The sequence below is a fragment of the Lactuca virosa genome, chromosome 8, assembly GCF_052849685.1.
Source record: "Lactuca virosa cultivar CGN04683 chromosome 8, Lactuca_virosa_CGN04683_v6, whole genome shotgun sequence".
NCBI lineage: Eukaryota > Viridiplantae > Streptophyta > Magnoliopsida > Asterales > Asteraceae > Lactuca > Lactuca virosa.
This window is the reverse complement of record NC_136433.1, coordinates 207,709,350-207,781,438: the sequence shown is the minus strand read 5'-3', so window position 1 is coordinate 207,781,438 and position 72,089 is coordinate 207,709,350. Positions and strand designations below refer to the sequence as shown.

The following is a 72,089-nucleotide window of genomic DNA, read 5'->3' as shown; positions in this document are numbered from 1 at the left end:
CCCAAAAATCAATTTCTTTCATTTTTAAATTTCTTTTTCATCCAAAAATTTTAGTTTTTAAATTTTGACTTTTATTTTTGACTTTTTACTTAAAATTTTGACTTTGACTTTTAAAGTTTGACCTTTGACTTTAAACTTTGACTTTCTCGTTTAACTTTTAAATTTTCAAATTTAGCTTTTCGGTTTGATTTTTCAAGTTTGATTTTTGAGTTTGACTTTTTAAATTTGACTTTTAAGGTTGACTTTTGAGGTTTATAGTCAAAGGGCATTTTTTAAATTTAAGTTTGACGTTTAAGTTTTATTTTAGCTTCGATTTGTGCTTTTAATGGCTTTTAAGGTCAACAAGGGAATTGAAGACATGAAAGAGAATCGTTAGGATATGTTAAGACAAAATTTCAACATGTTCAACTACATTCCCGGAGAAACCCTGGAAGCTCAGTTGCAGCGATTTACCACACTCACTACTGAGATGAGTATAGTTGGGATCTTCTTGACTAAATCTGAGATAAACAAAAAGCTGTTGAATGCACTTCCAAAGTCGTGGGATATGAACGTGGTTGTCATCAAGAAGACAAAAGATCTCAATCGTCTTAGTCTTGCTGCTGTAATTGAAGAACTTGATGCTTTGAAGTATGGAAAAACAATGTGTTCCGCAAACCTTCCGGTCAATGAAGTTTCATGTTCTCAATCATGTGAAGTTTCATGTACACTATCTAGTGAAGATACGATTAAATTTCTTCGGGAACAAATTGATTTATTAAAAAGAGAAGTTGAGGACCTGAGATATGAAGGATATCAACTCAGGAAAGGACAGAAACCCCTGAAGGCTGAATTAGAAACAAAAATAAAGGACTTTAAGAGAATTCAGCAAGACTACAGTGAAAAATGTGAACATTATGATTATATCAAGAGACAGAATGCTGAGTTAATTACTGAGCTTGATGCATTAAAAGGGCAATTTGAAACTGCAAATTTTGATTTTAAAAAGTTTGATGTATCAAGCGAAGTAGTTGCCAACATGATAGACCATTGCATGCAATTTAAACATAATCAGTCAAAGGGTTTAGGATACGATAATGTACCTCCTCCTTTTAATCATACATATCAGTATCAACCTTTGTCTAAAGAGGAGATTGCCAACGAACCATTCATGGTTTATGGCAAGCCATCTGGTTTTGTTTCAGGAGGATTTATTAATGTTGAAAATACTAACGTTTCTACTTCCCCTGCAGATCAATCCTTAAATCAATACAAGCAAGCAGCTGAAGAGAGTGTGTCTGATAGTAAAGTAGCAGAAGATGAGAACAAGGAGAAAACCATTGAACAAACCAACATCTCCTTGAGCTCTGAATCTGTTGCTTTGAACTCAATTGCTTCTGATCAACCTGCTGTTGAGAAATACAGGCCACCAAATCAAGTGAAACAACCGACGGCTTGTTGCAAGTGTGCATGTGGGAAAAATCAGAGACAAGGCAAGGATACGCCACCAGGGGCAGGAAGAAACAACTTCACAGTGAAGAAAAAGACATGTTTTCACTGTGGAACACCTGGACACATTGCCAGAAATTGTCCTAATCGCGCATACTTTTCCTACTATGCACAAGGCTGGCAGAACGTGCCAAGAGGGAGATACTTCAAAAGAAACCCCTCAAGGTCACGTTCAGACAATGATGACTGGAACGCGCAAAAGGCCAAGAATTCAACTCCCAAGAACAAGAAGGGAATGCCGGCCAAGAAGCCAAATCCAAGAGATGCTCCCGTGAAGTCAGAATCAAAGTCATCTCACCGGCCGACATCAAAATGAAAAGCAAGTACCGAGCCACCCATCAGATCGAAAAAGAAATGGGTTAAACCCAACTACAAATGGGTTCCAAAGGTTCAATCTCCCAAATCACCTAACGACTCTAATATTTCTACATCTTCTGTTTGTGATAAACAGGACATGTCATGGGAGAATGTATCTTGCGTAGATGACAAAGGTCGACCCAGTTTCAAAATGGACTGGGTTCCAAAGACCAACTGATCCCGCTCTGTGTCGGAGCAGCTATGGAGGCATATCATCAGACTTCGTTTTGTTGATAGTGGCTGTTCCAGGCACATGATAGGGGACATCTCTCAACTGTACAACATTCATAACTTTGTTTGGGAGTATGTGTCCTTTGCGGGAAAGGAAGAAAGGAAGAGATCACAAACGGGGTTAGTGCTTAATGACATGAAGAATTTTCGGATCTGTTCTGAGATTATGCGTGCTGTTCTCAGACCTTCTGGATGCAAATTCATTCGGTGACTTACGGTTTGAGTTTTCTTCTCTATACTCCTGAGTGTTTCTTAAGCTGATTCGCTTTAAAGACTAATTTTTGTTTTAGATAGTTTAAATTTGTGCATTTACTTTCGTTTCTCTCCTATGCACAAATTTAGGGGGAGAAATAAAAACAAAACAAAAAATTAGAAAGTTTTAAAAAAAATCCAAAAACATTAAAAAAATCAGAAAATCCAAAAATATGTTGTTAATGGAATGTGCTTGCATGAGATGTTTTGGGAAGTGATATAATCATGTGATAACAGGCAATCTGAATCTGTGTAAGGGACTGAATCTGAATTGTCTAGGCTCTGTGTTCGATGCGCTAGTAGGCACGAAAGATTCTAAATGGACTTGACTAGGCAGAGTTGAACTTTAGGAATTCAAAGACTTCACAAATCTTGAACTAGTTAAATCCGTTTAGCCTGACCATACAACGCTCGGATAGGTTGAGCAGGGAGATATACATGATAATCCACCGGTCACATTAAAGTAATCCGTATCTAGAACTGTGGTTTAACTCTTCCTCGATGTACGGACTTTGTCCTTAATTCCGGTATTGATGGGGCGACTGGGGAATTCCGATAAAGTAGGTCTGTAGGAAATTATTTTCTTGCTTTCTTTCTGTTAGTCATATGTTGCCTCCTCTGTGTGATTGAAATACATCCGACCTGGACTGTAACATATGCAGCTCTATCTCTATGCATCTTCTGTTTATGCAATTCTTTCTATCTGTTAGCCATATATTGTCTCCTTTGCGTGACTTACAATCCGACCTGGTACACAGCATATGCACCATTCTACTTCTCAATCCCTCTAAATCTGGTTAGTCATATGTTTCACCCTCTGCGAGATTGGAAGAGATCCGACCTGGGTGTATAGCATATGCATTCTAAATCTGACTTCTCTCATAATAATTGTCTGCTCACCTAAAGTAAGGAGTACTTTGGAAGTTCCTGATTATTGGGGTATGTCAGGAAGCGGGAAACATGTTCTAGTACATTTAAAATTGAACAATCACTAGGTTGTCTGTAGATCTCGGTGCTCAATTTAGGTGGATAACAATATCTTTGGTCGTTGTCAGCTGAATGGTCCTTAAGGAATATTATCTAGGAACTTAGGATCACTTTGTCTTGTAACTAATAGTATGTCCTAATTTTGTCACAATCTCTCGTGTTTAAGTGGACCACAATACCGGCGATTGACCAAATCTATTCATGAAGGGAGAGGTACTGATAAACGGATAAAGGTTGTCTAAAAACTTTGATCCCAAATCACTCTTAAAGTTAGATATCATTTTATTTTTGTTAAATTTGTTCATAGTTTCTTCTAATTTAAATATTAGGGGAGAATTAAAAATTTTAAAAACCAAACAAAAATCAGAAAATTAAAAAAAAATCCAAAAATAGTGTTATTTCTGTTTTATTTCTTTTTCAGAAAATATGAAAAATCCAAAAATATTGTGTGCTAAATTTTTCTTTTAGTTTTGTTTTGTCTTGAAAAGTGAATTCAGGTGAAGATGAAACTGATGGAGTTTGTGTCAAAGATTTATGAGCCAAGGCTTCATCCGTGATCATCGAAGAATTCTCATTCGAAGGAGCAAGAAATGAAGATTATTCTTTCAACATTCAATCTTTCAACCCCAGAAGCAAGGTGAAGCTGCACTTGAAGATTAGGTGACGGATTGCACTGAAGCCTCCTCAATCAGTCTGCTGCTATCTTGAACCTGCTGAAGTGATCCAAAATATTTGTTCTCTCTGATGTTCTCTCTGAAGATTCTCAACCTGAAAGCGCTATCTTTCAAGAATCAGTACGTCAAGCCTCCTAACCCAACGAACGTTCAAAGCCAAATTTTGAAGAAATGCCCAAGTGCTCAAGATGAAGTCGTTCATTGAAGATTCATCAAGTTCATCTTGAAGTTGTAAAGAATTTGAAGATAAATGTTAAAGCCAAGCTTACAATGAAGATGAACAAGAAGACCAGCTACTTTTTAGGGGGAGCTTGTTGGGTCATTTAAGAAAAGAAAAGAAAGCTATAAACCAAGGGGGAGATTGTTGGGTCAAAAATATGGTTTATACTTTGCTTTTCTTGGAAAATTTATTTTTATGTCTAGGACCGTAAACAGGTCAGTGTTTACGGCCGTAAACCCATTTACGGTCGTAAACCCATTTACGGCCCATGTTTCTCATGTATATATATAGGGGTGAGGGGTGTGAGGAACAGATTGATGAATAGAAGAGAGTGTACGGCCAAGAGAGAGAGAAAGGAGCTTTAGTGTGTGTAAGTGTATGAATCTTGTGTAAGGAACTTAATTCATATCATCAATACATTCAAGATTCATATTATTCTTCTTCTCCTTCTCTTCAATTTGATCTGACATCATCCGTTTGATTGGGATTCTGCACCATCAAACGGATCTGATTGATACTCAAGCATTTTGGGGACTTACAGCGAGTCTATTCAGACTCTTTTTCATTCAGCCATTTAAGTGCAAGACACTTTCCCAAACTTCATATATATGCACTCAAGGCTCATTAATCACGTAAAGGTTCGACCTTTATGACCATGCATCACTCATCTAGCTCTAATTGACAAAATAACCCTTAAAATGGTGTTTTTGGTTCAATATTCTTATGTAACTGCATAAAGATGGGTTCTTGGGACTATGTGGACCTCTCAAGGTCCAGATCTGATGTCTAAACCTCAAAGGGACTTCACATGATCATATCTCAACTTAAAAGAGGGTAAAGAAGCCCTAAGTTCATGAGATCTACTAATCATATGAAAACAGGTATGGATTCATACCTCCAACAGCAGCCTTGAATGAAATAGTGGAAGATCTGAGCCCCTCTAGTCAGTCAAGCTCGAACCTTCTCCTTCTTCCTTGCAAGAATGCACCAAAATGAAGCAATTAGCTCCCTCTATCTCTCTAAGCTCTCTGAATTGATTTGGGGTCTCTCAAGGGAAGTGTGGCCGCAAATGAAGGCCATGAGAGCCTTTAAATAGGTCACAAACCCGAGCAATTAGGGTTTTCCTCAGCAGCGCTGACTCGGCGAGTCAGATACCCGACTCGTCGAGTCCATTCATTAAACATGTCACCAAGTCCCGACCCTACTCGACGAGTTGAGGGACCAACTCGTCGAGTCACCCAAGCAAACTCATACTTGCATATAGAAATGTTATACCTCGGAAATCAGGATGTTACAATTCTCCCCCACTAGAATTAGATTTCGCCCTCGAAATCACACCTTAACTACACAAAGATTGAATCCAACAACCCGAAAGGCACTACCGAAAGGATCTCTTACCACACCGATATCTTTTTCCATAGACACTTGAATCCACACAGAAATTCCCAAGTCCGGAACAGAACTAACCCTTCTGCCGCTAAGATATCCCTTTCTGACCTTCCCAAAATCTGGGACTCTAGCGGCCTGGCCCGCTGCCAGACCGCCCACTCAAGCTATCACCATGTTATTCGCTCTTCGAATCATCAAACCCTGATAACTCACTGCTCCTCTGATTCTCATAAGACAAAATCCGACAATCGACTACTGATTACTCATACCAAACGTACAAAACGATCCGAATCACGCCCCAAAGAACGAAAGGGTTCACATCCCACCAGGGCTCATCCACCGAACTACCATCCGAACCCATCCGAACAATAAACTTTCAACACCCTGTTCTCCGACACAAGAACAAAATGATCGTGCTCGCTCAGAAGTCCTCAAACATCTAAAAATCGTAATCCTTCACTTTCCCCCAGATATCTCTTTTTATCATTTAGCACCTGGTCTACTCTCGACCTCACAGTTGGGCCTCCAAAGGTTACCCACTACATGCCCAACACGTCTCGCCGCCTTCCTTCCCACAACACTATCTCGGTCCATTGTGACGCACAAGTCACAAATTTATTTTCGCCCCAAACGAATACTACAATCCCAATTAAAGATCGACTTAACCCCGACCTCTGTCATCTACTGCACATAGTTCCATGCATCTCGCGGTACCTCCCGTACCCGAGTACTGACCTACACAAGTCTAAGACATCAGATGACAAACAATACCCCTCAACATGGAACCCACCTCAGAATCCAGAATCTCATCTTGCCTACCCATCGCACCATCAGAGCCAAATTCAAACTCGAGAGTTTGGTCTCAATGAAGCACTCAACTCATGACTCATGAACCGCAACCCGCGCGTATACCACTTCTCCACTTCCCTTTGGTTGCGACAACCACAACTCAATTCAGAATATAACGATTTCCGAAAAATATGGAGACCCCAGTCTCGCCCCTGGTTCAACCACCAGGCTTCCAACAACTCAAATATTAGGGCTACCTAAGCCTAAAACTCTTCTGCGTAATGCTCTGATCAGAGAGTACTACGGCTCCCCGCAGCATCACAACAACCTCTCACTGACTCGTGAGTACTACGTCTCCCCGTAGCATTACAACAACCTCTCACCGACTAGTGAGTACTACGGCTCCTCGTAGCATCACAACAACCTCTCACTGACTAGTAAGTACCACGGCTCCCCGTAGCATCACAATACCCTACTGCGTCCACTAACTCATGCTCCGCGGACCAACATAGATAGGTTCTCACACTTATCCAAATTATGCATCACAATTCCTGACGGCTACCATCACCACCAAACCCCTTTTCTCACTGCAATCCATTTTCCTCACTTGCTGCCATTAGCCGAAGGGCTCCCACCGGAACCATAGTTACTTGATACACCACTTGTCGTCTCAAACTCAAGACCCAAAATAACCCGAAATTCAAGGCATTAAACTCGGATACCTCGGTACACCATCACAGAACCTCACGATGTCTTGCCTCAGCCACTGATCTCCTTTTCACGACATCATACTCTGATACGCAACGCATCCCTGCGGAATTCCTTTCACCGCCGATCTTCCTGTCACACAACCCTGAAATTTCGGAATATTCCAATTCTCAATTTGAAACACGGAGAAATGGTCAATGACTCAGAAAATGTTGATGACAATCCGAAACTCCCTCCTATAATGCTCAGAAGTCATGCAAGCATACTCATAACGACCCGAAAGTTGGTTGCCTAATCAACTTCTGCCCTTCCCAACTGCAAATGCCAGCCCATACATTGCACCAGCAATTCTCAACCGCCGAACTAACCTTACGGGTCAACCCCCCCTCGAATTCACCATTATAACCTTGAATAATTCCCAACCACCATAAGGTCTTCGACCAATAGCCACCTGTCGTGGAGACACTCATCCTTTCCCGAACACGCACAACATGCATTATCTTGCTCTGCACCTCGCCTCGACCACCCATAACCCTGGTCTCATGAATTCGTTCTGCATGTCTCTATATCCAGTTCTCCAACCGTTCTTGAACAAATCTCTGATCCCTTCAATAAAATACCCGGTTCTCCCCCACTTAAGGTTCGACCCAACACCGATTGGCACATTAACAATCTATCCCACAGACTGTTTCTACCAGTAACATCGCACCTACCCTTGGAAGGTGTTGCGCAACGCTCGATGATCTCCCCGCTAGAGATCAAGCAACTCCAAATACCCTGAACCTCAGATGAAATCCTCAGAAACTTCTCATCATGACTGCCTCTAGTCATTCAGAGCCTCATATTATCCCAGTACCGGACATCTCAACTGTCCAATAGTAACCCTGACTCTCAGTCTGGAAATAATGAACTATCATACTCCTCATCCTCGACTCTATAAACCTTGGATCTATGTTTTCTCTATTATACATGCAAATATTCAATATTCCAAGGTTTCATCCTAACTAGCATAATATGAAGTAACTATACTACAAAAGCCTAGTTATATAACATACCTTTTGGTGTAGCTTGAAGTCTTGAACTTTAATAGCTTAGCCCCAATAGTGTGGAAGCCTCAAGTGGAATCAGAAATCACCAAAAACACCTTGGAAAACTAGAGAGAATAGCTAGTACTTCTAGAAATCGGCCCACCCTTTGTTCTCACACACTAGTGCCAATTTCAAGTGCCAAGGACCTCTTTATATAGTATGGAGGATTAGGGTTACATTCATGTAAACCCTAATACCCATGACCTTTCATTTCCATAGGATCCATGGGTTAAACACTCCATGGACTATCCATGAAAGCTTAGCCCAACCTAAATGAACTTGGCCCATACTATATATAAGAGCCCATATTTAATTAGTTCCTTTTGATCTCTAAATTAATTCTAAATTAATTCTTGATCAGTACTAATTAAATAATATGGTTCCATATTAATATATTAGAACTTATAATATATTAATATAAATCACAAACATACTATTCTCAAAAGACTATCCATATATAATTGTTCCGGTGAAGTGCAACCCAAATGGACCATGCCAAGTCGGGTTGAATACATACCAATTATAGTTATGGATTTAGACACTAATCCAACAGTCTCCCACTTGGATAAGTCTAAAACTATTATTGCGTATGACTCCAAAACCCGACTAGCAATCGTAGCTCTTAAAGCCGCTGTCGAACTCTGACCTTAGTCAATGACTTGTCCATTAGATAAGGGATCATATATTCCTCCATTCTAGATATCATATGGACTGAGACATGGATTATAATCATTCTCTCTGTCCATTTGTTGTTTCCCGATTTCCGATTTATGACGACCGACTAATTGAACAAATCAAATCAGTCCAGGCTTGGCCAAGCACTTCGGGGTGTCATCCCTAAGTCATCGAGGGGCCACAGATATCGCTTTTATCCCTTTAAGGGTAAAGGGAATGGATAAACTTCGACTCATATGCTTGTTCTAGTACTTGTTGAATCATACACAAAAGCACGTTTTATAACATCGAGTTACCAATGCATTTTCGTACAATCAATGTATAACCAACTCATAGGCAACAACTAATATCTCTAGGTTTGAAGAATATAAGATGTTATCGTCTCATGATCACTAGTGATAAAATCCATGAAGTGAGTCAAATGAGTGTGGGTTTAATCCAATACTCAGAACTTATGAGCACTCATGAATATTGTAGCAACTCTTGCTATGTCCAATAGCTTGGGCATCTACAAACCAGCTTCATGACAGTCTTGCCTTAATACCTACTTCCAACGTATTATCGAATGTGGATGGTTTGAATAACTTAGTCATTCAGGAAGAACGGCCTAGTTATTCTGCAAGTCAAAACATGCAAAGTGAAACACAAGAATAATCGAATCCAATATGGTCTCAGAACTTATGAATATAAATAGAACACCTTTTATTTATCACCATATTGATTACACATTATTCATTGCATATTGTTTCAAATTATCAACTTTATACTTGAATTAAAACAATAGTTGTCCCATGCTCCAATCATGTACACTATGTTTTCTAAACACTAGTCATGCCATACACCAAGTATGCACACTATGTTTTTCCAAACATTAGTTATGCCATACACCAAGTATGCATACTAAGTTTGTCTATGATCTTTACTTTGTGGAATAGATCGATTGAACATAATTCCAATGATTCTCATTTCACAATCCCAAATCCTTACCGCAAATGCAAGAATTCCAAATTCCTGCCATTTACCGAAATCTTGTTAGATTTTAAACTTATATGCACTGATCCTCTTGTAATGATTATGCACAAAGTCACAAAGACTTGTCAACAGTCATTACAGAGCATTCCAATGGAGATCATTCCATGGAAACGAAGTCTCAAATTCAAAGTACATTGCTTTGAACATCCTTCTTGCATTAAGTTTCCTAATCTTACACATATTTAATGAAAAACTTCCACCTATGGGAATATTTCCATATTCTCATTTTGACTATCACTTCTGAACAAGAGTTGCCTCTTTTCAGAATATGTCAATATGGTCCTCTCCAAAAATTCACACCATACTTCCAACTATCCCTGAGCAACCAATCTTTGGTAAACCTTAGATTGTCCTCGACAATTGCTTAATCATTTTAGTCATATCCAATTCTAGACTTTTCCCCTCTTAATGCCCTGAGCATTTGGAAAATTTAGAAAGGATGAATATTATAGCACATGCAATCGATCCTATATCTGAAGCCTATAGGATACGATTCATGATGTCTCACATAAAGACATGATACTAGACCAGTCTTTTTGCTATAATATTTATATTTCTATTTCTCATGTTCTCACAATTCAGATTATAAAAAGGGATGTCTTAATCATAATCGAATTTTAGAACGCAAATAATGTTCCCATATATAGAATTTCCTTATGTTGAACCATTCCAACATAACATTCATATATATACTTGACTAAATTTGATAAAAATCTCAATCTAAGCTTTTAGAATTGAAATGAAGTATAATTTCCTCTCCCTTAATTATAGCAAAACAACCTTTCCCAATTGAAACTTTTGTTTTCTATAATTAATAATGCTAACTTGCAACACTTATCATAATTATCATGCTCCCACTAACATGACGATTTTTCGCGTAACACTTATGCTTCCACTAGCTTTGACATGTACTCAGAAATCAGCTGGACTTCTAGAAATCAATATTTTATTGACTTTATTACCAAAGTTCATATTTCTGATACGAGATGCTTTGATAAAACTTTATCAAAAACATACACATTTCCTTAGATAGCACACATGTGTGTCTAAACAATTTTAGAACTATGAAAGGGATGCCGTAATCACAGTCTCAATTGTTTAGACCTTTGCCATTCCTCACAAGTCCATGTTAGTGTGTCGGTTATCCACACACACTCCACTAACGACTTTGAGAATGCAAATATCACAATTGCTATCTACTTAAAATATACTTAGTGAAAGCGTTTCTTCACCATCATTTTCATGAATTGGAGAGAAACCTTATGACACTTAGATTTTATGGTGTATGTGTTCCTCTCCATGTGAATTTGTCAAAACCATAATCACAAGACACGGTTAGTGACAAATTCATATGGACTGAACTTGTACAGTCTTAACTTCTTGCCACCTGGCAGCACAACGGCCTGCCATTGCTTCCAAGTTGTTATGCAACCAATTGAGACCTCTCAGAACTCATATGCAAAGCCAACTTTAACTAGAATGGGCACAGAAATAGGAATATGTCAACACGATAGGTTATAAACCTCAAGTCGTGTGCTAGTGATAAACTACAGGTTTTATTCTTGATTAGATCTTGAAACTCTTTTAGGATCTTTTAGACTCACACTGTCCTCTTGACGTATAAGACTCTCTTGCCAAGGCCCATTCCTTGACAAACAAATATTCAAGAGATAGTGCGGACTCTTATCAAGACAAACACTCCACACAATTGGCCTTAGTTGGTCTTTGTTTTATCCAAAACATCATAACTTACCAATTTCAAATGTACAAGAGTAGAAAAACATTTTACTCTACATTTGAAAAGTGTTATAAACCTTCTTTAAGATATGTCACTCAAGTTACAATCTTGGAGTATGACTCTAAGAATTGTTTTGGAACGAAGTATGATTCATCTTTTTGATTTAACCATTTCAACAATTCATGACTCCTCTTCTTAGCCATAAGAATGCACTAAGATGTCCTTAGAGGATCAATTGTGATATGGTCTCACAATCATTAAGATGATCATAAAACATGATACTAAAGTATTCTCCCATCTTTTCAGATTTGAGAAACTATTATCTTTCTACCAAATTTGATTCTTCTTATTCGTTCTGCCATACATCGAAACTTTTCCAATGCTTCAGAATTATACTTAAACATGTGACCCATTCACATGACCCATTCACATGACCCATTCAGAACTTATAATATATTAATATAAATCACAAACATACTATTCTCAAAAGACTATCCATATATAATTGTTCCGGTGAAGTGCAACCCAAATGGACCATGCCAAGTCGGGTCGAATACATACCAATTATATGGACTTAGATACTAATCCAACAATCTCCAATGGCTACGTCTTGTTGTGAGGTCGTTGGTGATCGACCTTGACTTTTCTGCAAGTCAAGCACCGCTCCACAAACCATGATATATCCTGCTTCATGCAGGGCCACCAATAATCAGAGCGAAGATCCCGATACATCTTCGTCGCCCTGGGATGAATGGAGAATCTCGACTTGTGAGCCTTGTCCATCAGAACCTGGCTTACACCGCCCCAGTAAGGAACCCAGATCCTCCGATGTAGGGTCAACAACCCACGACTGTCATAGTCGAATGAATCCACTTGCCCTATGATTCGCTCACACTTTCGGCGCTCTTCCTTCATACCCTCGACCTGAGCCTCCCGAATCCGCTCCAGCAACAAAGTAATCACTGTCATCCTCAGGAATATATCCCAAATAGGAGTCGTGTCCGCCTTGCGGCTGAGAGCATCAGCCACTACATTGGCCTTCCCCGGGTGGTAGAGGATCTCACAATCGTAACCCTTCACCACGTTCACCCACCGTCGTTGTATCATGTTCAGATTTGGATGGTCCATCAAGTACCTCAAACTCTTGTGATCAGTGTAAATGGTACAACGGACCCCATAGAGACAGTGTCGCCAAATCTTGAGGGCAAAAACAATCGCCCCCAACTCCAGGTCGTGTGTCGGGTAATTCGCCTCGTGAGGATTCAACTTCCTCGAGGCGTAAGCGATGACGTGCCCCCTCTGCAACAACACTGCGCCAAAACCCAAGATAGACGCGTCGCAATACACTACGAAATCCTCAACGCCCTCTGGCAGGGCTAATATCGGCGCCTCGCACAACCTCTACCTTAAAGTCTCGAACGCTGCCTGCTGATCAGCCCCCCAACGAAAGACAGCAGCCTTCTTCGTCATCCGGGTAAGGGGGTACTGCTATCTTGTAGAAATCCTGAATGAATCTCCGATAATAGCCTGCTAAACCGAGGAAGCTCCAAATCTCGGATGGAGACCTCGGAACCTCCCATCTTATCACGGCCTCCGCCTTGGCCGGATCGACCAGTATATCGTTCTGGTTGACGAGGTGCCCCAGAAACCGCACCTCGCGCACCCAAAACTCGCACTTGGAGAAATTTGTGAAAAGTATCTCCCTCCTCAGTGTCTCCAGCACCTCCCTCAAGTGCTCCTCGTGTTGCTCCTGCGTCTTGAAATAAACCAATATATAATCAATAAAGACGATCACACACCGATCCAGCATCGGTCTGCATACGCGGTTCATGAGATCCATGAATGCGGCAGGAGAATTGGTGAGCCCAAATGGCATCACCACGAACTCATAGTGGCCATAGCGAGTCCGGAAAGCAGTCTTCTATACATCCTCATCTCTGACTCTCATCTGGTGATAGCCTGAACGCAAATCGATCTTGGAAAACCAAGATGCCCCCCGAAGCTGGTCAAAGAGATCGTCAATCCTCGGGAGTGGGTAACGATTCTTCACCATTACCTTATTCAACTCCTGGTAGTATATACACATCCGGTGAGACCCGTCCTTCTTCTTCAAAAACAGAATCGGGGCTCCCTAAGGTGAACTGCTCGGCCTGATAAATCCTTTGTCTATACAGCTCCTGCAGCTGTGTAGACAACTCCTGCATCTCAAAAGGAGCTAACCGATACGGTGCCTTGGCTATCAGAGCTGCAGCTGGAACTAGGTTAATCCTGAACTCCACCTGTCTCTCCAGAGGTATCCCAAGAAAATCCTCCAAGAACACATCCACATACTCCCGCACAACCGGCACATCGCTCACGGTCGCCTTACCCTCCTCCCGGGTATCCATAACATAAGCGACAAAACCTATACATCCCTAATGAAGGTAACGTATGGCTCTCGCTGTTGAACACATGACCGGTCCACGCTGCAGTCTCTCACCCTGAATCACCAGCTCTCCCCTACTTGGGGTCCTGACCCAAACCAACTGCTGCTCACAGTCGATCACCGCCCCATTAGGGCTCAACCAATCCATGCCTATGATGACCTTGTTCCCACGCAAAGGAATGGGAACCAAATCCACCAGGTAACGCTCGTCATACATCCTCAGGACACAATCTCTATAAACCTCCGAAACCCGTACGGATCGATCGTCCACAATCTCGACCTATAAAGGAAAATCCAACATGCTCGTAGACTTAGCAAACCTCTTGCTGAGTGCAAGAGAAACGAAAGATCGGGTAGCTCCCAAGTCAAATAACACCAACACTGGGATATCGTTCACAAGGAACAATCCCGTCACCACATCTGGTGCGACACGCGCCTCCTCGGCGGTCAGCTGGAAGGCTCGACTCCTCACCAAAGGAGCATCTGGTTTTCCCTGTCGGCCATCTGTGATCCGCAGGGTTTCTGGAGCTCGCTGGCGCTCCTGATACCAATCTCGAGCAGTTGGCCTTTTTATGGTCTCGCTGGTTGCAGTGAAAACAAAGCATATCAGATGTCTGAATAGTAGGGGTAGGGGCCAGGCAATCCTTGCTGAAATGCCCAGTCTTGCCGCACCTATAGCATCCCGATCCCCCTGCCCTGCAACCTCCCTCATGCGACTTGCCGCATTTCCCACAGCGGCCCGGCCTTGCTGGCCCTTCGACCTCGAGTCGAATCCCTTGGGTTTCTTTACCGAAACCCTAGTCGTCTGCCCAGCCTCTTCCTTCCTCTTCCTAATGTGCTCTATATCAATCTCCCTTTCTCGTGCCATGGCTATCATATCATCCAAATTCGGGCACGCCGAATAACTAACATATTTATGAATGTCAGCTCTCAGCATATCATGGTACCGGGTTTTCTTCATCTCCTCATCACTTGCGTAATGAGGCACCAATAAAGCCCTCTCCCTGAACTTGGCGGAAATCTCCGCCACTGTCTCTGTAGTGTGCCTCATATCCAAAAACTCCCTGGCCAGCTGCTGAACCTCCACAGCTGGCGCAAACTCGGCTCAGAACCTGGCTACAAAATCCAACCAGGTCATGGCCTCAATGGCTGGGGCTCCCAAAGTATCACTGACTACCTCCAACCAGTCTCTAGCTCGCTCCCTCAAACACCCAACAAAAAACCTGAACTTCGACCCCTCAGGGCAGAAGCTCGTCATCTGTGCAGACTCCATGTCCGGAATCCATTTCCTGGCTAAAATAGGGTCCTTCACCTCGTAGAAGTCTGGTGCCCCGCATCCCCTGAAATCCTTGAAGGAGAGCATACGAGTCCCAGACTGGCCAGGTGCCATTTCACTCCTGAATGCCCTAAGGCGGTCCTCCATCAGCTCAATGATACGTTCCTTGATCCACCCGAAAATCACCGGGGTCGCCTCAAGGATGCCTCTCGTAATCTCGGATGCAATGAACTCGCGCAATCCATCATCAATCGGCTCGGAACCCGTAACCGAACCAGTCCCACATCCTGAGCCCCCTGCTCCATAACGTGTCATCCCCATTCTGAAACAAACCACACAATCGTCAGAGTCATACATAATATCGAGATACCTCACGCACACTACAAGTTCCCTAGTTTAATCTCAGTTCTCCTTGACTCGATTACAGATCCTCTGCTTTCAGTAGTACGGGCCCATACTACCTTCCACATTTATCCGTACTTTCCTCAAGGATTGCCTTGACTTCACCAAGTCCCTTTCAATATTATTGCTCTCCACACTAATGTCATCCGAGGCTTACCCTAGGGTAATCTCCAACCCACTCTCCGCCATCAACTGCATAAGAAGTCCCTACTATCTCTCCCTAACTAGCTCACGAATACCATTACATATTACTAAGACCAGATAATTTTTCGAATGAGAGGTCCTACCCTACAACGGTTGGACTCAGACAAGAGCTGCGAAATAGGGCTAGACCTAACCTTCTAAAATTATTTAGTCCTTGTTATATGTAACTTAACGTATTCGTTTACTAGTTAATTAAAGATAACTAGAACTCCTATAAGCACAAAGCAAGCAGAATCCGAGCATTGAGTAACCAAAACCAGGCATATCCTAAACAGACCATCATATCACTGACTAATCAGTACTAGCATGCAGTTCAATAAGCACATACAGCAGGCATACAAGGCATATTTCCTATATCCTTAACCCTAATCTAGCATGCAATTCTCATACACATACAGTAGGCATACAAGGCATCCTTCCTAGATCCTTAGCCCTAGTCTAGCATGTGATTCTCATAATCATATCATATATCATAGCAAACATGTATGGTATCCTTATCCCTGTCAGTCGAACCCCCGTTGCTGAGGTTATAAAAGCCTCGCGCTATGCCGTAGGGTGGGCGTTGCCCTTGATCCCTGCTCCATCGCTTAAGATCCACAGCCCAGCGGGGCGTCGGGCCCTGGAAGTTCCTTTGGGGATTTGCTGCACCTCGGGGAGGATTGTAGATCTCGGGTTCCGAGTCAGTGCTCCCACCATCTCCTTCCTCTTCTGACTCTTCATCTAGGTCTTCCTCAGGATCCTCTTCGGAATCCTCTTCTGGCTCTTCCTCGGGGATCTCTTCGGGATCTTCCTCTGGGTCCTCCTCAATCCAGCCTCCATTACCCTAGTTAGGGTAGTAGGAATCCCCAGGAATGTGAAATCCTGCCATTTTGTCTAGACGAGAAATAGAGGCAAGAGAATTATATAAAAATTTGGGAGTAAAAGGTAACTTTTGATGAATAAATTTTTTATTTATTTGACGATTCCTAATTTTAACTAAATATCGAGGTTCGCATGATTATTATAGTTCTTATGGTTTTATAAAATACTCCTATAGTATTTCAAATTTGTAAGTTTGATTCTAGTATTTCGTTTGGTAAGTTTTCGACTTGTTGCTCACTACGACCATTCCTCGACATACGTTGGTCACATCCAGGATAAATATAGTTGATCAGGCTATATTTATTCTCGATCTGCTTACATACCCCGAGGCCTAATCGTAGTGTCGCAAATTGCCTTAATACTTTTGTAAAATTTTAGTTATGATACGAGACCGATGCATGCGTGTACTTATACTTTTATATAAAAAAAATATACCATTTTAATTTATTAAAAGTATCGTTTATGAAAACGTTTTGTCAGAGGGTTTTAGTCCCTTCGCATTTATAGTTTGTATATCTTATGTGGTTCGATATACTTAGTTCACTATAAACAATGCTCTGATACCAATCTGCCACACCCCCAAACCAGAATGGCGGAAACATTCGGGGGTGGATGACTTCACGTAGTATCATAACAATTGAATATTTGTAAAGAAAGTAACCCAACCATCATAAATATAATAAAAGTTACATCGTTGCATGTAATACATGTTTCAAAAGAATATTACAAATATGATGATTTAAAATGTTTTGATAACAGACGCCTTAGCGTTCCTTCTCCAAAAGCTGATGGTTACCTGTATTACTGATTCCCTGAGAAATACAAGTAGTTTCGAAAAAGTGTCAACAATTAAGTTGGTGAGTTCATAAGCGTTTTTGTACTAAAATTTGTATGTCTTTCGGTAAAATAACTGAACGTGTTTTCCAGAAAATCCAATATTTTCTATGTATGTGTGATAGTTTAAAAAAGTGCCAAAGACTGGGATGCAATAGTATCTTTTATGCTAAAATGGTGAAAGTGGATTTATACATATATAATGTAACACTGAATGCATTTAAGAGTCTCGTAAATCAAAATATTTCGATATTTCATGTGAGATTTATAACCATGCTATTGACCCAGACTGCCTGTAACAACGTTCTTCAGGCGTTGCAGTGTTATGATGTTTGTCACCGCAGACCTACCGGTCTAACTGTAGCTAATAGTTTAGGTGCGGGATTGTCAATCCCATATAGATCTATACACAAGTATAACGCTCTCCCTACAAGAGATTATGGTTTATAATACAGGACTTGAAATGCGTACTCGAGAGTACGGTGAAGCCGGATGTCTCACAAAACTTAGTATCAATAGATTTACGGAATGAAAAGTCCACATTACTTGTAAATAAAAGTATTTCCCTTTTTATCGTGTTTATGTAAAGTTGTCATGAATATTTCGTAAACTATACCTATTATAGTTTTTCAAAAGTGTGTTCCATTTGGTGATAAAAACTTGACGTAATACCAACTTTGCATGTAAGGTGTAACTTGGGTATTAACGTTGTTTAACATTTATAAGCAGGATGTAAGTAAAATATTCGAAACCATATATAACGGTGCGTATTTGAACCTAAGTTTTTCTCGTGTTTCACTTGTATTTTCCCCCCTAAAACATGAAAAAGACGTGAAAATGTAGGGGTATGAACTCACATGGAAAGTGTGGTGATTTGAAGAAAACAAGATTTTCTCGGGCGGCACCTCGACCGGGAAGTGGTATATTCCTCGGGAATCTCGGAGCTTCGGACCTTCGTCGGGACTCGGGTACGTAACCGGGGCGTCGGGATAGTTTCGGGAGGCTCGAGAGAGAGAGAGAATATGGGAGAAAAGGTGTGAAATGGAAAATGAAACCGGAACCCTCACATCCTATTTATAGGGGGCTGACAGGCTTCGTATGCTGGGCGTACTCCGAAGTACGCGGGGCGTACCTCGTACGTTGGGCATACCCTCGTACGCGGGGCGTACGTCAGCGATGACGTCTCCGGTCTCTGGTCTTCGGATGGGACGGTAGTAGAGGGTGTAGGGGCTACGTGGCCGATCCGAGGCCGTGCATTGGGTACGCTGGGCGTACTCCGAAGTACGCTGGGCGTAACCCTTCGGATAACCCTCGAAGTGTGTGCCCAAAACTTCAAAAATGCGTAACTTTCGCATACGAGCTCCGTTTTTGACGTTCTTTATATCCACGCGTAGGTGAGAATATACTCTACAACTCTCGTTTAGACTTCATCGGCAAATTTTGACTTTATTTTTAATAATATATTTTTAACAGGCCGGGACAGGATAAATCCATTAAAAATTCATAACTTCTTCATCCGACGTCCGTTTTCGTCTGTCTTTTTACCGTTGTATTACCATTGACGAGATCTTCGATACTCGTTTAGTTCGCGTCGGCTAAAAATCGTTCGATTTTTATCTCGAGTTTTTAGCTGTCTACTGCTGTTCCGAAACTTAGAAAAATCATAACTTCCTCATACGAAGTCAGATTTGGGCGTTCTATTTATGTATGCTCACGGGTTAATCTAATCTACGACTTTCGTTTAGATACCTAAGGCTAAAAAGTATTTTATTGAAATTTCACTTTTTACGCTTAACAGTGTTGTACTGGTTGTGTCGCGGATTTTCGATTGGTCATAACTTTTTCGTTATAACTCGGATTTGAGTGTTCTTTATATTTCTGAGAGCTTTGACACAATATCTAACATTTTATGTATCCCAATTAAGACTTTAGAACACTTCATTTTTGACGCTATTTTATTACATCAAAAATAGTTTATAATATTTGACTTTTTGAACATTACATTGACTCGAAATATTGGGTTGTCACAGATACCGGGTCTATTTCACCCCTACCACTACCACATAATATCATAGCAAATAATCACATAAAACATAACAGATAGTGGCATACCAGACAATTATCACAAAGACAATCATCTCTACTACAGACAACTACTAGTGGGCCGACAATGGTGCCTTCGACCCACTCGTACAGGAAGGTAACTTACCTCACAATCGAAAGTCAAATACTGTTGCTCACGCTATCATCTGCACCGGACTACTCCACACCTACGAAATCATGCAATGAAACCCTTAGACTTACCCTCCTTCTCAAAATTGACAAAAAGTCAACTTAGGTTAAAAGTTAACGCCTCGGGTCAATGGTCCATTTTTCTTATCATTCTGTCCTCACGTCGTGACCTTCCTTGGCTCACATCGTGAGAGTCAAATCGACTTGGGTCGACACAACGATTCAACTCGGTTCACTCGCCTCAGGGTTTCAGATCGGGGCAATCGCCATGCTCACGTCGTGAGAGTATACTTCTCACGTCGTGAGAACTGTTCTGTGAGCATTAACCTCTTAATCCTTTAAGATGTGCATTGGGACTTTCCAGAATACCATATCTAGCCTAAAGGACCATAAGAATCATATCTTTTTAGTCATGCATGTCCCATGCATGACTGAAACACTAGTTAGGTCAAAAGATGGGTGTAAACATCAAGATTCAAACTTGGAGTCCAAAAGTTGCACCAAAATCCAGAATCAAGGGTTCTAGTACAACAAATGAATCAATGGTCCATAAAGTTGCTAACTTTATGGACTTCATGCATGATAATCCAAGATCCCATGCAAAGAAGGCAACCATAACCTAGATCTAGTAAGCTTAACTGAAAAATATAGGATCTTTATGACTTACAGAAGCTCACAAGCTCAGAAAATCCACAAGGAAGGGTTTATCTCGCCAAAAGGAACCACCACAAGAGCTTCTTCTTCTTCTTCTAGGAAATAAAAACACCATTAACACACCAATACCACCAACAATGGCTCAAGGGCTTAAGAGTGCCGAATCTAGGGTTTTTCAATGACTTGGGAGTGAAAGAGGCTGAGGATGGGCGAACCTAGCCTCCTCATTCTGTTTTATACTTGATTTTTAGGGTTTGGAACCATCAGGCCTGACTCACGTCGTGAGATCTTATGCCTCACGTCGTGAGGTTCGAGAACACGGGTCAAATGGTCAATGGTTCTACTCTCGACGTGACCACTATGGCTCACGTCGTGAGCCTCTTCTAAATGCAAAAATTAATATTTTTAATACCTCAGGATTCGGATGCTACACATCATAGATTGAACCATGTACAACAATGTTTGATTTGTCCTTTCAGCAACACCATTAAGTTATGGTGTTCTTGGAGGATCCAATTATGAAACTATTCCACAATTTCTAAGATGATGATTGAACTCGATACTAAGGTACTCTCCTACCATTTCGGATCAAAGAACCTTTATCTTCTTGCCTAATTGATTCTCTACTTTGTTTTGATGCTCTTTGAATTTTTCAAAAGTATATAACTTCTATGTAATCAAATAAACATAACCATATCTACTAAAATCATCAATAAATATAACGTAGTGATATTTATCGTCCCTTGTAGCGGATTTGAAGGGTCCACACACATCTGTGAATTGTGATTTAGTCATCTTTCGTAATAAACAAGACTCACATACATCATCCAATTTTAGGCCGAATAACTCAAGATTCCTTCTAATTGGAGCTTCGGGATGCACTTCTTATTTATATGGCCAAGACGACAATGCCATAAGCACGATTTATCTAAGCTATTAGAAGAATCAATATTTAAGTTAATATAGATATTATTATAAATACAAACAACACTTGCATATATGTCATTGCAATGGTAAGCTTTAAACATAAAACAACCATCTTTGTAAACTAAAATATCACCCTTCTGATTATCAAATGAAACCTGCAAACCTTGTTTAAACAATGCATGAAATGAAATAGTATTTCTAGACACCTATGAAGAGTAAAAAAATTAACTAAACTAATCCTAAGCCACTACTCAACATGCTCGAAATCCCCAACCATCGAGACAAGCGACGTTCGTCTATTCCCCATGACTAGATTTAGCTCCCCATGCCTACGCTTCATTTTTTCCATAGACCCTGCAATACAGTACAAATGTGAGAAACACATCCCGTATCAATAACCCATGAATTATAAGTAATAGTATTTTATGTATTTCGATCATATAAGTACCTAATCAGGATCCAGTCGCTTGAACCTTACCATCCTTGAGATCTTTCAATTGCTTTGGACAGCTTCATTTCCAATCCCCCATAATGACATAGTAGAAACACAATGCTTCTTTTAGACCACTCACTGGTGGAACATATGTATCACTCTTTCCCTTATGGTAATATGAAGCCACACATTTCCTTTCAACGGTGGATTCAAATGCTTCCTTTTATGCCCACCACCATTCTGAATGGAGAGTAATTGAGCTTGAGGTGCAACATGATTTTTCTTCACACCGACTTCAGCTGTTTGGAGGAGGTTGTAGAGCTCCATCAATGTCTTGTAGACACTATTAAATTGATAAGTCATGATGAAATTATTATATGAACTAGGGACAGAACCAAGGAAAAGGTCTAAATCTAGGTTCTTATCAAAGACAACATCAAGGTTCTCGAGTCTATCAATGTAGCTCTTCATTAGTTGAACACGAGTACACATAGAACCACCCTCTTTGAGTTTTCATGACGTTAGGGATTTGACAGTCTCAATCGTTCTTTTCTTGCCTTTTGCTGAAACATTCCAGCCAACTGCAAGTTCATTTCATATGCCCAACTGTTCTCAAAAGCCTTTTGTGTGACATCCCAGAATTTAGGTCTAAAACTGTAGACAATATATTCACAATGAATCTCTTTGTAATTTGACTTATTGAGTTTTAGTGCATCTTTTGTAAATTAAATAATGTCATTACAACTATTATGAGATATGAAATGGTACCCTACTTCCATTTGTGGAAAATCTCAAACGAATCAAAAAACGCAAACTGCATCGTAATCGCTAGAAAATCTATATCATTGGCAATTGGCATTGGCGTAATCATTTTTCTCCTGTCAGAAGGGGGTCCCGTCGAAAGCAATAAAAGGCATTGCAAATGGTGTGCCCTTACTCTAATTCTAAATAAAGCTCTTTTGCGCTCTTGGTCAGGCCTGTAACAAGTATCTAAAAAATCTTTTCTTTTCGACCTATGGTTCGGTCAAAGTAATGACTTGAGTGAGTAAGGAAGTAGGACCTTTTTACCTCGGCTATGAGTTATTACTGACCCGTCTCTGTCTCTCCCCCGCGTTGTGAATGAAGTGAGTAATTCGTTGGTGCTTACCCTTCAGTAAGTAGTTCGGATGGCTGGATACATGCTACGCTCTGCCACATTTTCCTGACCGTGAGAAACCTTAGGGTAAAATAATCTTAAACATCAATTCGAGAGCATCTTTGGAATTTAAAGAAGGGGTTACCTTGAAAGAAGGGGCTATGCCATGGTCCTCAATCTGAAAAGCTTTTCTTCAAAAAGAGGACCAAAACTAAAACATCAAATCTGATTCCTAATGGCTTCATAATGGATAAAGTTTCCAACTTTATCCATTAAGATGACCCAAACCACCAAGATCTAGACTTTAAGTCTTAAGGGAACCAAAAATGCATATTTCTCAACTTAATCCGTTAAGTCCAAGTCTCCCACTTTCAGATCTGAATCAACAAGATGTCTAGATGGATAAAGTTTCCAACTTTATCCATAATAATTCCACAATCCTTCAATATCTAAACATTATTGCACCAAAATCAACAAGATGTCTAGATGGACCAAGATAACTTTCATGGCTAAAAGGGATGGCAAAAGATCATAACTTTCCTAGTCCATGAGGTCCAAGAAACACTCCAAACTGATCAAAAGGTATTGGAGTCCAATCAACTCCAAGATCACTCATAAAATGGACCAAAAGTGCCAAAAACCACATATGAAGAGATCCAAATAACTAAAGAGCAAAATTGGAACTTTATACTTACAATAGTCTAGAAATGTTGTGCCTTTGATGGATCCAAGCTTGAAGCATCATTCCTTGCAACCAAAAGAACTTCCTTAATCTTTGTGCTTCATCAAACTATTATAAAAATCATAAAAAATAGGAGAAAGGAGAGAGGAGGGGCTCAAATCTTGAAGGTGGAGGCTAGGGTTTCTCCCAAGAGATCTTAGAGGTGGTGGAGGCTGATAAAATGCCCAAAAACGAGGACCATTAAGCTTAAATACGTTGAAAACCCTAAAATCATAGGCTTGGGCCTGACAGACAACCACCTCATGGTCCCGAATCACCACTCCGTGGTGACCACCACCGTGTGGTCCGACTCACCATACCTTGGTGACCACCACCTCGTGGTCCCGTCACACCACTCCGTGGTGACGGTTTTCGCCCAAATCCTTTCCAACTTCAAACAATCATAACTTCTTCATTTCAACTCTGTTTTCGGCGATCCTTATATCCACGAAAAGGTATTGAAAAGCCCCACACTTCTATCTAGTTAATTTTGGCTTAAAACATGCCTAACTAAAAACCATAATCCATAAAGGAATCCTAAAACATCACTTTTTCCACTTTCCCTTTTGACTCCAAAACACAAAACCAAGGCTTAGATCACATAACCAATCTTACCAACATCTAACAGGTTCTAAACCCTATTCCCTTGAAGCCCAAGGCCTTTACTTGATCCATTTATTGTCCACAATCATGGAATAAGAAACTTCTTGAAGCCGGATGTTACATTGCATGTGAACTTAAGAGTTAAATATTTTTCTGCCTCATGCATAGATTTATAACCTATAAAACTCATCATTAAGGGCTCAAACCATTAAGATTTTGCCTCAAACGGTGGTCACGGCGTGACATGGAGAGTGCCATGAGGTGACAAGGGAGGATTCCTCGGTTATATATTCCTGATAAGTTCACGACGTGATGAAGGAGGGTTCACGTTGTGGTGTCTCCTAATTGAGTTGTCCGTGACCGAGTTGGTTGAGTTGGTGCAGGACCGAGTTTGGTATCAGGATGAGTACTTTCTCATGACGTGACCAAGGTCTGGTCACAATGTGAGGGTCAACTGTTGGTAATGTTGGCTATTGACTTTGACTTTGACCATTGACTTTTGGTATGGGTTGACTTTTGGTCAGTTTCTAGTTTTAGAATGTAGACTTAGGGTCTATCTTGTGTGGTTTTGGTAGGAGGTGTTTAGCACCTATTCGTTGGCTGTGAGAACTGTTAGTTGTGGACTTCGTCGGGAAGGTAAGTCTTTTCACTATATTATTTAGGATACTATTTGTCTTAGTGATACTTGCATGGAAGACCAGGTGGTGGCCCCTAACATATGTATAAAAGACCAGGTGGTGGCTCCTCGGAACTATATGCAAGACAAGGGTTTGGCCCTAACAGTTATATGTATGTTGCTAATTGTCTTTGTAATGCTTGCAAGGAAGACCAGGAGGTGGCTCTTGGAACTTGTACATAAGACCAAGATTTAGCTCCTAGTATAGCAAGGAAAGACCATGATTGGCTCATGGCTGATAGTGACAGTAAGACTATGGTTGACCCATACTGATCCCTATCATATGTATGGTATGTGATATTTTGGGGAACTCACTAAACTTTGTGCTTACTTTTTTGTGGTTTAAACATTTTATGTATTTCTAGTTCGAAAGGGAAGGGCCCGACTTGACTGCACAACATCCCCTAATGACTTTTCCGTATTGATTACTTTTTGGTTTACTCTGATGTTTGAAAAAGACATTTTTACTTTGTTGGTTTTGGAATATATGGTTGTATGACTTGACGGTTTAAAAATGAAATTTTTTATTGGAATTTTTTGGACGTTACAAACTATTGAACAATTAACATTCAGTCATTGTACCTTTAAATAAATCATGATTATAACTAATTAATTCCAAATTAATTCTAACTATTTTCTAATTAATTTATTAACCTATACTAAATTAATATACTATTTTCCTTACTCTCTTAAATCATTTTCTAGCTATTTTAGCTCTTGAGGGCAACAACTGGTGGCTTGGAGAAAATGCTTGGTGAGTAGAGATTTTGGTGGTTTGGGTATTGGAAGTATTGTTGCTTTGAATAGATATCTTATACTTAAATGGATTTGGAGATTCAAGTTAAATCCTGAAGAGTTGTGGGTTAAGGTGATTAAGGACATCTATGGGGCTGATGGTTGTATTGGTAAGTCGATGATCTCTTAAAGTCAATGTTTTTTTCTAGAGGTTGAGCTTGAATAAACTCCCCATTATAGTCAATTTAGAAAGGATGAGCTTTGATCTTGATTCCGTTTTATGCCCCATTTGCAGTCTTGATGTCAAGACTGTTAATCATCTTTTCTTTTTTTTGTGTTATGGCGATGGACATGTGGGGTCTCTTGCCTAGGTGGTGGGAAATTAACTTATCTATTTATGCGTCTATTTTTGAGTAGTTGTCTTGGCTTGATTCTACTCAGATCACAACTATTGTTAGAAGCTATTTGGAAGTCGTGGATATGACTTTCTTTTGGACGATTTAGAGCGTTCGTAATAAACATGTGTTTAGTAATTCTAAACCTGTTATGACGGTTTTATGAGATTTTATTCAATCTAAATCTTTTCTTTGGATTAATGATTGGAATGCTAAGTTTCGTGTTACGTGGGTTAGCTGGGTGAAAAAACATTGTTTAGACTCTTTTTTCATGTAACTTTTTTTCTAGCCTCGTGCTAGTTTTTCTCTTTTAATATTAATGTCGTCGTTCTAAAAATAAAATATATTTTCTTATAAACTTGTAAGGCTTCAAACAAACAAAGGCGAAAAGATAATTATGTCGAACTTTTCTTTTCAGAAACCTAAAAGATGATTATTACAAATGTGGTTATGAATAACGATATAATATTTTTTGAACACATTGTTTTATAATATCTGATATTTGTTTCGGTTGAAGTTTGTCGATAACTTTTTATCTTTTAATGATATAAATGCTTATATAATATGTTCAGTTTTGTTTTGTAATTAGTTGAATATATTAACGAATAAAAGGTAATAAACATTTTATATATTAATATAATTATAGTGTACAATAAAATGTTAATAAATATATAAGCCAAAATATACTAAATACACTCTACTCTTCAAATGGTAAAAAAAACTATCTAAAATATACCAAGATGAATTGTGTATTACAAATGACTCACATTTTGAACTTTTATATTTATTTGTCTAAAGTATTAATTTTACTTAAAACTTATATGTTTATATGTAATATTATAGGAATGAACTTGAGTAAAATTAGTCACCATGCTCCTACCTATAGATTTGCATAGGAAAATGAAACAAAAAAGGTGGTTGATAATTGTCATGAAAAGTCCTTGGCCCAGATAAGGTGGTTGTTTTCTAGCGTAAAACTCAAAGTACATACACTATCTGTTAAAAAAAACTAAAATAATTATAAAAAAGTGCCTTTTCTTAAATATCTCATTAAATATTATAATTAAATAAAAGACACTATTGCTTAGTAGAAAACTAGTTGTGATTAGTAAATCAATTTTTATTCAATGTATTGTACTAGTTTATTTGATTAAATATTAATATAAGGAAATTTTTAGCAAACATTTGATCTTATTTATGGAAAAGTATGACAATATTTATTTAATAGGAAATGACAATAAAAAAACTAATAATTATTTATTATAATTTTATTATATTCTTTGTGTTTGATAAATGTTTTTATCTTATTAAAATCTTATTGTTTTCTCTCTTTCTATCTTTCTAACATATATGATTACTAGGTATGAGACCCATGTATTACATGAGTTTATTTAAAAGAAAAAAATATATATATAAATTTCTAAACATTTGAGAACTTTACATTTTTAAGAAAAATGAGAAAAATATTGAATTATAAAAATTAAAGTGTTTTTTATCTCTAAATTTAAACAAATAATTTAGATAAGTAAATAAAGTAAATTAATGAAACTTTAATTTAGTAATTTTGAAATTAAAAGGAAAGTTCATTAAGGAAATTAATATGCATTTATTATTGCATTTAAATACTAATTCAAAATAATCAGAAAATGACATGTTGAATAAAAATTAATTCAAAATAACCATAAAATGACATTTAACAAATTGAATGAGAGTGTAATAAGTGACAAAAAAAAAATATCCATTTATTAGAGTAGAAGATCTTATAATAATATTATCGTATTTAATATCTCTTTCGATCTTTATATATATATATATATATATATATATATATATATATATATATATTATAATTTTCTTTCGGTGGAAACTTGTTATATTCTCTTTCTATGTATATTATTATAATCTTACAATGTTATTTATTTTCTATAGATGATCATGTTTTTTACTATAATTTTATTATATAATTTTTTTGACAAGTATAATTATTTTATTATAGTTTTATAATATTCTTTATATCTAGCAAATAATTTTGTCTTACTAGAATATTACTATATGATGTCTGCTTGAAGAAGCGTATTATTATATTATCTTATAGCAATCTTATTATATTTTCTATGTTTTAACGATAATATTATGTTAATGTAATCTTATTATATTCTTTTTGTTTGATAAATGATAGTTTTTTTTTTTTTTATATTTGTATAACTTTAATGTATGTTCTATCTGACAGAGTATATTATTTTACTGTAATTCATTGTATTATCTTTTTTGATAATATTTTATTGTATTTTTTTTTGTCTTAGATATGATATTATGGTATTGTAATCTATTTGTACGACATAAGATATTACCTTAATGTAATTGTATTGTATTTTTTTATGTTATTTTCCATTAAAAAATCATGACTTATCTTGAATAAACCCAAATGACTTTTGTAGAAGATTACCGGCTAAATTCCAATATCTCTCTAAACTCTCGAATGTGTAAACGATTTTCGGTTATTGTCTTTTTATATAAATAATTGCTAGTTTTTTTTTGTTTCAAAAATAAAACTATGTTTTTTTTTCCACAAATAAGACCAAATTTTAGGAATTTTTTTGGAACGTTTCCTATTACAATATATGTTTTTAAACTTTAACTTTAAAATGTTCACTTTATGTATTATTTACCTTTGAAAAACAATAGTTTTCTTAAATTACGATTTTTTGTTTAGTTTATTGAATTTACTTTTTCCAAATTAAATAATGTTATTATTATTATTATTATTATTATTATTATTTTTTTTTTAAATAACAAACCAAACGCAATGATGGAAAAAAACCAGTAACTCCAAAATCCTAATAATAAGGAAATGTGGCATGGGATAGGTGGTGTGTTAAGAAATCAATGTCAAATGGGTTCGTTGTGTTGTTATGTGTTTGGATGCAAGGGCATTTGAAATTGGAAAGCCACCCCATTTTCAACCAAATTGTCTTGTAGCCCTTTGGTAGGGTTTTTCATGTGTTTTTATCTTGGTGGAAGCTTCTAACACATGAAAGATACTATTTTCTTGATTCAAAATAGAAATTTTGAGATAGTGATGCCTAGAGATTGTGTCACGACAATGATTTAACTATCTATTAACTATTCAATTATGATATAAAATAGTCAAATTGTGAGTTGTATGAGTAGACAACTCATAACTATTGTTCTACATGAAGGAAATTGTCATGTACTTTAAGTAGAAAGAACGTCGTATCATCAACAAGAGAGTTTTAATTAACTGGCATAATTATGATATTTTTTAGACCGATAAAACATGATATGAATACGCTATCCTAGATGGAAACGACTTCCCCGCAGAGCATTTTCTCTTTCGTCCTCGGACGTTCGGACCTTTTGTTTGATTCTGGCACTTGCGTTCTCATGCCCGGAACCCTCGCGACTGATTGGGAGAAAGAGCGAAAGCGAGAAAGATGGATTGTTATCCATCGAAAATCGATAGGAATTCCACGGGGATTGCCTTCTCTTCTAATATCTATATATGTTTTTATTTCATTATTAACATCCAATCCCATGCTAATAAGAAAAACGAGCGATTGCTAGTCAGCTTTCATTTTCTTAAAAAAAAAATGGTAGGGACTGAGGCTCTGAAGGCTTTACAACTTTCTTCAATTAGGGAATAGCGCAGATGGATCAATCACGCGGTTCTGCAGCGTCCTCCAACTTGCTGTCCGCGCCCCTTCACTTTCTTTGCTGGACGGGAAGATGCGAATCGAGAAGGCCTTCCCACCACGCGAAGTTCAAACGTCGCCGGAGAGGAATTGAAAACCGGAAAAAAAGCCCTTCGCAATCGAAGGTGAAAGCGGGAAAAAGACGACGAAATAGGGCTCTCATAGAAGAAATCGCTTCTTTTTTCTTTCTTTCTTGGAAGGTACCCTCGGCCGCCTATGACGGAGGATTTTTTTCCTCTTCTCTTAAGAATTTATCTGATAGGAACAGGCTAAACAAAAAAAAAGGGGCTGTTTTTCGTCGGAATAGGGGCCTGTTGACACAATCCCATTTCTTTCTCCCTATTTTTCCCATGTATTTCTTGGAAAAACCAAGGCAATTGAATTGAATTAGCAAGTCTCCAGACTGATTTACTAGAGCAGGAGAAGTCACATCACTGAATCAATCATGCCTCAACTAGATCAATTCACTTATTTCACACAATTCTCCTGGTCATGCCTTTTCCTCTTTACTTTCTATATTGCCATATGCAATGATGGAGATGGACTACTTGGGATCAGCAGAATTCTAAAACTACGTAACCAACTGCTTTCACACCGTACGAACAACATCCGGAGCAAGGAGCCCTACCACTTACTTTGTTTGATTCGAAAGGCGAACGACCCCCCAACAAGTCGTATGGGGTGGGGTGCTTGTGATAAGCTGCCTTGGATATGAGGAATTCTAAAAAAAACAAAAAAAGGAAAAGTTCGGTATTTGACGAAGATCTTTCTATCAATAGATAGGAATGAGTGTTCGATATAGGGGATATAATCCATCTGCTCTTTCTCTCTCCATTTTTCTTCCCCTCTAATGCGGGCCGGACAGCGGCGGGCGCGGGAGGAAGAAAGCTAAGAGAAGACGCTCTTCTCTTAGGTCCTTTTTTTTCAGTGCAGGAAAGCGCTCTCTTTTTGTCATCCCTGCTGCTTTCCTTTCCAGATTTTTTTATTGAACGCATGGCGTAGCTAGGACCCTTCAAATAATGTTTGAGCCTATGTTCAAACCAAACAAACCCACCTCCTATTTGTATTTGAGTCAGGCTGGAAAGAATGCCCGCCATGTTCAGATAAGGGAATGCTTCCCCCAACCATTAAAGGAAAGGCTCGACGAAGGGAGGGAGATGCGGCGGGGGAAGGAAAAGGCTTTCGGAGATCGAGATTTTCTTTCTTTTTCATCGAAAACGAAGAAGGCCGAGGATGGCCTACGGTGCGTCTTATCTGAAGCGAACACGCTTTTTCGACCACGGGGTGGTATGATTGTCGGGCCCTCTCCTCGCTGGCCTATTAGGATAGTAGCCTTCGGGCTTTGCCTTCCCTTTCTAATAAAGAATTCTGGCTCGGCCCGGGAAAGCGCTGGCAACAACAGAAAGGAAAGGGTCCATGTAGCTGTTGCGCCCGCCCCCCTCTTAGTCAATGGGGCAGCAGGTTCGGCATCTACTACAAAAGAGAGAATCCACTTCAGATAACCACGCCTCTATTAGGCAACGTGTGGAATGGCCGAGAGCGGACCTTATTGGATATATAATCCAAGTCGAGAGTAGAGTTACGGGAACAGCCGTCTGATGGAAAACGACTTTCACGTTCGGTTCAGAGAGCACTTTTTTCGTTGAGAATTCCTCGTTCCCTCTCGATAGACCAGCGGCGAATTCAAAACTTGTGGGGCCCTATCTATTCCATCTCTCGAGCCCCGAAGAAAACCCCCTCCCAAATACCGGAAATAACAAATTCATATTCAATTCTCTTAATAGATCTTTGGTAGGTAACATCGCCAAAGCTACTGCTAGGAGGCCTCGGGCCCCACGAACTCCGATTTCTGTTTTTGTTTGTATTAAAGTGTTGGTAGCTTCTAGCCTCGAGCTGGAAAGTCTCATCGGCGGGGGTACTATAGATATATCAGAACTCTCTAATTGAGACTCAATCTATACAATCAATCAATCAGTATGTGCAATATACCGGTCTTTGCGATATGCTCTTTCAAATAGATCACAGATCTTCCCACTTAGCTGCACTGCTCTCTGAGCTCTTTTGTCCGCTATCGCTTCCTCTAGTACTAGCTCTGATCTCTCTTCAGCAGTTGCAGTACGATTCTTTAATTCATCTCCTGCTCTTTATAGTCTAATCGCTAGAAACTCTATATCATTGGCAATTGGCATTGGCGTAATCTTTTTTCTCCTGTCGGAAGGGGGTCCTGTCGAAAGCAAGAAAAGGCATTGAAAATGGCGTGCCCTTACTCTAATTCTAAATAAAGCTCTTTTGCGCTCTTGGTCAGGCCTGTAACAAGTATCTAAAAAATCTTTTCTTTTCGGCCTATGGTTCGGTCAAAGCAATGACTTGAGTGAGTAAGGAAGTAGGACCTTTTTACCCCGGCCGAGAGTTATTACTGACCCCTCTCTGTCTCTCCCCCGCGCTGTGAATGAAGTGAGTAATTCGTTGGTGCTTGCAATTCAGTAAGTACTTCGGATGGCTGGATACATGCTACGCTCTGCTACGCTTGCCTGACCGCGAGAAGCCTTTAAGAAATGGAATTGCGATGAGCCAGAAGTTAGAATCTCACCTAACCACATGTCTCCGTCTCCCGTAGTTCCCCCCAGAAACATCCGTTTGCCTACTTCTACTTTGGCCGGGGATAATAGTCTTTTTGAGAACCAAGTGGCCCTTGAGGAAGACCTTCAGAAAACCCCTCTAACTCGGGGAAAGGAATTCAAGCCCATAAAATGAGTCAAGTCTATGATAGGTACCAATGGTCTTTATGGCGCTCTTACCCCTTATGCAAAGCACCAATGACTTCGGTCTTCTCAAAAGGGGCTTAGGGCATATCATCAATGAAAGAATCCCGAGGAAGGGGGTGAAGCTGAGGTTAGAAACGGTTTCTCCCGCTGTTGCTAGTTCTTCCGTTGTTGGTAGTTCCTCAGGTCGGGTTGTTTATTTTTCAGAGCTTTTTCAATTCTTTCAGAACCTTTCGTATGCGCCTATTGGAAGATTTGGGCTACCTCCTCTCTTTCCGATCTCATTCAGATAATAAGCTTGTCCGGTTTATTAGATAGTGAGTAGGTAAGAGAGGTGCTTGGTCTGTCTCCGAATGTGGGTCTAGAAGCATTAGCCGAGTCTCTGAATATTCCCGAGGGTTCTCAGGATAAAGACAGCCTTAAGGTGCTAACGGAGCTTCCACGGTCTCATTCCATGAAGGTGCTTGCTTTATTGGTTGGCAGCTTGGTTATAGTCGTTATGAAGAATGAAGGAGCGACGAAGGAGCTCACTTCCACGACATGGGAAAGGATCATGGGATGATGAAAAGAAAGAAAAGGTGCAAGGTGAGGAGATATCGAGAGGTAGAATAGGTGAAATGAGTTCAAAGGAATTAGTTAAGACACGCTTCTTTAGCACAGGCCACGGAGTGAAGTTGGAAGGTTCAATGAACTACGCGAAGGGGAAATCTTGGGCGCTATTGTTGTCTATATACAAGTGGCGTAGGTAAAGCTGTGGCGACTCATGGAGTAGACAGCGAGCTCCGCTTGAACAGAAAGCAGCAAGCTGCAAGCACTACTCCAAAAGTAGTGAGCTCCGCAACAAAAGCGAAGCGAGCCGTGGTAGCCTATTAAGTTTTTCAGCTGCATCGTACCGTACTATGGGAGGGGTCCGTACCTCCTTTAGATAGAGCCCCATGCTTCTAATGTAGAGCTAGAACTACTACTACCATGGAATCCGCGGTCACACATAAGTATCTCGCCTTCCAAAAAAAGCGACTGCTAATTAGCACTAATGCTAATGGGGACCATCGATCAAGAAGGACTTTGGAGACTGCAATCGAATTGATCAAAAAAGAGAAATAGGTCCAACTCTTCTAGTTGCGCCTCTAACCTTACTACGTTACCCTGATAAAAGGACGAATTAAGCAGGACTGCAGGCACGAAATGCCGATCAAATCCGTTAAAGGAAGCCTAATCAAAGCGGGCAAACAAGAAGATCTGACTGAGTTGATGATGGACTGGATCTCGAAAGGCGAGAGGCTTTCATAAAGACGTATGAGAAACGGAGGGTCGAGAGAGGCTTATTGCATGATCCACCCAACCGCTAATAAATGATGCATAAGATAAGAGAGTGGGAGGCCGGTCCCCGCCCATCTGGAGGTGCACACCCATTTATGAACATATACAAAGGGCTAAAGAGAGAAGTCCATGGAGAACTACCAAATCCAATGACTTTGATTTGTTCGTACCATTCTGTCATCGATCACTGCTGGGTCGGTTGGTGAGTCACCCAAAAAAAGCGTTGAGAAAGGTCAAGCATATATGTTTTATGAAATGATCAGCGGTTTCATTTATGCTATGCCCTACATCGTGTTCGTCTGTGTTTATTGAGCTTTCAGCGCCATGAGCTTTGCTTCGCTTTATAAAAGAGAGAGAGCCTTGTCTTGAGAGTGAAAAGAAAGGGCAAGCGATAGAAAGGATAGTCCCTCGCGCGTTCGCGAGAACTACTAGGAAATGGTGAGATCATTAGATCATTAGTGAAAGAAGGACCAACGACGATCCTATCCTAAAGGAGAAGAAGGAGTAGGAGGAGTCAGTTTTCTTTGAAGATCGAGGAATCAATCTCCCAATTATGCCATTCGGAAGAAGTCTTCTACAGAGGGAAAGCCTGTTACGAGTAAGTGGAGAGGAAAGATCTCCAGAGATTCTTATCTCATTCCATTCTAGTGGCTCAACCAGTAACCAATGGCGAAAACTAAAAAATCCATGGTTTCCCGGTAGAACCCTATTTCGCCCAAGTTGTTTCAGAACCGGAAAAAAGAAGTGGTTTTTCGCACAGCTTGCGCATAGTGCAGGTCCCACTTGTATATCGTATTTGGCCGAAGAAGCATCGGACATGTTGGAGTTCTTACCTTCTTGGGATTCCATGGACCAAGATCTGCTTTTATTATATGGGCAATACCGATCTACTTTAGTAGATCATATGGATGTAGAAAAAGCTTCTTATTTTGATGAATTGGAGTAGGGCCTCTTTCTCGTTGATCAGTTCGCCTCTGCTCTATTGAAAGGTCTCCATTCCTACGGCGGTTTTGTCAATGAACCCGTGGATAAGTAGGCCTTTCTTGCAGACCGATCTTCTGCCGAGTTCCTTCCTTCGTAGTCAAATCTGATGATACGCTTTGGCGATGTTACCTACCAAAGAAAAGGCCTGCTAGGTGATCGAAATCGCTCAGGTCAGCGAGGACTCACTCACCTACTCCTTATCTAATACTTTCTTCTATCTACTGAATTAAAAAGGCGACCCGCCGCGCCGGGCTATAAGATAAGAGACAGCTGTTGTACTACTTGACTGGTAAGAAAGAGCTTCTGTAAGAACTGGAAGACTCTTGTATGTACGGTAACCCTATCTTCTGCTACTGGTGGACTGTTGCACATAAAGGCCGACAGAAGCAACCTTTCTTAGCGCGCTTTTCAAGCACTTAGCTTCTGCTATAAAAAGGCGGCAAGGCCATAAGTAAGTGAAGTTGCAAGCCTAAGCCAAGAAGTTATGAACGAAGTGACGGGCCCTTTTAGAGAGAGGGGGCGGCTTTCTTGTGGTAGTCATTGCGAACATCTCACCTCTTCTCTTAGCGTGCACAGTTTGCTTACGCCTTAGGCACATCTATCTTTCTTAGTTTCACGCTGGCCTAATGAATTGAATATGAATAAAAGTCAGTCTTTTAGTAAGCGTATATAAGCAACTGTTTAGTGTATAAGCAATTCTTTAGTGGTCGCACCGGTACGATGGAGGTTGGTTGAAGATGATGTTACGCTGCGTTCAGAACCAGTCTTGAAGTGAATGAATTAGAAAGAACGAAGAAGTAAGGAAATGAGACGACTCTTTCTTGAACTATATTATATACAGACCTTCCCCTCCACACCAATCACGAGTTTTTCTCCATTCCTCTCATATATCGTGGTAACGCCCTTAATGCTAGGTTTTGAAAAAGACTTTTCATGTCATTCCCATTTAGGTCCGATTCGGATCCCTCCGTTGTTTCCTTTTCCTTCCGCACCTTTTCCTCGAAATGAGAAAGAAGATGGTACACTTGAATTGTATTATTTAAGTGCTTATTGCTTGCCAAAAATCCTACTTCTACAATTGGTAGGTCACCGGGTTATTCAAATAAGTCGTTTTTTCCGTGGTTTTCCCATGTTACAACTTCCGTACCAATTCGGTCGATCCGGAATGGATCGGTTAAACATTCCATTAGGGAGCCTGGTCTTGACTTTTCTGTGTGGTATTCATTCTCGTTCGGCTCTTGGAATCACATCCAGCAGTGGTGGGAACAGCTCGCAAAATCCAACCACTTCACCTACTTCATTGCCCCCAACCCTTTCTCGTACCTCTATTGAAACAGAATGGTTTCATGTTCTTTCATCGATTGGTTATTCCTTTCCATTCATATCTCTTTCTCCAATTTCGGTCTCGATTAGTTCACAAGATTGAATGGCCAATTCTCCTCCGGACCCTCGATTCGATTGTTTTCCAAGAATGTTGAGTCGGGTATGTAAGCCATGTATCTGGGAGGAACTTAAAAGAAGGGCTTTCGGTTTTTTTTCACCCAGTTTTGTGGTCTTGCAGCTATTTAAATAAATAAGAATATAAAATTATATATATATATATATATATATATATATATAAAATAAGACTTTTTTAGAAGAAAGATTCTATATATGTCCAATCCCCAGTGGTGGTGGGACCAACCAAGATGTATGTCGTCCAACCCAACCTCGGACTCTTTCTTCCCGACCTATTTGACTCTCTGGCCGCAGTTATAGTTATTTAGGTGGTATCCCGAGATTGAAGAGATCGAATTCCTCCGGGGAACACACGAAACAAAGATATGAACTGGGTAAATAGAAATGGAAAAGAGATGTTTCCAATTCATCAAAATGAGAAGCTTTTTCTACATCCATATGATCTACTAAAGTAGATCGGTATTGCCCATATAATAAAAGCAGATCTTGGTCCATGGAATCCCAAGAAGGTAAGAACTCCAACCTGTCCGATGCTTCTTCGGCCAAATACGATATACAAGTGGGACCTGCACTATGCGCAAGCTGTGCGAAAAACCGCTTCTTTTTTCCGGTTCTGAAACAACTTGGGCGAAATAGGGTTCTACCGGGAAACCATGGATTTTTTAGTTTTCGCCATTGGTTACTGGTTGAGCCACTAGAATGGAATGAGATAAGAATCTCTGGAGATCTTTCCTCTCCACTTACTCGTAACAGGCTTTCCCTCTGTAGAAGACTTCTTCCGAATGGCATAATTGGGAGATTGATTCCTCGATCTTCAAAGAAAACTGACTCCTCCTACTCCTTCTTCTCCTTTAGGATAGGATCGTCGTTGGTCCTTCTTTCACTAATGATCTCACCATTTTCTAGTAGTTCTCGCGAACGCGCGAGGGACTATCCTTTCTATCGCTTGCCCTTTCTTTTCACTCTCAAGACAAGGCTCTCTCTCTTTTATAAAGCGAAGCAAAGCACATGGCGCTGAAAGCTCAATAAACACAGACGAACACGATTCAGGGCATAGCATAAATGAAACCGCTGATCATTTCATAAAACATATATGCTTGACCTTTCTCAATGCTTTTTTTGGGTGACTCACCAACCGACCCAGCAGTGATCGATGACAGAATGGTACGAACAAATCAAAGTCATTGGATTTGGTAGTTCTCCATGGACTTCTCTCTTTAGCCCTTTGTATATGTTCATAAATGGGTGTGCACCTCCAGATGGGCGGGGACCGGCCTCCCACTCTCTTATCTTATGCAGCATTTATTAGCGGTTGGGTGGATCGTGCAATAAGCCTCTCTCGACCCTCCGTTTCTCATACGTCTTTATGAAAGCCTCTCACCTTTCGAGATCCAGTCCATCATCAACTCAGTCAGATCTTCTTGTTTGCCCGCTTTGATTAGGCTTCCTTTAACGGATTTGATCGGCATTTCGTGCCTGCAGTCCTGCTGAATTCGACCTTTTATCAGGGTAGCATAGTAAGGTTAGAGGCGCAACTAGAAGAGTTGGCCTTATTTCTCTTTTTTGATCAATTCTATTGCAGTCTCCGAAGTCCTTCTTGATCGATGGTCCCCATTAGCATTAGTGCTAATTAGCAGTCGCTTTTTTTGGAAGGCGAGATACGTATGTGTGACCGCGGATTCCACGGTAGCAGTAGTTCTAGCTCTACATTAGGAGCAGGGGGGCTCTATCTAAAGGAGGCACGGACCCCTCCCATAGTACGGTACGATGCAGCTGAAAAACTTAATAGGCTACTGCGGCTCGCTTCGCTTTTGTTGCGGAGCTCACTGCTTTTGGAGTAGTGCTTGCAGCTTGCTGCTTTCTGTTCAAGCGGAGCTCGCTGTCTACTCCACGAGTCGCCATAGCTTCGCCTATGCCACTTGTATATAGACAACAATAGCGCCCAAGATTTCCCCTTCGCGTAGTTCATTGAACCTTCCAACTTCACTCTGTGGCCTGTGCTAAAGAAGCGTGTCTTAACTAATTCCTTTGAACTCATTTCACCTATTCTACCTCTCGATATCTCCTCACCTTGCACCTTTTCTTTCTTTTCCTCATCCCATCATCCTTTCTCATGTCATGGAAGTGAGCTCCTTCGTCGCTCCTTCATTCTTCATAACGACTATAACCAAGTTGCCAACCAATAAAGCAAGCACCTTCATGGACTGAGGCCGTGGAAGCTCCGTTAGCACCTTAAGGCTGTCTTTATCCTGAGAACCATCGGGAATATTCAGAGACTCGGCTAATGCTTCTAGGCCCACATTCGGAGACAGACCAAGCACCTCTCTTACCCACTCACTATCTAATAAACCGGACTGGCTTATTATCTGAATGAGATCGGAAAGAGAGGAGGTAGCCCAAATCTTCCAATAGGCGCATACGAAAGGTTCTGAAAGAATTGAAAAAGCTCTAAAAAATAAACAACCCGACCTAATGAACTACCAACAACGGGAGAAACCGTTTCTAACCTCAGCTTCACCCCCTTCCTCGGGATTCTTTCTTTGATGATATGCCCTAAGCCCCTTTCAGAAGACCGAAGTCATTGGTGCTTTGTATAAGGGGTAAGAGCGCCATAAAGACTATTGGTACCTATCATAGACTTGAATCATTTTATGGGCTTGAATTCCTTTCCCCGAGTTAGAGGGGTTTTCTGAAGGTCTTCCTCAAGGGGCACTTGGTTCTCAAAAAGACTGTTACCCCCGGCTAGAGTAGAAGTAGGCAAACGGATGTTTCTGGGGGGAACTACGGGAGACGGAGACAGGTGGTTAGGCGAGATTCTAACTTCTGGCTCATCGCAATTCCATTTCTTAAAGTACAAGTCCAGTTTTCTCTTTTTATGAAAGTGAAAGTCAGGTTAGCCCATTCTTTCAATTCCAAAGATGCTCTCAAATTGCTGTTCAAGATTATTTTACCCTAAGGCTTCTCGCGGTCAGGCAAGCGTGGCAGAGCGTAGCATGTATCCAGCCATCCGAACTACTTACTGAAGGGCAAGCACCAACGAATTACTCACTTCATTCACAACGCGGGGGAGAGACAGAGAAGGGTCAGTAATAACTTACAGCCGGGGTAAAAAGGTCCTACTTCCTTACTCACTCAAGTCATTGCTTTGACCGAACCATAGGCCGAAAAGAAAAGATTTTTTAGATACTTGTTACAGGCCTGACCAAGAGCGTAAAAGAGCTTTATTTAGAATTAGAGTAAGGGCACGCCATTTGCAATGCCTTTTCTTGCTTTCGACAGGACCCCCTTCCGACAGGAGAAAAAAAATTACGCCAATGCCAATTGCCAATGATATAGAGTTTCTAGCGATTACGACTATAAAGGGCAGGAGATGAATTAAAGAATCTTACTGCAACTGCTGAAGAGAGATCAGAGCTAGTACTAGAGGAAGCGATAGCGGACAAAAGAGCTCAGAGAGCAGTGCAGCTAAGCGGGAAGATTTGTGATCTATTTGAAAGAGCATATCGCAAAGACCGATATATTGCACATACTGATTGATTGATTGTATAGATTGAGTCTCAATTAGAGAGTTATGATATATCTATAGTACCCCCGCCGATGAGACTTTCCAGCTCGAGGCTAGAAGCTACCAACACTTTAATACAAACAAAAACAGAAATCAGAATTCGTGGGGCCCGAGGCCTTACAGAAAAAGATCGATGAACGATTAAGCGAGACTTTACCTTAGAGACCAATGAAATGAGACCAAGAAGCTTTATTACACAAAAGTTCTTTGAAGACCTTTTGCTTCTGCTTCCCTGCTTACTATTGCTATCACCTCAACTGCTTTGACCTGCTCACTTAGAGTGAAGATCAATAATGGGCGGAAAGGAGTTCACACAAGACCACAGAGTGAGAGAGAGAGAGCCTTCGCTTACCTGTTTAATTGTGCCCTCCTATCACACCTATCTCCCTTTTCCTTCAGTCACATCCAATCTCAGTTCTGCTTCCAACTACCGAGCTTGGACGTATAGCAAGATTGAATAAGAGATATGGCATACGGGAATAGTATATGAAATCACAAAGGTTGGAAAGAGACTGGAGAGGAGCGTGGAAAATACTTAATAAAGCACCTTAGCAATTACTAGTAATGCCCCTATCGACCTCAGTCTTGTTTTTTGCTAGCTTTAGTCTAGAACTAGACTATCTCATTAAACGTCGAATATCCCTATGATGCTAGCCAGTGAAAAAGGAAGGAGTCTACTTCTTTGCTGGCTTGACTCCAGAACTAGTAGAGGAAGGAAGCGATGATCGGTCTATCCCATTAAGCGTAATCCCGCTAGCCAATGAAAGGACTACTCTTCTTGGACTGTGAGCGACGACACCAGATCAGAGCTAAGTGAGAGACGATAAATGCGATTAAACTGCTTTATAACTGCTCGATTTATAAGTCTTGCCTAAGTCCTAGACTTGAATGAAGCAGCCTGGCTTAAAGTCGTATTTGCTTTTGCTTTTCTTGTTCTCTTTTCTTAGTTAGGCCCAAGAAAGTACAAGATATAGCTTGACTAATATACTAAGATGATAGCTAGAGACTAGAGATGAGAGTGCAGGATCTAGATTTGTAACAAATATTCGACTTTGCTTATGCAAATTGTTATGTACCAAAACCAAATAATATCGTCGATGGGATACAAAAAAAGAGGATCCTACTTCGCTCATGCACCGTCTTTTCACCCTCCTACCGCTGGTAAAGCTAGCAGTCTAATAAAATTTCTGCATGTTAAGACAACACACTAGTACATTTTCATTGACCACTGAGACCAACCCCCAAGCCCGGTCTTTGAACTAATAAAGATGGCATAGTAGAAAACTTCAGACTGACTATCATCGCGCTTGAAGTCCACCCAAGAGAGTTCCCCGGCTTCTCGTGATGAGCGCAGCGCAGCAAACGGTGTTTGCACCAGAGGAGGGTGGTGAGAACCGTTCTTCTTTCTTTAACAACGGGGTATCCTCGTATCATCCCTCTCATCGGGATGTCTGGGTGCGTATGGCGGTACACTGAGAGCACCTTTCAAGTCGACTGAAAAAGAAAGAAAAAAGGCTTTCGTCGTCTTTTCCCATTTATGTATTCAATATATACATAAATGAAATATTTTGAATACGTCATGCTGATTTTTTTTCTATGTCTGAGAATTGAGATAAATGAGAAGTTTAAGAATATATTTAACAAAAACTAGTTGGTAGCTGAAATTTATAGGATTTATTTGTGTAGGAGTTTTGTTGTAAGATTTTAAAGAGTGCAAAACTTTCATTTGACCGTGCATCGAGCATTTGATATTTTAATAATTATAGTATGATCCACTTTTAAATTCTAATATTTTAATAATTATGGGGTTGAATTCTTATACAAATGTACTTATTTTAACAATCTTTTTGCATTGTGTGCTTGTTTCTATTTGTAAACTTGATTCTTTTAAATGTTTGAAATTTTGTAAAAGAAATAAAATATTGATTCCACTAGAATAAAACATGGAAAACATGACAATTAAGCCTAGTCTTCCACCATTAAATGTTTCATTTTTTATATTATTCTTTTCATAAACTTCACGAGAAAAGTTGCACGTTTACCCAATATGATCATCTAAAAGTTGTATAACCCTTTTGTTATCTTTAATCCTATGTTTTTTCCAAAAAAAAGTTAAAGATCAGTCTGAATCATAGTTGATAAAATGACGTAAAGGTACACTACTTTAAGTATAACGCCAATTTAGTCTATCAACCATTTAACTCATGTAGTCCTTAAACTTTGGTTCCATCGCATCTCCTCACATCAACATACTACCTCTGCCTTCAACATTGTTCCCAACAGACACATACAAACATTGAAACAACACAAATACATAGTGAAATCAAAGTGGGATATCATTGGTAAAAATGTCCAAAATAAAACTAAATCAGATTGTTAAAACTGAAAATAAATATTTAAGCTTTGTTTGTGAGTATGTGTGTTCAAGCCAAATCGGGGAAGGGATGCCTGTTTGTATGTGCATTTTTCATACCAAATTGAGGTAGTGTCTATGTGTGTGTTCAAACCAAATCGGTAGGGCCTTTGAGAGAATGTAACACCCGTGAAATTGAGGTAAGTGGTTTTGTACCTTAATGGGATTATTATTCCTTTTACTTTAAAAAATAACCGAGAATTAATATTAATAAGGTATTTTGAGTCTGCAATTAAGGCGGTAGAAGTGATGGAAGTAATATATATGTACATCATGTTATTAGTTTATGGTGCTTTAATTTAACTAAATCCCTTAGATTTAGTATTTAATGGGATTGAGGAGGATGTAACCCAAGTCTAACTATAAAAACTAAAACCGAAAGGTTTCTAATATAGCTGTATCAATTGTTGTCCTTTTTTAAGGTGGAGGGTTCAAATTCGATTTGAGAAATAAATATAAATAAAATTAAAAGTAGGTTAGAAGTAGATTAGATCTCACGTTAAAAAAAACTATAAAGACTAAATGTGATAATTAATGAACTTTTAATTCTCCCAGTTTGGTAAAAGAAGTGCCTTTCATAAATTATGCTTATAACTGTGAGGTAAGGTTCTCATAATCAAAATTGTGTGAGAGAGAGAGAGAGAGAGAGAGAGAGAGAGAGAGAGAGAGAGAGAGAGAGAGAGAGAGAGAGAGAGAGAGAGAGAGAGAGAGAGAGAGAGAGAGAGAAAATAATAGTCAAAGTAAGTAAACTCTCATTTTTTCATAATTACCATTAAGTTTATGATAAAGTAAAACATTAGGGTGTTGTTTGATTTTTCATAGGTAAAACGTTTAGAGTCTACGGATCATATTTGTAAATTTTACAGAATGTTGATCAAATGTTTGTAGTCTGTAAGAAGAAAATTATTTGTTTTTTTAGTTTGTAGATTGCTAAATAAAATGAAATTTAAATAAACTGATTTTACAAGTTCAAAATAGTTTTCCAACACCGAAATTTAAATAATTTCAGTCTTACAAACACTGAAATGAAAATTCATACAACCGTACAATAATTCTAGTCTTACAAAAACAATTGATTCCATATTTTGTATCAACTGTTCAACATTTTCATCTCGTAATTGAGTCATATATTCACAGTCCACTGTAGTACCATATGTTGCAACCTCGTCTTCATTATCATTAATGCCCATATTGCTATTTTCGAAACGTGATATTGGGTTCATCGTATTAAGTGAAGTACTCATCGCTCTGTCCATATTTTTTAATAAAATTATGAAGCGCGAAACATGAAATGATAATGTTTCTTTGTGTAACCAACCATGGGCGGAGCTTTACCTGATTTTTTTGTTACAAATAGCCCCCTATACTTTCATTTTATACATATTAGACCATAAAATATAAAATTTTGGCGGTGCCCCCGTGCTCACCGATTTTTATACATATTAGATTTTCGCCCCCCAAATCATATGTTGAAGCTCCGCCCCTGTAACCAACGGAAATGGTGTCATCATCTTCAGTATAGTGAATCGTACTTTCAATACACCAAAATCACGCTCAATGACAATCTATAGTTTTGCATGTGCATGGTTAAATTTTTTGTTATAGTTCAATGCTCGTCTTTACCGAAATCTCCAAGCCAATACTTCATATTACGATACGAGGCCATAAATCTTCGAATGTGTGCATACGTGGCATCACAAAGATAATATTTATCTGTGAAAATGAAAATAATTAATTAATTTTCAAACTAAGATAGAAATATTTAAAAGCCATAAATCTACTTGGTGGTGGAAGCGAGAATGGTACATGTGGATCTGGTAATGCTTCTGATAATATTTTAGAGTTATGTGCTATCTTTTCCCAGCCACCCACAATAAACGTAAAAATAATGTTGAAGTCACAAATTGCCAATACGTTTTTATATCAATCTTCATTTCCCCCACATTTATATAAATCTTGTTTCTTAGTGAGACAATAACATGTATCAAAGTATCGTCAAGTGCACCAACCACTCCTTTTAAAACCCGTCGTAGCCTTTGATTATGTTCCATAATGTTTAGATTCAGATTAAAAGAAGTTGGAACCATCATATCTTTTGAGAAAATCATCATTTTACCCAACACTTCATAAAAAGAATTATGAATTGTTTGTTTTGAGTGTTGAAATCTATTCTTGATAATCATGTAAATTTGATTAATATCAATCATCATAAAAAACATAACCATCTTTTCCTTAACCGATACATGTTTGCTATCCTTTAACGAATAATTTACTCTAATATGACTGCATAGTCGGATAAAGGATTCATGGGACATGCATAGTACTTCAGTGCATTGTAGATGATTACCTTCTAATAACTCTAACACGTATTGACATCTAGATAATTTCGAATCGTTGTCCTGCATTCATTTCACACATCTCTTCCAAAAAAAACAGACATACAAGTATAATAGAACTACGATAAGTATTTTTTTCATGATCGATTATGAACTTGTTCACCCATCAACATTTGTTAATAAATAACATAAATCTAATTTCAGAAATAAAATTTCAAAGTATATACAAAACCAAATTATCATAACATAAATTACAGAAATCATAACATCATAACATAAGTTTTAAACAATGTTTACCAATGATTCCAACATAATCTAAAAACCCACTCAATGGTCCTAACACAAGCAAAAAAAACCTAATCAATATGGAAATAAAAAGGGTGCTCATAATCTAAAGTGGTTAGACATGACAAGATGATTCAACCTCTCATGTTGTTTGAGTTTGAGGTCCACTTGAAATTATCAGTGACATTATTTCCATCGAATAGGTCTTCACAAAGCTTTGGATAGGGCATATATGTTTTCACTATTTCAAGCTTTGGATGCGCCTAAACCGAAATTAATAAATCTAATATAAGAATTTTATATATATATATATATATATATATATATATATATATATATATATATATATATATATATATATATATAAAGCTAGGTTCAAAGGTTTCTTGCAACTATTGTGTTCGTAAATGCACCAATCACAATTTAGCAAATAATTAAATAATTAATTAAATTAAAAAGGGTAATTCTTGTTGTTTTCACTTGCAATTAAGCAAACAAAATAAATATAAATTAGGAAACTAATAATTATTTTTGATTCAGATCCATTATTTAAAAAGGCAAGAACTATATTCAGCGCAACCCTAAATCACGTCTACATTCTTCATCTTCAATGGTCGGCTACCATCATCACACCTCCCTGGTGATTTTTGACGACATCCGCTCTATCTTCGATCGTCTCTAGCCTCCATCTCCAATCAAATCGATTAAGACTTAACACATCAGCGGTAAGTCTATTTTTCTATTTTAAAACCGGAATTAATTCAGAAAATATGTTTTTGTTATAAATTCTTCTCAAATTCATCTACTGTGACATCCCCATTTTCACGGCTAGAAAATACCGATTTCGTTTATGCTTTTTAAAATAAAATCAGAGTAATCTTTCAAAAGATGTTGCGGAATTTGTCCCCAAAACAAAATATGATAAAAATTTATCAAAGCATTTCATAAAGAAATGTATTTTCATTACATTACAAAACCTCGAGATGTCATGTTCCGATACAGATCAAAAGCATAAACAGTACGATATAGGCTTTACAACAGTTATTTACATCTACTGGCCTATAATCCAAAAATCTCTCGTCATCATCCAACTATGCTCTGGGTCCATTACCTGTAATATAAAAAGCTGAGTGGGTCCGGCTTGGGAGCCTGGTGAGCATATAGGGTTTTCAACCCACAATAAATAAATTTATTATGTTTAAACATCAAATAATCAACCCAATTTCCCATCCCCATTATCTTCTTTATTCTTAAAGATCTTAAGAACCATCTATCATTTATTCATTCATTCCTAAGGATTATCCTAAGGAATAGGCACGAAGCCCATCGCTGCCAAGGTTCTTAAATTACAACTGGTGAACACGTAGTTTAAAAACATCTGGTAAACACTCAGTTCAAAAATACTTAATGAACACCTAGTTCAAAAACACCTAGTGAACACACGTAGTTCAAAAATACTTAGTGAACAAACTCAGTTCAAAATACCTAATGAACACACTTAGTTCAAAAATACTTAGTGAACACACTCAGTTCAAAATACCTAATGAACTCACTTAGTTCAAAAACACCCAATGAACACTTAGTTCAAAAATACCTAGTGAGCACATAGTTCAAAAACACCTAGTGAACACATAGTTCAAAAATACATGATGAACACATAGTTCAAAAATACGTGATGAACACATAGTTCAAAATCTCCTAATGAACACTTAGTTCAAAAACACCTAATGAACACATAGTTCAAAAACACCTGATGAACACATAGTTCAAAAATACCTAATCCATACTCCAGGAACGTGTATGTCTGATCTATACTCCCGGATCAATAATTGTGCCCATTCCATACTCTCGGACGAGGGACAATTAACTATGTCTTAATCCATACTCCCGAATTAATAACAAATAACTTATGTCTTAATCCATACTCCCGGATTAATAACAAATAACTACGTCTTAATCCATACTCTCGGATTAATAACAAATAACTACGTCCTATCCATACTCTCGGAATAAGGACAATTGACTAAGTCTAATACGTACTTTCGAAAAACATCTACAGTTTACGAGCCTGTTAACGTTCTACTGGATTGTCTAGAAAAGTCTGTGGTCGTCATCTATATTCCGCTAGATGACTGGAACATCGTCAACATCGAGACCTCTCATCATTTTATTTCATCATACATCAACTATTTCATCTACCCATGTTATACCCAACATATTTGTAGATAAGAATATATATCCAGTTAAAACCTGTATAAAACATTCATTCAACATCCATTTCTAATAAACAAACAACATATATACACATAGCACGTATTTTATATAAAATACTTCATATCTATGTGTAGGATGAAAGTGACTATACACTCACCTGATAAGACGGTGATTGGAAACTACTTCGTCCCTTAAAACAATCTTTTTCGATGAAATCGGGATGTTTTCTCAAAAACCGGGCTCCGCGCGGGCAGAGTTTCGACTCGAAAAACTCTTTTTCTCGGAGACTTCGGGGCTCCGGGATTTCTTCGGGTGCTTGGATGGTTCCCTAGGCTTTGGGGGGGGGGGTATTAGGATAGCTTAGAAGAAAGTTTAGGGTGTAAAAGTGTAAATTTTTCTAAACAAATTCGGGCAGCCTCACACTCTATTTATAGTGACCGAAGCCTGGCATTACGCTGGGGCGTAACTTCCTGGGGCGTACTGCCTTACGAAGCTCTACGTTGGGCGTACCATGATACGTGGATCCGGACGTGTCAAGTGTGCGAGATACATGTTGCATGCAAGGGTAAGGGCGACGTGGCAAACTTTGGACCGTGAACACGAGTACGCTGGGCGTACTCCTATTTTTCAAACTTGAAAAATTCGTAACTTTAGCATACAAACTCCGTTTTTGACGTTCTTTATATCCACGCGTAGGTGAGACCATGATCTACAAATTTCGTTTAGACTCCGTCGGCTAATTATGACTTTATTTTTAAAGTTATATTTTTAACAGGCCGGGACAGGAAAAGTCCGTTAAAAATTCATAACTTCTTCATCCGACATCTGTTTTCGTCTGTCTTTTTACCGTTAAACTACTATCGACAAGATCTTCGATTCTCGTTTAGGTTGTGTCGGATAAAAATCACTTGATTTATAATTCGAATTCCGGGCTGCATACTACTGTGCCAAATCTTAGAAAATTCATAACTTCCTCATACGAAGTCAGATTTGGACATTCTTTTTATGCACGTTCTTGGTTTAACATATACTACGAATTTCATTTAGATCACTAAGGCTAAAAAGCACTTTATCGTAAATTCATTTTTTTACGTCACACAGCGTCGTGCGGTTCTGTCGCGAAACTTCGACAGGTCATAACTTCTTCGTTATAACTCGGATTTCGGTATTCTTTATATCTCTGGAATCCTTGTTTCAACCACTACAACTTTCTTCATAGATATAGGCTATATCTAACATTTATTTTCGACGCTTATTTTTATCCTTAATTTATTATATCATCATAATTAAATATAAGACACATAAATTCACATAATTCATTCTTATTACTTCAAAACACGTTACAATAGTTGACCTAGACTATTACATCGTCTTTAATGTTTAGCCCAGAAACACGGGCGTTACAATTCTCTCCCCCTTAGAATGATTCCGTCCCCGGAATCATACATCAGCAAGCAAATGCGGATAGCGACTCATCATGTCACTCTCCGTTTCCCAGGTGAGATTTGGCCCATTCGTATGTTTCCATCGCACAAACACTAAATCAACCATCTTGCGTCGCAACTTCTTAGTCTTACGGTCAACAATTGCCTCAGGTTCTTCAATTAACCTGTTGCTTTCATCCATCCTTTATTCAGAAATTGGAATTATGTCGGGAACTTCTCCCGTGAACTTCCTCAAATAACGCACGTGGAAAGTGTTATGAATACCATCTAGTTTTTCTGGTAGTTCGAGCTTGTAAGCTTGGTTCCCAATCCTTTGAAGAACTGTAAACGGTCGAATAAACCTTGGACTCAATTTTCCCCGAATCACATAACATACTCATCTTAGTCGGACTCAATTCGATATGACCTCTAGGGTCGGAATATCAATCATCTTCTTAGTCATTACCGAAACGATGATAACGACATACTTGAACAAAAACGAAATCAATTAGTAGCTTCTTGGTAATCCTGTGACTTTCCCTGATCCAAGTGTGAGTCTTGTGCTTCGGGTAGTATAGGCCTCTACTACCTTTCACATCTACTCATACTCGTCCCAAGTATTGTCTCGTAGTTCTCCAAGTTATTATCACAAAAACAATTTTACACACATACAAATGTGTCCAAACAATCACAAAATTTTCCCCTAGACTCTACTAGGACTTCTTCCATGCGTATCTTCAATCATCAATTCTGCTTCAACTCGGTTGGTGGTGGAAATTCCAGACCATGGGATAACTTTATGGATTATACCAAAACTTATTTCTTTCTGCCAATCAAAAGTGTACTTCTCCCGTACCAGACATATTATTTATTAGACGCATTCTAAAGGCAAGATATCACTCTTACGATATCTTCCAATAGGTACCATTTAGTATCGCAAGCCTTCTCATTTCCTCCATTTACTCAATTCACTACGAGTCTTCACCATGATGTTCTGCACACCAAAGCTGACGTTCGGTGTACTGAGGCGATAATTTAAGATAGAAAAGCTTTATTTACGATAGACGTATAAATCTCCTTATTACTCTGAAAAGTTACATGTCAGTTCTAATATCGTAATTAAACGTTTAGAATCATGAGCACATAAAATTTCTAGATCCGGTCGGCAACAGACCATAGATCCGATCAAATAATAGCATATAAGGCATCTTTATAGCTATAACATAAAATATTTAGCACATAAAACATTTTAGGCATCTTTCCTAAAATAAACTAGTGCTCGTGTCTAAAATATAGCAGACACTCATCTCACAATCATCGCTTAGCATTCTAAGTTTAACTCTAGAAATCCTACAAATTCATAGTCTGCTTAAACTAATGCTCTTATACCAATTGTGACATCCCCATTTTCACGGCCAAAAAAGACCGATTTCGTTTATACTTTTAAAATAAAATCAGAGTAATCTTTCAAAGGATGTTGCAGAATTTGTCCCCAAAACAAAATATGATAAAAATTTATCAAAGCATTTCACAAAGAAATGTATTTTCATTATATTACAAAACCTCGGGATGTCATGTTCCGATACAAATAAAAAGCATAAACAGTACGATATAGGCCTTACAACAGTTATTTACATCTACTGGACTATAATCCAAAAATCCCTCGTCATCATCCAACTATGCTCTGGGTCCATTACTGTAATATAAAAAGCTGAGTGGGTCCGGCTTGGGAGCCTGGTGAGCGTATAGGGTTTTCAACCCACAATAAATAAATTTATTATGTTTAAACATCAAATAATCAACCCAATTTCTCATCCCCATTATATTCTTTATTCTTAAAGATCTTAAGAACCATCTATACTTTATTCATTCATTTCTAAGGATTATCCTAAGGAATAGGCACGAAGTCCATCGCTGCCAGGGTTCTTAAATTACAACTGGTGAGCATGTAGTTTAAAAACATCTAGTAAACACCCAGTTCAAAAATACTTAATGAACACCTAGTTCAAAAACACCTAGTGAACACACTTAGTTTAAAAATACTTAGTGAACACACTCAGTTCAAAATACCTAATGAACACACTTAGTTCAAAAATACTTAGTGAACACACTCAGTTCAAAATACCTAATGAACACACTTAGTTCAAAAACACCCAATGAACACTTAGTTCAAAAATACCTAGTGAGCACATAGTTCAAAATCACCGGATGAACACATAGTTCAAAAACACCTAGTGAACACTCAGTTCAAAAATACCTAATGAACACATAGTTCAAAAATACCCGATGAACACATAGTTAAAAAATCACCCAATGAACACTTAGTTCAAAAACACCTAATGAACACATAGTTCAAAAACACCTGATGAGCACATAGTTCAAAAATACCTAATCCATACTCCCGGATCGGTTATGTCTGATCTATACTCCCGGATCAATTAACTATATCCATTCCATTCTCTCGGACTAGGGACAATTAACTATGTCTTAATCTATACTCCCGGATTAATAACAAATAACTTATGTCTTAATCCATACTCCCGGATTAATAAAAAATAACTTTGTCTTAATCCATACTCCCAGATTAATAACAAATAACTACGTCCTATCCATACTCTCGGACTAAGGACAATTGACTAAGTCTAATACGTACTTTCGAAAAACATCTACAGTTTACGAGCCTGTTAACATTCTACTGGACTGTCTAGAAAAGTGTGTGGTCGTCATCTATATTCCGCTAGATGACTGGAACATCGTCAACATCGAGACCTCTCATCATTTTATTTCATCATACATCAACTATTTCATCTACCCATGTTATACCCAACATATTTGTAGATAAGAATATATATCCAGTTTAAAACCTGTATAAAACATTCATTCAACATCCATTTCAAATAAACAAACAACCTATATACACATAGCACGAATTTTATATAAAATACTTCATATCTATGTGTAAGATGAAAGTGACTATACACTCACCTGATAAGACAGTGAGTGTATAGCTTAGAAGAAAGTTTAGGGTGTAAAAGTGTAAATTTTTCTAAACAAATTCGGGCAGCCTCGCACTCTATCTATAGTGGCCGAAGCCTGGCATTACGTTGGGCGTAACTTCCTGGTACGCGGGGCGTACTGCCTTACGAGGCTCTACGCTGGGCGTACCATGATACGTGGATCCGTACGTGACAAGTGTGCGAGATACATGTTGCATGCAAGGGTAAGGGCGACGTGGCAAACTTCGGACCGTGAACACGAGTACGCTGGGCGTATTCCTATTTTTCAAAATTCAAAAATTCGTAACTTTCGCATACAAACTCCGTTTTTGACGTTCTTTATATCCACGCGTAGGTGAGACCGTGCTCTACAGCTTTTGTTTAGACTCCGTCGGCTAATTATGATTTTATTTTAAAGTTATATTTTTAACAGGCCGGGACAGGAAAAGTCCGTTAAAAATTCATAACTTCTTCATCCGACATCCGTTTTCGTCTGTCTTTTTACCGTTAAACTAATATCGACAAGATCTTCGATTCTCGTTTAGGTTGTGTTGGCTAAAAATCACTCGATTTATAATTCGAATTCCGGGCTGCATACTGTTATGTGAAATCTTAGAAAATTCATAACTTCTTCATACGAAGTCGAATTTGGACATTCTTTTTATGCACGCTCTCGTTTTAACGTATACTACGACTTTCATTTAGATCGCTAAGGCTAAAAAGCACTTTATTGTAAATTCATTTTTTTTACGTCACACAGCGTCGTGCCGGTTCTGTCGGGAAACTTCGACAGGTTATAACTTCATCGTTATAACTCGGATTTCAGTATTCTTTATATCTCTGGAATCCTTGTTTCAAACACTACAACTTTCTTCATAGATATAGGCTATAGCTAACATTTATTTTCGACGCTTATTTTTATCCTTAATTTATTATATCATCATAATTAAATATAAGACACATAAATTCACATAATTCATTCTTATTACTTCAAAACACGTTACAATAGTTGACCTAGACTATTACATCGTCTTTAATGTTTAGCCCAGAAACACGGGCGTTACATCTACTTGAGCACCTTCTCCTATCACGTTTCATGGAGGATTTCGATTTTTTTGTGTGGTAGATTTTTATTGATTTTCCATTTGTTCTTGATACTTGATTGTTCTTGATTTTCCATTTGTTCTTGATACTTGATTGTTCTAAATTTGACTTGTTTGATAATAATGCCTAACAAGTGTTTGTTGAAATGCCTGAAAGAGAATCTAAAGAATTTAACCTTGTGGTATGCATTCTGTCAGAATTACTAGCAAAATATGTTTTATGTAATTGTTAAAAAAAGTAATTAATTTGTCTGTGTATTATTTTGGTTTAATTTGTGATTTTGAATTCCAATCTCTATTTTACCTCATTATTGTATATTTGAAATCTAAAATTATATTAGCAGTAAATACAATACTCTTGAATGTATTCAATGTATTCTGCTAGAATAAAATCTATATATTCTGCCAGAATGTATTTTATGTATTCTGTCATATTCTATGTATTCTACCAGAATATATAAAGTGATAGTTAATTGCAAGTAACATGTTTTTAACCATTTTTGTTGTATTTGTGATAGGAATGGCTGGAAGAATGCGTTGAAGACCTAATAGGAATAACTTGAAGAATGAATAAAGTTTGATCATACTCAGAATTTAAGAATGTTGTTATTTTTTAAGAAATTTATTCATTTTTGTTGATATTCTTTTAGAATATATATATAATTATATTAAAATGTATAAGACTTTTAGTATGTAATAATATGTATGAATTTGTATTTAAGTTTTAATGTATAAGAAAATATTAGAATGTTGTTATTTTTCAATCTCAAATTCTAGAATTTTGTTATTCTTCAATAATATTCTAATAGAATAAAATTCTGAAAAAACATCATTCTAACAAAAAAATATTCTGACATAATAAAATCGGTTATGTTTACAAATTACGTTAGAAATAAAATTGAATTAATTAGAAAAATTCAGATTTTTAAAATTAGGAAAATTAATTATCCCTAAAAATCCGAAAATTTCTTTTTATAAATGTAGTTAATTGTCCAAAATACCATTTTGCTAAAATTTGTTTGATTATATGGTACATGTTATCCCATTGTAATATCATACAATCTCAAATCATGTCCATTGATTAATTCCATCCGTTGGTCCAGATCTGTGCATTCTGGCACACAATAGTTAGTAAAAACAAAATAACTTAAGCTTATATATATATATATATATATATATATATATATATATATATATATATATATATATATATATATATATATAAACGTTAAAAAAATAGGTATAAACATAATTTCCTAAATTCCTCATATTCTTTGGTTGTTAAGTTGAACATGTTTGTTTGAGGGTTATACAAGCTTCTAGTTTTGTTTCTTAAGTAAACCCATCCAATGTATTTGTCTTTCAAATTATGATAAACAGTTTTCATTTCCTTTTGGGACAATTTCATACCAAATATTTCTTTGAGAACGTTTCCTAATTTACTGCATGAATCTTTATGCATACTTAAACCTTTTTTACCTCTACTGATCTTTTAATTTCTTTGATGCAAGTTTCTATTAAACATTTTAAATGCTCATGAGACCATTGAACTTTTTCGCCCACTGACAAAATCTACATAGGAAAAATCAAATTAACAACAAAGTTATTAATTTTTTGTATCATAGTGCAAGATATAAGTTAGATTAACATAAATCATAAAGCAATCATAAATCATAATTAACAAAGTTATCCAGAGTTTTTTTCATCATGTATATCAGACTCCATAAAAATTAGAAGCAACAATAAAAAAATGAAGCATATAAGAAAATAACGAACTGTCACATATAATACCAAAAAAATCAACTTCACAAAAATCATAAAGCAATAAAAATATGATATTAACGAAGCTATCCCAAAATTTTTTACATCATGTATACCAGGCTCCACAAAAATCGGCGTTACAAATCAATTGTAGGAAAAAGGCAAACCCGGTGATGGAGAAGGAAGCTCTGATAAAGGAAGCAACAACGGCAATGCTCACGACGATGGAGGTGAAAGCAGTGACCGATGACGGAGAAGATAGATTGAGACTGCGATGAGACAAAATATTCGACGAAGGCACAATGAAACAACGTCAGGAAGGAAGAAGCAACGCCAACGACTCGCGAAGAGGGAGGCGATGCCGACGATCGGTGATGGAGAGGTGGAAGAGGTTGTAGTGATCGAGAGGATGCATATACATTTAGGGTTTGGGTGTTGAAAGAGGAAAAAATATAAACATTTATCTTATATATTTAACTTTTTTTTAATCTAGAAGACATTTATGAGAAATGTCTTTCCGCCCGCAGACGTTGGTCCATGTATTTTGGAGAAGAGGACGCGCATACGTTTTGATGTCTGCAGTCTTCTAAAAAACAAACAGTCTGCAAGAATGTGCATACGTAAACGAATTTCTGCCGGCAATAAGTGCTCAAAAAGAACTTTTTCAAAAAAAAACACTTAGGTCTTGATGATAAATTGATCTTAGGTTATGTTTTTGAGTTATTTGGATTATGATTTCTCAAAAATATCCCAAGAAAAAAATGATGGGCTTTGAGCATAACAACAATTCCTAAGTGTGCATGCAACCCTAATGCTTTGGATCTAGGTTTTCTCTAGTTGAACATGCAAACATTGAACACAAAAGAAGAAACCCTAGGTTCTATGTATTACAATCAAAATCCACATAATAGGGATTAAAATACATACCTTGATTGTTATGTTGTAATAACAATCTAAAAACTGTAAGTCACCAATCTGCTTGTGTATCAATCAGATCTGTTTGATGGTGTGGAATCCCAATCAAACGGATGATGTCAGATCAATATAGAAGAGAAGGAGAAGAAGAATAACTTGAATCTTGAATGTATTGAAGATATGAATGATGCTCCTTACACAAGATTCTCTCACACACACTATTCTTCTCTCTAGTTTCTCTCTCTAGAACATGCTCCTCTTCTCTAGCCTTACACTCCTCTACACACTCCTCACCCTATATATATGAGATATGGGCCGTACACGGGTGTACGGCCGTACACCCGTGTACGGCCGTACATACAAACCGCAAACACATACAACATTACATAAAAATATATTTTCCTAGAAAAGCAAAGTATAAACCAATATTTAGACCCAACAATCTCCCCCTTGGTTTATAGCTTTCTTTTCTAACTGACCCAACAAACTCCCCCTAAAAAGTAGCTGGTTTTTCTTGTTAATCTTCATTGGGAGCTTTGGCTTCAGCATTAATCTTCAAATTTCTTCACAACTTCAAGATGAACTTGATGAATCTCCAATGAATGACTTCATCTTGAGCGGTTGGGCTTTTCTTCAGGATTTGGCTTTGAACACACGTTGGATGAGGAGGCTTCTTGAAAAGATTCTTAAAAATTAGTGCTTTCAGCTTGAGAATCTTCAGAGAGAACAATAGAGAAATCTAATCTTCTGGATCACTTCAGCAGGTTCATAGATAGCAGCAGACTGAGTGAGGAGGCTTCAATGCAATCTGTCACATAATCTTCAAGAACAACTTGACCTTGCTTCTGGGGTTGAAGGATTGAATGTTGAAAGAATAATCTTCATTTCTTGCTCCTTCGAATGAGAATTCTTCGATGCTCACGGATGAAGCCTTGGCTCAGAAATTTTCCATTCAGTCTCCATGAGTCTCATCTACATCTGAATTCACTTTTCAAGACAAAACAAAACTAAAAGAAAACTTAGCACACAATATTTTTGGATTTTTCATATTTTCTGAAAAAAATAAAACATAAACAAAAATATTTTTGGATTTTTGATTTTCTTGAACAAGAAATTAAACAGAAATAACACTATTTTTGGATTTTTAATTTTATGATTTTTGTTTGATTTTTGATATATTTTTTTAATTCTCCCCCTAAATTTGTGCATAGAGGAAAACTATGAACAAATTTAACAAAAACAAAATATTTGGGATCAAAGTTGTCAAGCAATCCAATATCCTTTATCAGCACACGCCTGCGTGTCTAGATCTGGTCAATCACCGGTATTGTGGTCCACTTAAACACAAAGGATGTTGACAATTTGGACAGATTATAAGTGACAAGTCATTGTGATATATATTCCTAAATGGACATTCAGCTGACGAGGACCAAGAATATTGTTGTCCACTTAAATTAAGCAGCAAGATCTACAGACAACCTCTAAATGGTTCAATTTTAGATGTACTAGAACATGTTTCCCACTTCCCGATATACCCCGGTAATCAAGAACTTCCAAAGAACTCCTTACTTTAGGTGAGTATTCAATCATTAGGAAAGAAGTCAGATAGAGAAGTGTATATGTTGTATCCCCGGTCGGATGTCTTCCAATCACACAGATGGAACAACATGTGACTAACAGAGATAGAGGGATTGAGAGGTAGAATGTTGCATATGCTGTGTCCCAGGTCGGATCTTCCGATCACGCAGAGGGGACAGCATATGGCTAACATATAGAAAGAATTGCATAGATAAGGAGGTGCGTAGAATTAGAGTTGCATATGTTGCATTCCAGGTCGGATATGTTCCAATCACGCAAAGGAAGCAACATATGACTGACATATAGAAAGCAAGAAAATAATTTCCTATAGACCTACTTTATCAGAACCCCCCAGTTGCCCTATCAATACCGGAATTAAGGACATGAGTCCATACATCAAGGAAATGTTGAGCCACAGTTCTAGATAATTAACTTTTAGTGTATCTCGCAGGTTCCCATGTTAATCTCACTGCTCAATCTACCCGAGCGTCGTATGGTCAGTCCAAATGAAACTATCTAAGTTCATATTAGTCAAATCCTTTCAAGGTCAATCAATGTCTAGTCCTTTTGAATCCTTTGTGCCTACCAGCACATTGAATACATAGTCTAGACAATTCGGCTTTAGTGCATTACACGCATCATAAATTGCCCTTTAGCACTATACTTCATATCACTTCCCAAAACAATACCTACTAAAGAAAGACATATAAGGAAATTAAAGAAAATTGTCTTTGAAATGAATCAATATAAGATAAACTCAGGAGTATCGAGAAGAAAACTCAAACCGTAAGTCACCGATTGAATTTGCATCCAGAAGGTCTGAGAACAGCACGCATAATCTCAGAACAAATCCAAAAATTCTTCACATCGTTAAGCACAAACCCCATGAGTGATCCTTTCCTTTCTCCCTTTCCCGAAAAGGACACATACTCTCAAACAATGTTTTGAGTGTTGTACAGTTGAGAGATGCCTCCTATCATGTGCCAGGAATAGCCACTACCAACAAACCGAAGTCTGATGATATGCCTCCATAGCTGCTCCGACACAGGGCGGGATCAGTTGGTCTTTCGAACCTAGTCCATTTTGAATCAGGGTTGACCTTTGTCATCCTTCCACGGTACTTTCTCCCATGACATATCCTGCTTATCACAAACAGAAGATGTGGAAATATTAGAGTCATTGGGTGATTTGGGAGATTTAACCTTTGGTACCCATCTATAGTTGGGTTTAATCCATTTCTTTTTCGCTCCGATGGGTGCCGTGGTACTTGATTTTGAGCTTGATATCGTCCGTTGAGATGGCTTTGACCTAACCGGTCTAGGCTTCACTGGAGCATCTCTTGGATTTGGTTTCTTGGCCGACTTTCCCTTCTTGTCCTTGTGATTTTGATTTTTCGCCTTTTGCGCGTTCCAGTCGCCATTGTCTGAACGTGACTTTGAGGGGTTTCTTTTGAAAAATCTCCCTCTTGGCGAGTTCTGCCACCCTTGTGCATAGTAGGGAACGTATGCGCGATTCGGAAAATTTCTGGCAGTGTGTCCAGGTGTTCCACAGTGAAAGCAAGTCTGCTTCTTCACGTAGGAGTTGTTTCTTCCTGCCCCCGGTGGCGTATCCATGCATTGTCCCTTATTGTTCCCACAAGCACAATTACAGCAAGCACTCTGTTTCACTTGTTTTGGTGGCCTGTATTTCTCAACAGTAGGTTGATCAGAAGCAACTGAGTTCGAAGCAACAGATTTAGAGTTCAAGGAGACATTGGTTTTTTCAATAGTTTTCTCCTTGTCCTCATCCTCTACGACTTTATCTGCACAAGAAGTAGAAGCATTAGAATCGTTCAGCTCAACACTTTCTGGCACAACCACGGCAGAATTATCAAAGATATCATCAAATATATCGAAAAAATTTAAGTCATCAGACTTTGATACAATTTTATTATCAGACACACTCTCTTCAGCTGCTTGCTTTGATTGACTTAAAGATTGATCTGCATGGAAAGTAGAAACATTAGTATTTTCAACATTAATACTACCTCCTGACACAAATCCATATTTAAGATGTGGCTCTCTGTCCATTTCCTCTTTTATCAAAGGGTTATTAGAATATGTATGATTAAAAGGAGGAGACACTTTATCATACCCTAAACCCTTTGACTGATTATTTTTAAATCTCAAATTATTTTCCATCATTGTTGCAACTACTTCACTCGACACATCAAATTTTCTAAAATTAAAATCTGCATTTTCAAATTTGTTTTTCCATGTGTCAAGCTCAGCAGTTAACTCAGCAAGTTGTTCAGTCACATATCTATAATTTTCACATTTATTACTGTAGTCTTCTTGAAGTTTTCTAAAATCGTTTGTTTTGGTTTCTAATTGTGCTTTTAAGGGTTTTTGACCTTTCCTAAGTTGATATCCTTCGTATTTTAGGTCATCGTTCTCTCTGCGTAATAATTCGATATGCTCAAGTAAATTTTTAACATTATCAATGCATGTTTGAGAACAAGAAATTTCATTGACTTTGGTGTTTGAAGAACTCATTGTTTATCAAAAATGCCCTTTGACTAAAAACTCAAAAGTCAACCTTAAAAGTCAAATTTAAAAAGTCAAACTTAAAAGTCAAACCAAAAAGCTAAATTTGAAAATTTGAAGGTTAAACGAGAAAGTCAAAGTTTAAAGTCAAAGGTCAAACTTGAAAGTCAAAGTCAAAATTTTAAGTAAAAAGTCAAAAAATAAAAAATAAAATTTTTGGGTTGAAAATGGAATTTAAAATTAAAAGGAAATTGTTTTTGGGGTCAAAAGTGTTAAAAATGCGAAAGTTGAATCGAAATAAGGACGCCTTAAGATTTAAAAAGGGAAGGATTGTATCAACTCGCAGCCTAGAAGAGTTGGAAGGAGCGCTGGTTGGATTGGGGGAGACCCGGGTTCGATTCCCGGCACCCTCAATTTCGCTTCCCCCTTTTTTTTAATGGAAGCAGGCTGCGAGGACTTCTGCTGCTGAGATGCGAGGACGAGAATGAAGCGAAGCCGAGCCGTAAACATCCGAAGCCGGACTCCCGTGTACGGCTGTACACCGAAGAACGCACACCGAGCCGCACACCTTCAACTGGCCGTGGCCGTACACCTTCAACAGATGCGAAGAAAAACGACGTTTTTCACACTTTTTGCTCCAAAACTCGATCCAGAACTCGTTTTTATGAAAAATGCAAAAAACAACCCCCCCCTAATTTTCAGAGATCTATCCAAAAACGCAAAAATCCTTTAAAAATAAGGTCAAATACGCTCCAGATCTGGAAAAATTGATTGATACAATCCAAGCTCTAATACCACTTGTAAGTCCCCAATCTGCTTGTGTATCAATCAGATCCGTTTGATGGTGCAAAATCTCAATCAAACGGATGATGCCATATCAATATAGAAGAGAAGGAGAAGAAGAATAACTTAAATCTTGAATGTATTGAAGATATGAATGATGCTCCTTACACAAGATTCTCTCACACACACTATTCTTCTCTCTAGTTTCTCTCTCTAGAACATGCTCCTCTTCTCTAGCCTTACACTCCTCTACACACTCCTCACCCTATATATATGAAATATGGGTCGTACACAGGTGTACGGCCGTACACACAAACCGCAAACACATACAACATTACATAAAAATATATTTTCCTCGAAAATCAAAGTATAAACCAATATTTAGACCCAACAAAAACCTTGCTTGAAAGACCTTTGGTAACAAGCGCCACAAGTGTCGCGCCTCTAATGGCTCACAAACAAACTCAAGCAACAAAGGATTACTATAGAGAGAGAGAGAAGGGAAGAAAATTTTGTCCAAGAGGCTTCGTGGGAGAGCATAGCCAAAATTCCTTATGGTGGAGGGTTTATATAGGTGTTAGGAAGGTATTCGATAATGCAGGTGTATCCAAGATAACCCTAATCCCTTAACTTCCTCCCCAAGGCATCTAAGGCACCCTTAAAGACCAAGGAAACCCTAGGAGCATCTAGATTTCGTTCCCCCTACTATAGAGAAGTTCTAGAATTGCCCAGTGCTCAACTATTGAACATTGTCACTTTTTGTCCCTGCAGTTTCACTTAATTCCTTTAATCCCAAAATTAATTCCAAATTAATTTCTGATTAAATATTAATTAAACAATATGATTTCTAATTAATATATTATTTCCATATTACATTAATAAATCATTTATTTTGATTTCTACTTAATTTATTAACCAAATAATAAATTAATAAATCATTCTTCTCTCTCTAAAGGTTATGCTATTCAATTGCCACGTTTGAAGGCAACCCAAAAGGATTGTGCTACTATTAATTCAAATTTATACCAATTATAGTTATGGGCTTAGACACCTAATCCAACAGTCTCCCACTTGGATAAGTCTAATAACTATAACTACCAGTATAACTACTAAATTGACTAGCAAATTTTAGCTACCAAAAGCCGTTGTCGAACTCGGACCCGGTCGGTGACATGTCCTTAGATAAGTGATCAAATATTCCTCCATTCTACAAGATATCGTATGGACATGAGACATGGATTATAATCATTCTCTCTGTCCAAGATTTGTTTCCTGATTTCCGATTTATGACGACTGATTTCAGACTACTAATTGAACACATCAATATAGTCCAGGCTTGGCCAAGCGCTTTAGATGTCATCATCAAATCATCGAGGGGCTCACAGATATTGCTTTTTCCCATTTATGGCAAAAGGAACGGGTAAACTTCGACTTATATGCTTGTACTATTCACTCATCAAATCACGCACAACAATACGTTTTATAACATCAAATTAGTGATGCGTTTACGTATTATCAATGCACAACTAACTCGTAAACAACAACTCATATATCTCCGTTTCAAGAATATAAGATATTATCGTCTCAAAATTACTCATGATAAAATCCATGAAGTAATTCTTTGAGCGTGGGTTAATCCAATACTTAAATCACCATTTTAAAAGTACTCATGAACATTGCAGCAAAACCATTGCTATGTCTAATCCCCATAGACAATCTACAATTCAATTCATCACAGTCTTAATTCGCTACTTAGTTCCAAAAGTATGATCGACAGTGGATGTTTGAATAATCCAATTATTCGGGAGGTAAAACATGCGAAGTGAAACACAATAATAACCTAATTAATTATGGTCTCAAAACTATTGAATATAAATAAAACACTTATTATTTAATCACCATATTAATTTGACTTTATTAATTGCACAATGTTTCGATTAATCAACTAATACACTTAAATTAAACATTAGTAATGCCATGTTCTAAACATGCATACTATGTTTCTTTATATGGTCCTTCCTTTGTGAACAGATCAATTGGACATAATTCCACTGATGCTCATATCACAATTCCAAAACCTTATTGCAAGTGTAAGAATTCCAAAATCTTGTCACTACTAAATGTGTTAGAGTCACTAAGACTTAGTCAACCATGTCACAAAATGCTCCATTGAAACTTTTTTACTTAAAACAATTTCATGGTAATGAAGTATCAAATTCAAAGTACACTCATTGAACATCCTTCTTGCATTAAAGTTTCTAACTCACATGTAGATTTCAATAACCAACTCCCACAATGGAAACATTTCCATATACCCATATGACTATCAATTCTGATAAAGAATTATCCCATTCTAAAACATGTCACTATGGTCCTTCCAAATTTATACTTCCAACTGTCTTTAGCGAACCTCAGATTGTCCTTGACAGTTGTTTAACAACTCTAGTCATATCCAATTCTAGTCCTTTTCCCTCTCAATGCCCTAGGCATTTGGAAAATTAGAACAAGTGAATATTATATCCTATGTAATAAATCCTATATCTAAATCATATGGGATTCAATACATAATGTCTTACATAAAGACATGATACTTGATCAGTCTCTTGCTATAATATTTCCATATATCGAATTTCCTATGTTGAATCACTTCAACACGATATTCATATATGTTCATGACTAAGTTCCTTTAAAATCCTTCAATCTAAACTTTTATATTTGAAATGAAGTATGAGTGTCCTTCTCCCAAGAACCTTAATTATAGTGAAACAACTTCCAAAATCTACAGCTTGCAATTTGAAAAGACTTGTATCCTATAAATAGTGTTGCCAACTTGCAATACCTAGCACAACAGTTATGCTTCCACTAGCATAAAAATTATACTCTTGTCAGCATAACAATTATGCTCCCACTAGCTTTGACATGTACCCAGAAATCAACTGGATTTCCATAAATCAATACTATTGACTTTCTTACTAAAGTTCAGATTTCTGATACGCGGTGCTTTGATAAGTCTTCATCTAGACTTCTCAAGCTCATACACCTTTCTTAGATAGCATATGTGCGTGTTTAAACTCTTTCAGAACTACAAGTCCTGAATGTTTAAACTATTTCTTGCCATTTCTCATAATTCAAACTATGAAAAGGGATGCTGTAATCATATACAAATTTGAGAACGCAATTATCACAACTGCTAACCATAATGATATTAATCTGATTTTAAAATCTACTAGCGAAAGTGTTTCCTCTTAATCATTTTCATGAATTAGAGCAAAACTTTTACCACCTAGATTTTATGGTGTATGTGTTCCCATCCATGTGAATCTTATCATTTCCAACCTACCATCATAAGATAAGGTTAAGGAGAAAAACAAAATCAAATTTAGGTTTCCTTTTATTGACTGAACTTTACTTATTCTTAATCTCTTGCCATCTGGCAGCACCAGTGCTTCCATGTGTTAAGCAGCTCACTTCTATTGACCAATGTACCATCACTGACCAACGTGCTCTACCTTTTGCAATAAAATGAGAACCATAGAACTCATAAGCATTGCCAACTCAACTGGAAGGTGCATAGAAACAATAATGTGTCAACTTAACACGACATGTTATTAACCTCAAGTCGTGTGCTAGTGATAACTAAAATGTTTATTCTTGATTAGCTCCTGAAACTCTTCAAGATCAATAAGACTCCCACTGAATTCTTGACATATAAGTTTATATGTTTAGGAACATTCCTCGGCAAACAAATACTCAAGAGTTAGTGTGGGTTCTTATCAAGAAAACACTTCATTGAATTGGTCTTAGTGTATCCTTTGTTTTAACTAACAACACAACTACCAATTCCAAATGTGCTAGAGTAAAAACAAAAATTTCTACTCCACATTTTATGATGTGTTATAAACCTACTTAGTTTGAAATAAGTTTCTAGATACGATTCGGAGTTATAGTATGACTCTAAAACTTGATTTGGTACGAAGTATGACTCATCTCTCGATTAAACCATTTCAACAATATCTGATTCCTCTTCATAGTTGAAACAATTTCCTAAGATGTCCTTAGAGGATCAATTGTGACATGGTTCTACAATCATTAAGATCATCATAAAGCATGATACTAAAGTACTCTCATTTCCTTTCACATTGGAGAAACCTTTATCTTTATGCCTAATAGATTCTTTTTATTCGTTCTGTCATACTTTGAAACTTTTCCAAAGTATTAGAATTACACTTAATCTTATAAGCATAACCATATTTACTGAACCATCAGTAAATCACGACGAATAGACTTATCGTCCTTTGTGGTGGATCTGACCAGTCCACATCAATGTATACTAGATCCTTTAGTCCTTCACTTGTCTCACATAAACATGTAATCAAGGAAATAGTCTTAATCTTCCAATGCTCAAAATTCTCATACATCACACAATACGAATTGTATGACTCCAAGTTTCTATCCAATTGAAACTTGGGTGATAAGAATACCTTTTCACTTGGTTGATTATGACATTACCACAAACGATATAGTAAAGAACCAAATCCACTTTAATATTGCTAATAATAGAAATATAACCACCAGTTTTCATAAATACCATTACAAGGAAATATAAAGTAAATAAGATAAAACCAAAAATTCACTTTATTGATAATGCGAGGAAAAATTTGTCCTTACAATGCATATATATATATATATATATATATATATATGCAAATTTATGTTTCTAGATATTTCCTAAGTAATCTATTAATCTATCATAACTCCTAAGCTCCAAATTTTGAGCATCGAACCATGTGACCGAAATCCATCTCTTATGATTAGAATTAGCTTTTTCTTCTTAAGCTTCCTTCTTTCTCTTAGATTCTGCAAGAACATCAAAATGTGACTATCACATCATGTATTAAGAATCTATGAATAGGAACTTAATGGAGTTAGATAATGGATATACCTGAAGTAGAGTCATAGAAGTTGACTTTTTTTTTTATCTTTGCGATCCTTCAGGCAGACAGGGTAACTTCGCATCCAATATCCCTTCAATTGGTAATAGACACATATGGACTCTTCAGGAATGACACATGGAACTATCTCAGAATTAGCATTTCTCTTTACCATATGGTCAACCGGTTTGACCTTGGCCGATCCCTTTCCATTGGGAAGAGAAACCTTTTCTGGACTACCATTGTTGCTACTGTCCATGGATTTTTGAGAGACAGATCCTTTTAACATATTTGCTTGACCAGTGCTCTTCAGCATTTCTGCTTCGGTAGCAATTAGCAAATTTGTCAGATCAATTAGGGTCACATCGTGGCCAGTCATATAGTAATACTTAACAAACTAACTATATGACTCAGGAAGCGAGTGAAGAACCAAGTCAACGGCTAACTCCCTTGGGAAAACGATACCCAACATTCCCAATCTGTCAATGTGTGACTTCATTTTTAGAACATGCGCACAAACAAAATCTCCATCTTGGTGTTTGCCTGCCAAAAGGGCTTTTGTAACTTTGAACTTTTCAAGTTCACGAAAACGTGGGTCAGGGAGAATTACTGGAGGAGGTGGAGGAAGAGTTGGAGAAGTATGATTTCCAGTTCCACCAATGCTCGAAGAAGGGAACATTCTTTCACCTTGATCGACATGTGGAATATCATCTTCAGAAGGAAAGCCATTTCCAAAAGGACGAGGAAGACCATTGTTGTTAGAACTTGACATCTATAAAGGGAGAAAAGAAAATTCAAGTTACTTGATTTTAATCCTTAATTATTAACCCAAAATTCAAATTAAGGCTAGGATCCATATTTTTTATTCGAATTCTGAAGAGGGATGTTGTAATCAAATTCGAATCTATTTTAGGTAGGTAAGCATTTACTAGTTTCAATATAATGAAACTCCTAGATCTTTGAGATTCATTGAACTATTCAATGGCATGTTTAATCTTGATTATGCCCTTTCCATTTGTGACTGGGATACCGAGGATCACAAACAAGGTGTGAACAACCATGAAAATTAGCTTGGTACTCTCAATGTCATTTATCACCGAATCAATGTACCGGTTAACCACACACGCTTCATCAATCAATGATAATTTACGATACACCCATTGCCAACAATATTAGTCAATATTAGTGTGCCGGTTAACCACACACGCTCCACTAACGACCAATAAGGTGCAATGTGCAATTTCATGGGTTAGCATCAAATTGACATTTTTTCTAAAGTAACTAAGAATGGGATTTTTTTAGAAAATAGTTTAGTTACTTTATATCACATTATACTTATTAATTAGATTTAATTTTGTCCTATCAAACCCATTCGGCTAACGACCATCCACTAGTCAAGGAAGCGGTGGGTGAGAGTGGACACTCATTCAATCGCTATTTTATAGGCACTTTCCTTGTACCCCCCCTTATAGACTAGCTTCATGAATGAGGCGTACTAGCGGTTCGACTAAATCGTCTTATACATATAGTAAACATTAAACTTTTAATCTTACATATAGTATAGGGTGTATTTTAAACATTTTAAAATTCTAAGGGTTTAATCTTTTAATAAATTAAACTCTTAATTTAATTAAATTTAAACCACATATGGATTTATTAATTATCCTTTAATTAATCTTTTAATTAAATTATTAATATAATCCATAAGGACATATTTTAGGGTTTTCCATTTTAAATTTCAAAAACTATACCTTTAATTTTAAATGTCAAAACATCCAAAAAATATTAATTATTAAGTCTAATTAATAATTATCTAGTAACCAATTATGGATATGTTAATTATCCTTTAATTAATCAATTAATTAAATTATTAACTATATCCATAAGGATAAATATAATTAAATAAATCATCATTATCTAATCCATAATTATCTCCTAACATTTAGGTTTTTATTGAATTATCTTATATTACCAAAAATAGATTATGGCAGAATTAATAAAAGATAATTACCAAATATTAACCTAGTAATCATGTTAGGCAAGAAAATCCGAGATAAGCATCAGACGGACCAACTCGTCGAATTGGAGGACCAAAGTCGACGAGTTCATGTAACTCGACGAGTTCCAAGAACTACTCGACGAGTTCATTGAACAAAATGTCGATTCTGTTCCATTCTCCTTTGAACAAGATCACAATTGCATCTATTCAACAAAAAACTAAACCTAGCTCTGATACCACTGATGGGTTTTGAGCATAACAACAATTCCTAAGTCTGCATGCAACCCTAATGCTTTGGATCTAGGTTTTCTCTAGTTGAACATGCAAACATTGAAGACAAAAGAAGAAACCCTAGGTTCTATGTATTACAATCAAAATTCACATAATAGGGATTAAAATACATACCTTGATTGTTATGTTGTAATAACAATCTAAAAACCTTGCTTGAAAGACCTTTGGTAGCAAGCGTCACAAGTGTCACACCTCTAATGGCTCACAAACAAACTCAAGAAACCAAGATAACCCTTAGGAGGAGGTTTTATATTGGTGTTAGGAATGTATTGGATAAGGCAGGTGTATCCAAGATAACCCTAATCCCTTAACTTCCTCCCTAAGGCATCCAAGGCACCCTTAAAGCCCAAGGAAACCCTAGGAGCATCTAGATTTCGTTCCCCCTACTATAGGGATGTTCTATAATTCCCCAATTCTCAACTATTGAACATTGCCCCCGTTAGTCCCTATAGTTTCAGTTAATTCCTTTAATCCCAAAATTAATTCCAAATTAATTTCTGATTAAATATTAATTAAACAATATGATTTCTAATTAAATTATTATTTCCATAATACATTAATAAATCATTTATTTTGATTTCTACTTAATTTATTAACCAAGTAATAAATTAATAAATCATTCTTCTCTCTCCAAAGGTTATCCTATTCAATTGCCAGGTTTGAAGGCAACCCAAAAGGACTGTACTACTATCAATTCAAGTTTATACCAATTATAGTTATGGGCTTAGACACCTAATCCAACACAAAAACAAACAACTGAATTCAGACCATGGAATTGAAACCACCGAAAATCGAATGAGTTAGGAACTAAAACATAAACTTCATCAACTAAATTAAAAAAAACCAAAAGATAGATAAGGATACAATAAAGTCGAACATAATAGCCTTCCTTAGTTTACCTTTGTAAAAATAGATTTGTTTTGAAATCTTGATATATCCCAGCAAGTCCTGAGAATAAGTGCATAAAGGTACTTTTTGTTTCGTAGAAAGCTTGAGCAGGTACTCTCAATGAAGGAACTCTAAAGAATTAGCAACATGAGGTACATCAATGTTCCATCAGGTCGCAATTTGGACCAAATAGATGTAGCAATATGGCAAGAAAAAGAGAATATGATCCAACATCTCAATTTGGGAATTACACATAATAAAACATATAAGAGACTCTACCTCAATTCCATGTTTTTCAAGATTGATTGTAACTTGAAGTTTATTCAACTTCATTCTCCAAGTCAACACATTTACCCTAACTAGAACCAAGTTGTTCCATCTAGTTGGGGAAATATGGTCTCATAGCCTTTAACATGCAATTTAGTAGTTTGAAAACATCATAAATAAGAGGGGGTAACAATCATGACATTATTACATTAGTTAAAATAAACCATCATAACAACATTGGCCTTTTAAAATTCAAGTCCTCCTCTAAAATTTTCATTCGCTACTATCACCTGAATATATGTCAAAATATAGGTTAGGCATTTAGAATGTCTAGTGAGTAATAGCGGGATTTCAAACCTTTGAAGTCAAAGGAATTGACACATTGATTTAACTAATGAGAACCCCCAAAATCATCTGAAAAACTATCGATATAAATTAGTCCTTAATAATCCGTAAATAGAATTGTCTTTAACTCATTTAAAATCTTAATTCTTTAATCATTTATTGTTTGATGTATTTTATGCACCTTTTTTAGCATTTTTAGTACATATTTTTTCATTGCATTTCAATAATAAACCATGCATTTTACTTGCTATTGGCTCTTTTCATTCCACATTTTTGGTGTCATTTCAAGTGGTTCCAGAGGTTGAAGATGATGAGGAATGGAAAAAAGGATATAAGCATATTTACGGAAATTAATAGGCCTCAAACGAAGAATTCAAGAATTCATCATAGAAGGTTTGACACGGGTCATGTTAATCTAGGCATAAAAAGCCACACGGGTCGTCACACTTGACACAAGTCATGTCATCTCAATGCAACTCGATACCGGGGCGTGTAAAATGAAGAATTGGCCCATTTTCAACAACTTCCTTTGAAAACTATTCAAAAAAAGGCATTGTACTTTCAAGTGACATGAGATCGTATTGCCCAAGGAAAATCTGACATGGGGTCGTTTCAGACACTTTAACCGCTTTTTAGTAGTTTCCACTGATGCCTTGTTTCTGGATTTTTAGGGCATTTGACATTATCTCTCATCTTGGACGACTTGGAGGGTATTTTTACCAGAAGTTTTTACTAGGCTTCATTTGGAAACATTTTGATTCTAATTGTAAGTCGATTAACGTTGTAATTTTCATTTCTAGACTTTGAATTTCCTGTTTTAGCAATGTCCGGCTAAATCCCTTTTATATCCAGTTTTAGGGATTACTTGATGTTGAGTTTCTAATTCAAAGAATTGATGTTATGTTTCATTATCTATCTAGCAGTTGTATTTTTGTTTTAACAAAGAGTATGATTGTGATTTTGGTTCATGGTGGCTACTTGAGTGAGGATTAGGCCATTCTTGTCATTCAATTTAATGAAATTCGTAACTGTTTTGCGAAATTGATATTAAGTGACAACATCAAATTAATTAGTTTTGTGTTGAGTGTAAACTATAATTGCATGTTTTTATGCTTCCGAGTTTGAGAGAAGTATTGAACATTGTTGGGAACATTCACATAAAATTTAATGCAATATTTCAATCTAACTCTAATAGCTTGTTTAGATTAGGTTAGTGAGGTTAAGATTAAGCAAAAATCTTTTTTTGGTTAATTAATGTGGTGAATGGGAGTTGCAAGAGCTTGTTAGTAATTCCAAGTACCAACTTAGATAGGGCGAATGTGACATCGTTTCATGATTAATATAACATGACTATATAGTAAAACATAGAACCATAATCCTTCTCTTAATTGAATTCATTTACAAGTCTTGTATGCGTTTAAATTGTGTTTTAATTGAACAAACAAACCCCTCATTTTGTTATAATATGTCTTGTGCAAAGAGACAGTCAAGTTATAATTAGTCATGTGTCTTTATGGAATGACCCTAATTTCTCTGTGTTACATTCTAATTACATTCTTGAAGTGATTTTTGGAGACATACTTTGTACCCCTGTTATTTGTTGGTTTGACACCCTAACAAATTGGAATCGTTACTGGGGACACGGTGTTACTAATTTTATATTCCAAGATCTTTTCACATAAGTACACTTTTTCCAGTTGACATGAAGATAGATGAAACACTCAAAGGGATAAAGAAGCAAGCCAAGCTTCGAAAGAAACTACTTGATTTCAAATCCTCTTCATCACCCTTTCCTCATGTCATCAACATTTGGGAGGACGTACCCCTCTCAAGTGCATCAAAAATGGATACCTTAACCTCCTCCTCATCACCTCAACCATCCTCATCTACAAATACCACTCCACCTTCCTCTCCAAATCATAACATTCCAAACCCTACACCTATAAAAACCATACCTACCGAAACACCAATTCCACCAATCGATATAGGGGACAATCCACCTAATAAAACCCTCTACTAATGGGCGAGGCAAGAGGTCACTCAACAACCTCTTTGCATCACATATCTGGTTGCCACCAACCTCGAACTAAAATATGGACTTATACACCTCCTACCATCTTTTAGAGGTGAAGAGTTGTGAAATCAATCAAAAATGTAATCTACATTAATATGAACACGATAAGGTAAATAATATCTGGTTTCAACTCATATTATCCGGAGGATGCAAAAGTACATTTGAGCGAGTGAAAGCTCAAAGTTGCAAAAGTTACAAATCAGTTAAGCATCTACACTATTTATAGTGTGCTCAACAAATACAAAAAAATATCAAGACTTCGAAAATGAAAGAGATACAACATAAGTGCATGATAAAATACGTACATAATCAAAGTTATGAAAACCTTCGATATGGACACTCTAAACAACACTTCGATTCTTACCCAAAACTTCGATACATCACAACTTCTTCGACTCTACAATCTCCCCCTTTGTGATGAATCGTCAAAACATCCATCAAAACTCTTCGAATCTCCATATAGCAACATATAATCTTATTAATCTCCATCTTGTCTTCATTGGAGTTTTTCTTGCATTTATTGATCCTTAGAAGAACGTTGTTCAGATTCGAGTTAGAATACATTTCTTTGAAATCTGTATGAAAGAAGTATTTCTTCTTTCCTCCTTCTTTCGTGTTCTTCCCTAAAACACAACCCCTTTTGGTTTCATTAAAATACCACCATATACATAATCATTGATCTTCAGATCCTCCCTCAACTCTGAATTTAGATTCTTTGGCTTCTTCTTGAAGGCAGTTGCAAACTCAAAGTCAGTTAAACCCAAGTGAGCTAAGTAGCAAATAATAAAATTCTTGAGATGCCCATATCTAATGATATATGTTGCCTTGTCTTGAATTTGATCATTATTAATATCTCTCATGATCTTCGCTAAAGTAATAAGATCATTCAAGTTCATCAGTGGAAAATTAGCAATGGTGAAATTGAAAGGGGTGTTGTTTGATCAGATAACATTGTAACAATAATAAGGTATTATGCCTTCAATGATCACATCTTTTGTTATCGAAAAAAATTGATTAT

At 37.5% G+C, this 72,089-nt stretch overlaps 2 protein-coding genes across 2 annotated transcripts; one reads left to right on the top strand and one right to left on the bottom strand.

The window, feature by feature from the left end:
• The first annotated feature begins 34,489 nt into the window (after positions 1-34,489).
• On the top strand, positions 34,490-34,882 carry LOC145131214 (putative mitochondrial protein ymf1). Its single transcript, XM_079065938.1, has one exon. The coding sequence runs from the start codon at positions 34,490-34,492 to the stop codon at positions 34,880-34,882; it is 393 nt and encodes a 130-aa protein (XP_078922064.1).
• A 1,738-nt stretch (positions 34,883-36,620) lies between these two features.
• On the bottom strand, positions 36,621-37,265 carry LOC145133408 (putative mitochondrial protein ymf1). The gene has a single exon (XM_079068351.1). The coding sequence runs from the start codon at positions 37,165-37,167 to the stop codon at positions 36,679-36,681; it is 489 nt and encodes a 162-aa protein (XP_078924477.1). The 5' UTR covers positions 37,168-37,265; the 3' UTR covers positions 36,621-36,678.
• Positions 37,266-72,089: the final 34,824 nt, after the last annotated feature.

Bases quoted from the DNA above. Each gene is read 5' to 3' on its own strand.
- LOC145131214 (XM_079065938.1), top strand. From the start codon at position 34,490: ATGCCATTCGGAAGAAGTCTTCTACAGAGGGAAAGCCTGTTACGAGTA.
- LOC145133408 (XM_079068351.1), bottom strand. From the start codon at position 37,167: ATGCCATTCGGAAGAAGTCTTCTACAGAGGGAAAGCCTGTTACGAGTA.